This window comes from Strongylocentrotus purpuratus, unplaced genomic scaffold, assembly GCF_000002235.5.
Source record: "Strongylocentrotus purpuratus isolate Spur 01 unplaced genomic scaffold, Spur_5.0 spur5_scaffold_2, whole genome shotgun sequence".
Classification (NCBI taxonomy): domain Eukaryota; kingdom Metazoa; phylum Echinodermata; class Echinoidea; order Camarodonta; family Strongylocentrotidae; genus Strongylocentrotus; species Strongylocentrotus purpuratus.
Window position 1 is genome coordinate 38,921,157 of NW_022145605.1, and position 72,089 is coordinate 38,993,245.

Below are 72,089 nucleotides of genomic sequence, written 5' to 3' on the forward strand. Positions count from 1 at the left end.
TCATTCTAATCTTATCACAATAGGAATTATGCGGAGTATTGGTTGCTTACATGCATACACGTGTTTTCTTTAAGTAGTCAGGCAAAATAAACCATTAAACCAAATATGGCGATATTATATTATATTCATGTTGATCGATGCACTAGTCTTGGGCATTTGCAAGATTATGACAAGCGGCTGGAAGGGGCGGGGGTTGGGGGGGGGGGGGGAGGCAACTGCCAATGCCCACATTTCCTGAAACATCCCAGAGTACAGGAGAAGTACTTATTAATTACACTCAGCACTCCAAACCTTTGAACTTTCTGCACTACTAAATTTCTTATCACTTTTGTCCAGTTATTATACCGATATACTAGCAAAAATCAGAGGAATATCTACTTCATATCTATTTCACACACTACATCACTCATTGAAATTGATATCAGAATAAGGGTATCTTAATTATCCATCTTTTGACACCAAATACATGGTGATTAGAGGTTTAAGTTTAAAGTTATCTTTAAAACTCGATGTAACCACATCAAACAGGTCCTATACTAATGCACGTACATGTACACTGTATGCATACAGTTATTACGCATGTGGGCAAAAATGTTGTTTTTGTGGAAATCAAATCAATAACTTTGGATTGCTATAACTTTTTATTGAAATGATATAAAACCTATCACTCGCACAGGATATTGTCGTTGTACATAAGCAAATCCTGGAAAGTTATGAACAAATGCAATTCTCCAATTTCGATATATGGAAAATAATTTTTTTGATCAAATTAAATTTTTCGAAAAAAAAATCACAAAAATCATGTTTTTTATCTAAATTTGTAATGTTATTTAATCCAAAATTCTTTGAAGTTGGTATCAAAATGTAGATAATTTAACTCTCTTTCATATGACACCAAACTCATAGTGGTTCAAGGTTTCCTTAAAGTATTATTTACATAATACTATTTTGTCGACAAAAGGGACACTTTGGTGGGGGTGTCCCCCTGGCCACACCCACCACTTAGAACATGCCAGACGGTCAATTTGTTATGTGAAGCTATGCGATCTTTACATCTGTGCACATGGAAATTGGTTTCCTTCCCAGCTAGGTTGACCCCCACTGGCTCCGTGTCTAGGACCCCCCAGGAAATGAAGGAGGGGTCTGAAACTTTGGACACTATCATTTTGGGCCAATTGGGACCCTTTTGAAGCCAAAAAAGCGAGAGAAAAAAAAATCAACTTTGGCACAAAATCCTACGGGATTACATACCATACCGCACTATAAAGGTGAAATTCAAAGAAAATCACAAATAATTATGTCAACTAATGTATCACTAGAAACTGGTAAGCTAACAGGTGGCCATCGTACACGTTTTAGGTCAACTACATATCGGATGATTTATAAAAATACAAATACAAACACCTCCATAGCAGCTGGGATAAACGAGAGATATAACGATGTTTTAATTACGTCACTATATGGACCAATACTGCCCAAGCAGACGACATCCCATAAAGAATGAACATAATTGCAAAGCTAATTTTTGTCAAATTATAATGAATTTAGTGTATTTTTTTTTACAAGCGACAGATTCTTTATTTTTGTATCGCTGCATTTGTCATCAAAATAAAACCATGCGCGGGGTTTAGAGTGAGGCAATAGATTATACATTTAGCCAGACGGTGGTGAAGTAAGAGAAAGAACTCAAGAGAAGATGAAAACACAGGCACTGAAAATGTGTGAGATGTCATGGGACATCGTCTGCTTGTACAAAGCATGTCCATACTGTGATCTCACACATCTCAGCAGCGTTCGGAGAGCTCTTCAGGTGCTATGCCGGGGTTGTATTTAAGCGTTTTGTAATTTATGATAATCGTTACTTCGAATGTTTCCAAGCATTGAATTTTGATAACCTTGTCAAATCAAAGTTTCAACTTTGCAATAATGAAAATAACATTAGTTTTTAAAATCAATGAATATATACTTTAATAAATTTGTCGATATTATTGGTTGCTAGTTTTGTCGGTAATTGGTGGCCTCTACACCCCTTTTAACCAATCAGAAGGCCTCTTTGAAGTGCCGGTGGACACTAAAGGGCCAAATGTGGTTCTCAAATTGCAAAAGATACCTACCATCGGAGGGGGAAGGAGAAATCAATTTTACGTAATATTACTCCAGAAAGTACCTGAAAAAGCACATGATTTGGTTCTAAAGTTGCAAATGCTTCCTACTCAGGAAGGGGGTTCTGACCCCTCCTAAATCCAGCCCCGCTTGATCGCTCCGCTCTGTCGCTTTGCTCCATCGTTTTTCGTATATTTCACCTCATGCGATTTGTGCCCCTCCCTCCGGTAAGAAATTCCTGGATCTGCCATTGGTATAGATCCTCTTCTTTCATCAATAATTTGCCAACAATCGTTTTTTAATTCGACAACTCGTGGTGTAGCTACATTTGTAAGAGACCCAAACACTACCAGTTGTAAAATCAAACTTTGTAAAGAAAAATGACTGCAGTCTTGCTAATGGCCAATATGTTGCCACCATAATGTTAGGAGTTTCGGGAGCGCGTGTTTCACTTCAGAAGGATAACTCTAAGCAAACTCAGCCACACATATTTATTGTGTTTTAGAAGTTTTTATCATAACACTTCACTAAATAAATTTCATATCTATGCATAGTGCGATCGAAGAGAATTTGAAGTGCTGGTTGACAAGGGAAATAATTTGTGAGTTAGGTAAGTAATTCTATATAATGCCTATGATATACCATAAAATGGACCAGGGGCGGATCCAGGATTTGCCGATAGGGGGGGCCTAAAATGTGAAAATCGCGCCGACCAATATCTCGCTCAGTAGGGGGGGGGGGGGGGAGGGGGGGGGGGGTAGTGATCATAATTTTTTTTTCGTATTTGACCTCGAAAATGTGAAAATCGTGCCGACCAATATCTCGCTCAGTAGGGGGGGGGGGGGGGGGGGGGGGGGGGTTTGTATTAAAAAAAAAAAAAAAAAAAAAAAAAACCAGGGGGCCCGGGCCCGTCGGCCCCCCCCCCCCCCCCCCCCCCGTGGATCCGCGCCTGAAACGGACTGCTCTTGAAGTGCTCTCATATAAACATTTCAAATAGGGCTAAAATATATATTTTTAAAACCACAAATTTTGTTCAGCGCTTTGTATTAGTGTTTGTGATATTCGATACAATTTGATAAAATGTTATGGTTCCAAAGTTGAGACATCTCCTCATATAAACTTCTTATTTACTATAGATAACCGACCTTCGAGAAGAAATTTTATATATGCTATACAGGTTTTTCGGTAAACTTCGCATTTTTTAAAAATTCGTTTGATGAAGCGTTCATCATTTTCGGCAGAGACCGTCATCCAAAAATACCTGAAAAATACCTGAAAATGGCCACCATCACTCCAAAATATGACATGACATAACCGATGCGTGCATGCCCATATGCAGCAGGGTCCTGTCCAATGTCATGTCCAATATATTAAAGGGCCCATGACCTCGAAATACAAGTGTATTCTTGTTGGTGTGCAGTCCTGCATACATGAGCATATACGTTGCTATGTCAGACATGTCAGACTAAACTATAATTCTAGAATAGACAATGGTATGTAATTTCCTCCAGCTTAGCACACGTTCATAATAGAATTGCTTGCTTCCATACATAATGTACAATACGTACATCATCATTGCCTTTGCCTTCCTGGGGCTGATACAGCATGTCTGACTTAGCAACTTGTATGTTGCTATTGTATTACGTATTGTAACAGGTGGTCGACTTCGGCAAAGATACATACCACTTTCTCAAGTGAGCTCATTGATGACTGACAGATGATGTCACAAGGGGAATGAGATCTTGGGGTGGAGCTTAGCAAGTTTGAAAAAAAAATGTTTAAAAAAATATTTAAAAATCTATGAAAAAAATTCAGAAATTTACATATCAAAATATGAGATGTATGCAGGACTGCACACCAACAGGAATACACTGGTATTTCGTTGTCATGGCTCTTTTAATAGGTTCATGCACGCTGTAGTGACTCGTTAAGGATTTTAATCCAATGCATGATCGCACTAGAAGTACACGCTGCTTTCTTCAAGTTAACCCTGAGAATACATTGTGAGGTATTCTATAGGAATATCCAAGAGTTCGCGGTAAAATGATTTAAGACTCGAACAGACATTTGTATTTGCCAACAGTAGTCACACTGCCTTCTTCAGTTGAATCCTGATTGTAAATTGAGAGGTATTTTATAGGCATATCCAACAGGGGTAAAATCTGCGATTGAAGATGAAATTTGATGATATACTCGTTATTCTCGGGGAGTTCGGCCCCTATCAGAGAAGAATGTACGCATTGGTGTGTCTTATGGTGATTCCATTATCTTGGACCACCCTGATTCAAGTTTTTGCCATGGGAAACTCGGACCACTGGTGCCAGGTAAAGCATTTCAGCTCTTCTATCTTTTAGTTGTCCAATGCAGTGGCGTATCTTCGAAGGAGCCCCTTCCCTATTTGCGCATCTTTCTCCATTGATACAATGAAAATTATGCATTTACTCAGAAAATTTTAAGAATATATATCCCCTATGATAAAGTATTTTGCAGAGAAAGTTTAGTCGATTACTGATTTAATAATTACACTCATCAGTGGATGATATCAGTGTAGAATGTTCTGAGGAACTTGCAACTTTTTTATTGAAAGTGAAGTGGCGAAGTTCACCACTACTTCTCTTTCAACAACATAATTATGTGAACTCGACCCTGTTCCAACTTTACTTATGATGACATTTCTTGCTGATTTATTACCCTTTATGACACAGATGATTAATGATTCATTCATGACTGGTACTTTCCCAGAAAGCTTTAGTGCAAAATATTCTACCTAGATTGAGAAGTTCAGCCACCAATGTTGAAGATTAACAACAGTTATCGTCCCAATGCAAATCTGAGGTTATTTGATAAACTTTAGAATTACTTACAGCATTTCAATTACTGCAGCATTTGAGTACTTTCAATTGTATGCAAAGTCAAAATCTGGCTACCGCTCGTTTCATAGTAAAACTGCTCCTTTGCGAGTAATGAAATATATCCTTTTATCTCTTGATAAAGAAGTGGAAGTCATTTTTGTGCTGCCAGATTGGTCATGCGCGTTCGACACCATTAAGTATCAAGTCTTGTTGCAACCCTTCGGACTGTGTTGTGGAATTGGCAGCCAAGCAATTACAGTTAACAACTATATTATTCTCTTTTTGTAAATTTGATGATTTTGTTTGTACTTTTCGTAAGTCAAGAATGAAAGGTAGACAGATTAAGTTAGGGTTTTTGTTGAATACTATAAGATGTTAGTTTGAATATGTTACATTAAAAAGAAAGTAATTAAGGAAAAATCAATTTTTCACATACTTAAATAATTACAAAAATTGGTAAGGGTGTGAATATTTAGTTGTTTCAATTTCAATTTATTATTTCATAAAAAAATCACATTCAATATATATACATTGAGAATTGTGCTGGATCATTTACACCCGATGAAGCAGATGGCTTGAGAGAAGTGGGTGGACCCATAACATAAATGACAAATGTGGAAAATACAAAACATTAAAATTCACAATAAAACAAAATGCAAGACGTGTACAGGACATTACAAACTAAAACACTATAATAATACAGAACGATATAATTAATATGGTAATTGTATGTATCATAGGAAGTCATATATATGTGGTAAGAAAACGCAACTTAAATTTCGACTTGAAAGAACTATGAGTGGTTACATGTTTGATTGAGTTGTCAATATTATTCCATAATTTCCCCCCTTTTTGTTGAATAGAATTTACCTTTCGTAACTTTAAACATGCACATGGCAAGAATTTTTTGTTTTTTTGTCTTGTGTTAACATTATGTTTCTTGTCAACTGTAATAAAGTAATTATCAAACACGGGTGGTAACAAAAAATTCGAATAACGGTACATAAAGACTCCTGTTTTAATTGTTATATTATCAGAGAAATTTATTATATTCAGTTTCTTAAACAACGGCGGGGTATGGGCAAGATAATAGGAGTTTGAGCATATACGAATGGCTTTCTTTTGTAAAGTATGTAGCCTGTTTAAATGACACGAGCTGGCCCCTCCCCATACAAGACTACAATAATCGAAATAAGGCAGGACAATGGCATTGTATAAAGTGAAAATGGTTTTGAGCGGTAGAAAATAACTTAGCTTACTCAACATACCAATAGACATGCTAATCTTTCCACGAATGGAGTTGATGTGATTAACCCAAGTTAGCTTATCATCTATCTGTACTCCTAGGAAATTGATACTGCTTGCTCTTTGTATTTCAAGGTTTTCTAGTTTTATCGAAAAATCAAAGTGAAGTTGTTGGCGCTTATTTGAACAAAAAAACATATATTTAGTTTTGTCAGTATTGAGAAATAATTTATTAGCTTTGAACCAGCAAGAGATCTTGTTTAATTCGACATTTGCATAATTTTGAAGAGTATTTTTATCAGCATGTGAAATAAATATGTTGGTATCGTCTGCATATAAAACAAAATGTAATAATTCAGATGTATTAATTATATCATTCATATATATCAGAAATAACAAAGGACCAATTATACTCCCTTGTGGAATTCCACATACCACAGGCATTGTCTCAGAACTTAAACCTTTAAAGCTAACAAATTGTTTTCTATTGCTGAGATAATTAACAAACCAGTCATGTGGTATACCACGTACGCCATAATTTTTCAATTTTTGTAACATTATGTTATGATTTAAGGTATCGAATGCCTTACTTAAATCAATATATATCCCTAAAGTATATTCTTTTTTTTTATCTAAACATGAGGTAATATGCTCTAAGGCGTGTAAAAGTGCCATTTCCGTGGAGTGGTTGGGTCTGAATCCAAACTGGTATTTTGTTAGAATGCTATTTCTAGACAGATGGTTATAGAGTCTTTTAAATATAATGCGTTCGAGGATTTTTGAAAGAGTTGGAAGTAGAGATATAGGGCGATAGTTTTTTGTTAAATTTGGATCATTCTTTTTATAAACAGGAATTATTTTTGCTCTCTTTAGGTTGTCTGGGACGACGCCTGTGGACAAAGAAATTGAAAATGTATTTTAGAGGATAAGAAATATGATGTATAATTTTTTTCACAAAATTGGTACTTATACCATCATACCCACACGAGGAACTAGATTTCAAATCCTTCACAATCTGTATAATTTCACATTCACTTGTAGGATTAAAAAACAGAGATTCCGAAGTCCTTGGATTCAAGTATTCCCAAAAGTGGTGAGATGTTGACTGAACATCGTTGGCAACTGATGCACCGACATTAGTAAAATATGAATTGAAATAATCAGCCATTTCCTTTTCATGAGATATTTGTTTGCCATTTTTCGAGATAAATTGCGGAAGTTTAACCTTTTTATTTTTTCCTAAAACATCATTAATCGTTTGCAAGTTTTGTTAAGATTCTATTTATTTTTTTCAAAAAGGCATAGTGCTTTCGTTTTGATAATCTAATAATGTAGTTCAATTTGTTTCTATAACTTTTGTATAATGAACAGTTTTTATACGATGGTTTTTTTTATATACTTCCGGAATAATCTCTGCTTCTTATTGATAGAACATAAAATCCCTTGAGTTATCCATGGCTTTCTCGGCATATCTCTGTTTTTCCGTTGAAATGATGCATTAACATTTGCATGCTTTTTACATATCTCAGACAGTGTATGTAAAAATGCTTCATATGCTGAGTTTGTATCATCACATCTGTTTACACAAAATCAATTTTTTAGACTTAAATCCCTTGAAACATTTTCATAATTTAATTTAGAAAAAAATGAATCATTTGTTGTGGGATGAGAAGTACAATCCTGCATACGAACAAATTCGGTCAACTGGAAAATGGGGAGGTGATCGGAAACGTCACAATAAAGTACTCCAAAATAAACTGTTTTGTCTAGAACATTAGTAAATATGTTATCAATACATGTACAGGATGACGCCGTGACACGTGTAGGCTTGGTAATCAATGGTTGCAAACCATTATAATACATGACACTTAAAAAGTTACCAGTTTGAGAATGAGAAGAATGTCTCAAAATATCAAAGTTAAAGTCACCAAGTATATAACAGTACTTATTTTCTTTAGAAATAGCTGACAAACATTTATCTAATAAATCGTTAAAAGATTTTCCATCCGAGTTTGGAGCTTTGTATATTACACCAGCAATCACATTTTTATGAGAATTACACTGTAGCTCTATAAATAATGAATCAATATCGTCATTATTAAATGAAATATCTGGTCTTTCTTTGTAATTAAGTTAGAGTCAATATATAAACAAACTCCTCCACCTACTCGAGTTGTTCTGGATTTGTGTAAAAAAGAGTATCCCAATATATTATACATAGATGGAACGTTTTGCTAAACCATGTTTCTGTAAATGCATATATTGAAAATTTATGGTGTAAACTCTTAATATAATCCTGAAAGCTCATGTATTTGGAAGCCAAACTTTGACACTTTAAATGAAACATTGAAAGAACATTATTTTCCTTATAAGATTCAAATTTACTATTAAATGTATCACTGAAATAATAATTGCATGTAACTGTATGCGGATAGAGTCATACTTATCTTTGCATACTCACACTGTAGATTGTGTATAAAAAAAGATGTACCCAAGTTTGGTAGCTCCTAATCAAAAACTTATAACATATGTGACTGTGAATCAAATTTCATGATAAAGGGTAACTGATACACTGTGTATTAATGATACCATTTTCATATACGTGCTGATAAGGATGAATGAGCAGCAGGTTTTCAAAAATCATTGTGAAAATCCTCTTGTGCCAAGTTAGGGCAGTATAAAAAGAAATCGTGTTTCAGGGAGGTTTGTACACTAGGTGCGATCTTCATTTCTACACAGCAGATCAGACTATATGGTGTGGGAATTTGCCGAAGATGATATTTGCCTTGCAGCGTGCGTGACCGGAATTTGGCTAGCCTTTTGTGATACTAGTATCCTATAGCAGTATAATAATAACGACAGTGAGCTAGCTAGGTGTTCCTTGAATAGTCCTTTTATATATTATGCCCTTTTAAATGTATTATGTCCCCTTTGCAGGCCCAGAAAAATCGTGAGAAAATATTTAGCGCTGAATCAACACCACCCCCCCCCCCCTTTGCGCCAGAGAGAGGGGGCCCGTCTTTTTTTTTATTAAAAAAGGTTAAATTGACCCGTTTGGGGGAGGGGGCCAGGGGAGGGGTCCCGCCCCCCCCCCCCCTATATCTGCCACTGGATGTAGTCGCCGCAGTTGCGGTTAGTCACATTTTTCGTGTACAACAATATTATCAAATTCTGTTTTTCTTCTTAATGCTTTTTCCCTTGGTGCACCACTCAAAATAAAATGTGGATAGCATATATACATATATTACTATGGCCTCTTAAGAGAAAAGACCTAGTAATGCATTTTTTGAAAATTGATATTTTAGTCATTTTGTGTGTTAGAACAAATTGGAAAGTTGTCCGACTCTAAATCTCAGAAACATTACTAATTCAGCCATTTTGAAGAGCCAACACCTATAGTAATCACAATTTCTATTTTAAAAAAAATTAAAAAGAAATTGTCCAATTTCATTCAAATTTTAGCGCTTTTTAAGAAATGTAAAACAATTAGGTTTGTTTTGTATATATGAAAATAAAAAACAATAAGTTTACATGCAGATATTGATTTAACAAATCTTGCAAAAAAAGTGGAATTAGGCTCGACTAATAATACTTTTGATAACTTCTAGTTCCCATAAACAACTGAACCTTCGTATTAGTAATACACTTAGTTATACGTGGATATTTGTACATCAAATGGTATGTAGATCTAAATATGTCTAAATATCGTCTTAAGTCTTGACTGTCCAATCAAAATAACTCTTCTCTATGTATTCATGTATCATTATATTCTTTGCATTGTATGATTGTTATATACTGTAATAATTGTTTATAAATTCAATTTATTTCAATTCATTTAATTCGAGTGTTTCTATGTGTGCCATGTTAAAGGCTGTCTGTCACACTACTGTGGTCAAGTTAACTTGACCACTTGACTGAGCAAATCAAGGCTTATCATTGAGGTGAATATTGAATTGAATTGAAATGTATTGTCCCTTTCAGTAAATTCTCTTTTAATAATAATAATAATAATAATAACAATAATAATAATAATAATAATAATAATAATAATAATAGTGGGTTCTTGTATAGCGCTCATGTCAGTCAGATTTGAAGAAAAAAATAATACAATAATAACAAATGTACATCGTCATAAACATAATAACATTCTGAAAATGATATTTACATTCATTACTTGGAAACGGAACAATATATACATTGATTGCAGTAACACATGAACTGCTTCTATGTTACCATTTCAAGTGAGGAAAAAATCGGACATTAAGCTTACTGTGAAAAATGCAAGTAAGTTTAGTATTGTGAGCCCTAACAAAAATCAAATTAACACAAATACATGTAATAAGTTGAGACCAGTATTTAGGTTTGAGTTCCAGACTTCCGGGCTTGTGCGTTAACGAGGTGAATAGCGTTGGGGACAAAAGATTGCCTGAAACAGGTTCTCTGTTTGCGCGGTGCGCACAGACATACCTGAAACGGTTAAATTTAAAGTTCTCGTTTTGGTGGGTGGGGTACTCCATAACCTGTCTCTCTTGGTACTGATTATCAAGGAGTGGCAAATCTATCCCTATTATACGTTGAACTATATTCGTGGGTTGATTGAGTTTCTTCTGATCAATTTTTGTTGCATTAGCAAAGTAGCAGACTATGTTGTACGTCAGAACACTCGGGCTTAGGGACTTTTAGAAAAGGACAATAATAGTCTACCCTTAGCTTTCTAAAGGTCCTTACAAAATGTAGCCTCTGATTTGCCTTCTTTGAATAAATTGAACTTTTTTTTTACCAGTCTAGTGAATTGCTAATGGTCGTACCCAGATACTTATATTCTTGTACTTGCTCTACATTCCCCATGAACGGAAATTTTTTATGTTCAATAGCATTTCATCGGAAATTTAGTATCAGCTCCTTTGTTGTGGATATATTTATATATATATAAGTAGTGATCGTCCTACCATTTTACAAAGTTATCTATCGTCGTAGTATATGATTCGGTATTGTCAGATGATAGGTAACTGGCAACGACTGTGTCATCTGCGTATTTTATGATGCTACACTCGCTTGAGGAACATCGACAATCACTGGTGTACAGAGAGAAAAGTACAGGAGAAAGGACGCATCCTTGAGGTGCTCCTGTGTTCCGAATTTTCATACTATAGATTGAACATTACTCATGGCACTTTCTGTGGTCGATTGCTAAGGAAGTCCTGGATCCATAAAATAATCTGGGGTTGGACGTTACATGATACCAATTTCTTCATTTATATATGAGTTACAATAGTATTAAATGTACTAGAGAAGGCTGCGAATGTAGATCTAACAATACGTTTTACTTTTATCCAGGTGAGAGTACATCTTGTGTAAGTATGTCAAAAATGCATCATCTACCCCCTTCTTTCACTTATACGCAAACTGCGTAGGGTCCATGTGTGAAGATGAGTATTTAAGAAGATGCTTGAGCATCACCTTTTCAAAGCACTTCATCACACTACAGGTTTAATGGGTCGTTTAAAAATCGTTCAGCTCAGTAGCTTCCTTTTTATAAATTGGGATGGGTTTGATTGAGGGCATTTTCCATTTCCAAGGAATAATTGACTTAGATTGTGATTATCTCCGTGGCCTCTTAGAACTAGCGAGTCGGCTGAGTCGAACAATACATCCCAATCAGTGCAGTCAAGCGCGGTGTTCGACAATAATACCCGCAACTTTTTCAAGTGAAATAATCCCTGGTGGATTGGAGTCCGCTGCCATTGGTGGGGCCAAGCTATCGGTGTCATGATAAGCGCTTAAGTCGGTTAACTTGCTTGAACAGGATAACCCACGAAAGCTCGAGAGCTTATTTCCAGTGGGGTCCCTTACAGACATGTATAAAATTATAAGTTAAAATAGTAATATTTACAGACAGATAAGAAAATTAAAAGAACTACTTATTAAAGATAATAATAATAACAACATTAAACTGATGATAGAAATGATATTAAGTACAAGAAGAAAAAGAAGAAGGAGAAGAAGAAAAAGAGGAGAAGGAAGAAGAGGAAAATAATGATGAATTTGTAGAATTTCTATAACGTACGAAAACATAAGTATATACAACATGAAAAAGTATGAACCGACAGAAGAATACAATTTCAATCATATAACATGTCATTCACTTCTCTTCTCTGACTGTCAAGTATTAGGTATTCCTTTAATTTCCTCTTAAAATGATCATAGTTTCCTATTTCTTTTACACCATTGGGAAGGGAATTCCAATGTTTTATGGCATTGTAATAAAACGAATTTCCAATACTACCTACTCTTTCAGGTAAGTTAAAGTTGAATCGTCTATTTCTTGTATTATAATCATGTACGTCAGTAACAAGATCGAAGTTGGATCGAATATAATGATTCGACCTAGTATATATATTTTATGCACATGATGCAATACGAGTTGTTTTGATCTTTGGTCGACTTCAAGAAAACCAGCTTTAGAAAGTTCGCTGTAGCCAACATGAGTTCTTGGACCAGAACAGTTGATAAATCTCACCATTTTGTTCTGTATAATCTTCAACTTCTTTTGATCTGACTTGTTTATGTTACTATACCATGCAGGGTTAGCATAGTCAAATAAACATTGAATAAGAGCAAAACAGAGTGTACGTCTTGCTTTTAAATCCATACAACTTTGATATCTGTACAAAAATTTGCTTTTTTTACAACTGATTCTACTAAAGATGAAAATGAAATTGCGCTAGCCAACTCAATGCCTAAATACTTCACAGACTCTTTTCTCTTGATTGCTTGATTATTGTGTGTCACTTTGAATTCAAATGACTTTTTAGAACTACTTTTAGAACAAAATAAAATGCTTTCTGTTTTTCCCAAGTGTAAAGAAAGCTTATTATCAGTCATCCAATCGACACACGTAGACAGCTGTTCACTGAGCTTTTCCTCAATATATTTAGGATCAGGATTTGAATAGAGTAGTACGCTGTCATCTGCGTACAATAATAGTTTGAAGTCTTTTATACAAATACACATATCATTTATATAACTTGAAAATAGAATTGGGCCTAAAATGCTTCCTGAGGAACACCGCAAGTTATAGGCATTAGTTTGGAACGAATATCATGAATGGCCACTACTTGGTGCCGATTAGATAAGTAGGATCTAAACCAATCTAAACTTGCCTTATCAAAACCCATTAGTTGTAACTTCTTCAATAAGACGCAATGATTAACTGTATCAAAAGCTTTTTGCAGATCAAGGAACACCATACCAACAAAGCGCCCTTGGGAAGTTTCTCTCCTCAAATAATCAGTCAAATGAATTAGACATGTTTCAGTAGAATAATCATGTCGAAAACCAGATTGAAATTCATAAATTATATCATTTTCTTTGAAGTATCTTTCAATTTGAACACAGACCGATTTTTCTAGAATCTTTGATGCTACGCTTAAAACACTAATAGGTCTATAGTTGCTAACATCAGTTTTATCTTTCTTTTTATAAAGTGGAGTCACTTTTGCTATTTTCATATCCTCTGGAAAAGTACTCGTCAAGATAAATAGGTTCATTAAGTAACTTAGAGGCTTAAATAAAACCTTCGCACCATCTTTTAGAAATTTAGCTGGAATCAAGTCTAACCCAGTACTTTTTGATACATTCAACTTACGTAACTCTTTGAAAACAAATTGTTCACTGATTGGTAACAACTCGAAGCTGTTTTCACGTACACCTTTTCTTTCGTAAAAGTCACGAATACAATCATTGTCTGTGCTGAAAAAGTCTTTGGAAGGGGGGGAGTTTGTCTACTAATTTGGCAGCCACATTTGTGAAATGAGAATTGAATTCATCAGCGATGGCCATCTTATCATGACATAATTCCCCATCAATTTTAATGACAGATTCTTGTTCTTTTCGCTTCTTATTTTTCAATCCTAAGCTTTTTAGATTCTGCCAAAGTTTTTTCGAATCTTGTTTATTTTCTTCTATCTTGTTTTGTAAGTAAACGAGTTTAGCCTATTTCACCTCTCTTTGGACCATATTTCTTAATACTCTGTATCTTTTATAGAGCTTCTCATCTTTTGCTCTCTTCCTCCATTTTTGGTATACTATATTTCTCTCTTAAATTAGGGAAAGAATGTCTTTAGTCACCCAAGTTTCTGATCTTTGTTTTATTCTTATCCGTTTCAGTGGCGCTATCATATTCAAATTTGAGATAAAAACATGTTGAAATATTGACCATGCCTCATTTACATCTGTACAGTCAGTTATTCGTGACCAATCAACAACAGATAGTTGAAGATTGAAAGACTCTTCTGTATATTTTTTCATGGATCTGATATCATTAGTCCTGTGATGACCTATAGCCAGTCTAACATTTTTCCGTGTACAGAAAGTAAAATAATGGTCGCTAATACCTAGATCAATGACACCACTTTGACTTATTTTATTTTCTTTGGTACAACCAACATGATCCAATAGAGAAGAACATGTAGGTGTAACGCGTGTTGCCTCTTTAATGAGTTGACTAAACCCATGAAGACTCAACAAGTCAATATATTTTTTAGCCAGTGGCGATTTGCGAAGAAGACAAATATTCATGTCTCCTAAAAGAATTATTTCGTCATCCTTCTTTAATGTATCAAGAATATTGGACAATTTCTCGATAAACAAATTGTTTTTCGGAGGTCGATACAGAACGCCAACAACAATTGGTTTTGATCTTGGTATAAGCAAATTTATCCACAGGGATTCCGTATCTCCAGTACTTATAGCATCCATAATATTAAATGCATTATCATTTTTGATATAGAAACATATACCACCTCCAGAGCCAGAGGATCGATCATGGCGTATGATTTTATATCCGTCTATTTCAATTTCTTCATCATTTATGGAAGTGTTTAACCATGTTTCAGTGAAAGCAATAATAGACAGCCTTTTTCTTTTAAAAGAATTCTAAGTTCCGATATCTTGTTTAGAATAGACCTCACATTAAGGTGTAAAAAATGAAGACCTTTAATTTTAAACTTTTCTTCAAATTCTTGAAAAAGAGAAGTGTTTTCATCTTTGAGGTTTGGCTGAATTATTCTTGCTATCGCTTGCTTTTCAGGTGTAACGCGCGTTACCTTAAAATAGTTTTCTTTTAGTCTATCCTCGTTTTGGCTTTCTTTCTCTAAACAATCGTCAGTAAATATTGATTCACAAAAAGATGGCAGACAACATGTTAAACAATTCCACTTCTCATCAGGGCATTCATAATATAACCTGCGGTACTCTGAAAAACTGATAGCTTGACAATTAGTGTGAAACCATTTTTACAATAAGAACACAGAAGGCCGTGTTGATTACATTTGACTGGCTTATCACAGTTCCCACAAGGGAACTTATATTTTCGACCGTCAACTATAATTTTCGGATCATTACTAGATTTTGTCAAACTTTCACTTAATTCAATACCCTTCTTACAAATTGAAGATAATTCGCCCAGTCTTTCATGTCCACCTTGGATGGTCTGAAGGCTGGTTTCAGTCGTGACCTCTGTTTGACTGCACTGAAATCCAAAGATCTCCCAGAAACAGCTTCGGCGTAGGACTTTACGGGGCTGCTTTTTTCCTCATCAGAATGAAGACTCTGGTTTTCTCGGTAGATGGCTTGATGCCGCCTTGCTCCAGGTTCACTGCCTGTAACTTGATCGGACGACCGTTGAGTCCAGCCATGGCCTCGTGTTGTCGATTGGTCGGCACTGTTGATGAGGTGTTTCAAGTTGCCTGCCAAGATTCGTTGACCGGCTCTGTTGAGGTGAACGCCATCACGCCCGAGATGCTGCTCGCTGATATCATTGTTGATGATGAGGCCCCATCTGTTCTCGCTGGCTGCCAACTCCATCAGATAGTTGATCTCATCAACCCGCTTCTTGTCCGCTTCACTCTCCCCTCTACGATGGATGATCGTAGAGACTGAGACGTTAAACCCCTCGGCAGCAACAGACTTGCCGAGGTCTGTGATTTGGTGGCAAACTTCACCAGCACCCTCAGAGATGTTGTTGGTGCCAGCGTGGATGATCAGTTCTCCCCCTGGCTTGAGAAACTCGCAAGGTGAAGAGGTGAAGATGTCTCTCACTTTTGCACCGGGAAAAGAGACGCACTTCACGTTCTTGCTGCGGGAGAGATGTCTTCCGTCAATGTGTTTAATCATGGAATCACCGACCACAATTACATCTCGTTTGTTGCGGATCACACTATGTCGGTGGCGGTATCCCTCTATCTGCTCATGGTATGGTGGTGAAGTAGAAGTAATACTAGTAGGTGTTGACAAAGATCGGCCTGAGCTGTCATCAGTTGCGTCGCTGTCAACAGTTGCGTCGCTGTCATCAGTTGCGTCATCAGAGAGAACTTCAGGATGGGTGATGTTGGTTTTGGAGAACAACTTCAGGTGCTTGGCCTTGTATTCATGAAGTTGATCTTTCATTGGCATTGATACACTCTTGGCACTGTTGTCTGATTTCGTGTTAGAGCGCCTTAAAATGAACGGAAAGGAACGCCCTTAATTTTTGTTTAAATTTAAGTTCCATGATGACTGCCAGTCCTATAGGTTCGGGGAGCTGATCATAATAGACCTTGATCTTAGTCGCTTGGACATGTACTCGACTTAGCTAGGCAATCCCTCAAGATTGGTCAGATTTTTTAAAAAGAAAAATATCCATAAGCTGCAGGGTTTGTTGCCATCTTTTAATAGACTAATGTATATACGAGATAGGAGTCTGTACTATTGCGATTGACTGGAGGACTTGCGATTGATTTGGGTAAAAATATAAGACGGGCCAAGATTACAAACGAGCGATGTGCGCTGTTTTATATATGCTTTAGGGGGCTCAATAATTATTGATATCTAATCACAAAAGTATAATGAATCCGATTTATCTTTTGTGACAAAGATTTGCATGATCAATGTTGCATAAAATAAGAGGCAACAAGTTCCTATATAGCCTAGACCCAATCCTAGGAAATTTTGCATGCCCAGTCACTATAGTCTGTTTTATAAATGCAAGTATTTTTGTAATACACAGAAGGGGTTCTAGAGGAGGGGTGCGGGCTTTGGGACTTGGGAGCTCAGACCACAACGAATTAATAAAGCCCCCCTCCCATTTTCACCGCAACTTTTATAAATAAATTGAGGCGAGGCACGCGTAGAAATAAATGCAAGGACCCGGCCAATGAGCCCGTCACCCAGACAAAATAACCAAAACACACACTCACTCATAAAACACACATACCCACAAATATTATATATATTCTTATAGAACTGCCACTGTACCTAGATGACGACCTAAATGTCATTTTGCCCCCTTATTCTACATTAATTTAACGTCGCCAAAGCGAATTTGGACACCAAACCGATTCCAATCTGACCGATTCGCGGTGAATCAATGTAATTTGCACCCCCCCCCCCCCCCCCGCAAAAAGAGAGAGAGAGAGAGAGAGAGAGAGAGAGAGAGATATATATAGAGAGAGAGAGAGAAGGGAAAGAGGAGAGAAAGAGAAAGAAAGAAGAGGAAGAAGAAAGGAAAAGGGGGAAAATATAGATCGGGGGGGGCGAACGGGCCTTGCCTCCAAGCTGTTACCTCCCCCCCCCCCCCCCCCTCATCAAAATATAAGAGAGAAGGAAGGAAAGGGAAAGAAAAAGGGAAAATAGGAGATAAGGGGAGAAAAAAAGAGGAAAAAGAAAAAAAAGGAAAAAAAGGGGGATATCAGCTTCGATTTTCCCGCCAACAAGTTGTAGTTCGGGGTGCGGGCAAAATGCCCTTGCCTCAAGCCCCCCCCCCCCCCCAACCCCCGCCCCCTTAAAGGGTGGAAGAAAGGGAAAGAGAGGACATAAAAGGGAACAAAAAAGAGGAAGAAGAAAAGAAAAGGGTGAAAAGAAAGGGAGAACAGTTGCGATTAATCCCGCCAACAACGTGTGGATCGGGAGGGGGGAGGCCCTTGCCTCCTCCCAGCAAACCTAAACAGAGAGAAGGAAGGAAAAGGAAAGGAAAAGAGAGAAAAAAAAGAGAAAAAAGAAAAGTAGGGGAGATCAGTAAGATTTTTCCCGCCAACAAGGTGTAGATCGGGAGGGGGACACTGGCGTTCAGATGGGTGAGGGGGCTTGGATGGGGGGGGGGGGTGACAGATGCCCCCAATATCATTCAAACGTGCTTTATTTCTTATTCGATACCGGTGATTTGCAGATGTTGCTGAAATGTTTAGTAAATAATACTTTTTATGCGTTTGTTGGAAAATGGCAAATTCTTAAAGAAAGAAAGAAAAAATAGTGACCTGCCTTTATCACAAAATAATAAGGTGTCAAAATTTGCTCGTGTGAGCGTGATTAAATGCCTAAAACCCCTGAGCTTCCGGGGGCTCTGCCACCTCGATTCTATCTAGGGTCCTAAGGCGGGCACCTGGATGCTCATCTGACGGTAATTTAATGCTTAAAACCCCTGAGCTTCTGGGGTCTCCGCCCCCTGGACATCATGCCGATTAGTGTCCTGCCAGTATCACAAATAAGGTATCAAAATATGTTCGTCTGACCGTTATAACATGCCTAAAACCCCTGAGCTTCTGGGGGCTCCGCCCCGTGGACCCCACGACAATTAGTGACCTGCCAGTGTCACAAATAGGTATCATTATTCTCATCTGCCCGTAATTAAATGCCTAAAGCCCTGAACTTCCGGGTCTCTGCCCCCTGAACCCAACAAATGGCGCTAAGGCGGCCCCCTGGATACTCATCTTACCGTAATCTATTGCCTAAAGCCCCTGGACCCCACGCCGATTAGTGTCCTGCCAGTATCACAAATAAGGTATCAAAATATGTTCGTCTGACCGTTATAACATGCCTAAAACCCCTGAGCTTCTGGGGCTCCGCCCCGTGGACCCCACGACAATTAGTGACCTGCCAGTGTCACAAATAGGTATCATTATGCTCATCTGCCCGTAATTAAATGCCTAAAGCCCTGAACTTCCGGGTCTCTGCCCCTGAACCCAACAAATGGCGCTAAGGCGGCCCCCTGGATGCTCATCTTACCGTATTCTATTGCCTAAAGCCCCTGGACCCCACGCCAATTCGTGACCTGCCAGTTTCACAAAAAAGGTATGAAAATATGCTCATCTGATGCTGGTTTAATGTATAAAACCCCTGAGCTTTTAGGGGCTCCTCCCCCTGGACCCCACACCAATTTTTGTCCTGCCAGTGTCACAAATAAAGTATACAAATATGCTCATCTGACCGTAATTATTGCCTAAAACCTCTGAACTTCTGGGGGCTCCGCCCCCTGGAACCTATACCAATTTGTGTCCCGCTAGTGTCACAAATAAGGTATCAAAACATGCTCATCTGACCGTAATTTATTGCCTAAAACCCTTGACTTTGAGGGGGCTCCACCCCCTGGACCCTAGGCCAATTCGTGACCTGTCAGTGTCACAAATAAGGTATCGAAATATGTTCATCTGACCGTAATGAAATGCCTAAAACCCCTAAGCTTCCGGAGCTCCGTCCACTCGACTTCACCAGGGGCCCTAAGGCGCACCCTACATGCTTATAAAATGCCTAAAATCCCTGAGCTTCTGGGGGCTCAGCCCGTGGACCCCACGACAATAAGTGATCTGCCAGTGTCACAAATAAGGTATCAAAATATGTCCATCTGACCGTAATGAAATGCCTAAAACCCCTGAGCTTCCGGGGCTCCGCCTCCTCGACTTCACCAGGGGCCCGCTTATCTGACCGTTATAAAATGCCTAAAACCTCTGAACTTCCGGGGACTCCGCCCCCTGGAACTCATACCAATTTGTGTCCCGCCAGTGTCACAAATAAGGTATCAAAGTATGTTCATCTGACCGTAATTAAATGCCTGAAACCCCTGAGCTTCCGGGGCTCCGCCCCCTTGACCCCCCGCAGGTGCTTCGCCCCTAGGCCCCACGCCGATTTACGCAACGCTCTACCTGATCGTAAATACCTACTACCCCTCAACTACTTAGAGAAACGTTCAGCGGGGCCTACGTGTAAGATTGGAGCTGGTGTAGATTTTTTTTGCCTACCCCCCCCCCCCCCCCCCGTCCCCAAACGTTTGTGCTTATTTCGCCACTGCCGGTGTCACCATTACGTACCAATATTTGGCTCGCATAATTTCAAATTTGGCCCCCCCCCCCCCCTAAGAAATCCTGGATCCGCGCCTGGTTCAGGCTGTGGTTGGTCTGGTGTCATTCTTTTCGGTGTGACTGAGTTAAAGTAATGAACCACTAAAACACAATAATCGCACACCTCGGGCTTTATTGCGAAAACAACAAATCAACCTCAGACAACCTCCAATTGGCTTGTCCATCATATTTTGAAATATGTGAAAATTACAAAGGCTTCCAAAGCATATTCACGTTTTTTCGAACATTAATCTTATTTGATATGTATAGTATACGGTATTAACCCTAATAAGGCCGGGCTATTTGAAGTCTTAGTAGGGCCGGGGGGGCCATTATGGCCCCCCCTCAAGATCTCGGCCGCGAAGCGGCCGATCGCCGCGAAAATTTGCACGCATGTCAAGTGAAGTGTAAAGAATAATATGATCATTTCAATTTTTTGAAAAATTCACTCATTTGCATATTTATGGTAATTTATGCAAATAAAGTCATAAAAATCACATTTTTACCAATAAATCATATATTATTCATATTTAAGCATTCTTTTTCACTAGATATATTCATTAGACCATTCTGAATAATAATAACACAAAAAAATTGGAAGAGCCAGCTTATTTCTTATGTTATCCCTTGTTTTGATAATTTCTTATGTATTTCATTGTTTTTTTTAACTTATGTATTTCATTGTTTTTGTTGTTTTATTTATCTTTTACTACAATTCAACTATTTTGACTCCCAAAACAACCACCTAAGCTTTAAACAAGACCCAATAACCCATGTTTGATCTGCTTTTAGGAAAAATGACTTTGCCATACGTTTTGTACACAAATCACGAAAATGAGCGATTTTCAGGCTGACATGCGAAGACAAAAGGTCACGTGACCTTGTAACCGTAGGTCCGATTTTCAAAAAAATTATTTTAAAAGTTGCGCAAGACTCGAAGAAAAAAGTCAGCGAGCGGCGGGGCGCCATCCATATGCGTTCCCGAGCAATCGAAAAAATTGTGGAGGGGGGGGGGGCCATAATGGCCCCCCCGGCCTTATTAGGGTTAAAATAACCATTACATTGATTTCACAGAAGTCTTTGCTATAGTTTTTTGCGATAAAATGGCCAACAAAAGGGAAAAGGAAAGAGCTTGAGAGAAAGAGAGAGTGAGAGAGAGAAAGAAAGAGAGAGAGAGAGGGAGCGGGGGGGGGGGGCAGAAGCCAATATAAAAAGAATATTCAATTACTACCAATTCCTCACTTGATTGTCTTGTTCAAAAACAGAAATTAATTATATGTTTGCACACGGCAAATGGGAGAGTTATCCAAGTGCAACGTCACAATCCACTGACCGAATTACCAATTTGAGATTCGCATAGACTTAGTGATCTCATATTTCAAACATTCATAACTTCCTTACTATAAGTATGATTTAGATGCTCCTATAAGTTTCGGCTTGCATGGTGATGTAAATATACAGTAGGCATATAGTATGATTTATTTGAAACTTTTTGACATTCTGTTTCTATTATTTTTCTGCTTTCATACAAATCAACAACAAGGGTTGGATATACAGATGTCCCTTATGTTTCTATACCGATGCATCGACCGCCACTGTTCAAGATAAGATAAACGCGTTAAATACGTATACTATCTATAATACTTTTAAATCTCTCTCTTTCTCTTCTTTATTCTAATTATTAGGTGCCAGGGTGGAATGACACAGTGTGCGAGGAGGAGTATGGGGCGCCATGTAATCTCATCACCAAGAAGACGTTTAACATTCCATTTGTGGAAGCGAATGGAAGTAAACTAGAGTTTCAAAAATGCGCACGGTTAGTGATCAGGACAGTCTTATTATAAAAACTTGAGTGGCCATTGTATTTATTTTGCTTTATAATAACCACAATTAGAGTAATTTTAACCAGTTGCAGCCGTGTTGTGTGCGTGTGTGTGTGTGTGTGTGTATGTGTGTGCGTGTGTGGGTGCGTTGGTAAACGCCATCAACCGCGGACCACTCCATAGAAAAATACCGCAAACCGCGGACGTACCTGCAATGGGGGACCGTCCACGGTTGCGATCCTGGTTTTCGCCGTATAAAATTTACGACGTAGGGGGCGTTTGAATATTAGATGTCACAGCGTGTAGCCAACATCGAGTGGATCAGTTGTATGTGTATCGCGAAATGTCACAGCGCCCCCTTCGATGACTGCGCGGGAAAGGCGCGCTACCTGCTATCATCCCATAGCAGGTACGTCCGCGGTTTAATGTAGTTTTCTATGGAGTGGTCCGCGGTTGAAAGCAATTACCCATGCACACACACACAAGTACTAAACTTCGTCCACGTTTGACGCCATAAAGTGGTGTGTGGGTGTGTGTGAAGGGGTAGGGATATGATCCTCCATCTCATACGCAGGATGATCAGCAATTATGAAACTTGGCTAGGCACATTGGTTTATACAAAATATACTCTGCCTCTGGGTTGGAGGTGACATTATGTTTCTTGGGGGGTAGCGGGCAGCCGCGAAGCAAATGGTTCTTATTACCATTAATAAACATCTATCTATCTAAGTAGGCCTATGTTCTCCCAGTTCGGAGGTTGATTGCGATAGTTTTCTTGACATTCATGCATAATCATATAGACCAAACTCTTCACTTTTGACTTTTACAATTTCCATAAACATATCAAATATAAATTGCTATTTTGTTTGTATTCGAATTATTTTTATTGCACAGGTACAACATATCTGACTTCTCGGGGCTCTCTGTTGTTATTAATGATAGCGCCACATCCGGGTACGACTCCTTGATCCGGGACCTAGGTGCTGATGGTACCCCGGATGTAATCCCATGTGATGCTGGTTGGGAGTATGACAGGAGCCAGTACACACGGACTTTCGTCCAAGAGGTAATGCATGGTAGCTACATTTCACACCTGTCCATTCAGTTCGACTGTTAAAACTTCTATATCAATGGGAAGATGATAACAAGACCGTTACCTAACTTTTAGCTCTTTAATAGATGTGATAACATAGCGGGGCGGGATGGATACCCTGATTTGGGCGGCAAATCTTCCCCTAAATGTCCAACTATATAATCTTATATAATGTTAAGATGTAAATTTTGTAATGTTTTAGTAGCCAAAATAACTTTAGGCTCAACTGTTGTGATAAATGCAAACTTTTAAAAAGATGATTGAGGAGACAGTGTTTTAATTTCATCCTCGGTTTAGATGGATTTGGTGTGTGCTGACGCGAAGTACATCCAGTTTCCTCAGTCGTTCTACTATGGAGGTTACTTGGTAGGAAGTGCGGTGTTTGGTATCCTAGGAGACAGGTAAGAATTAGGCCATCATAATAACGGCGGATGCAGGCTGGGGATGGTACTCAGATTAGGTTTGATGGTTGATGTTGATTAGGTTGATGTTTTTCAACAATGAAAACTTGTTTGCTTTTGATTAACTTTAAAGCCCCTCTAAAATGTTGGAACCCCAAATTTGCCCAAATGTCACTTAAATTGTATCATAATGTGTAAAAGGGTGTCATTTAAGACACACTTCTGCAAAGATCCCCCCCCCCCCCCCAATTGTGAAGACATACATAATTTTTGATTTTCTGTTGTACGCAGAAAACCTAAATTTTGTATTCTTTCAAAACAAACACATTTGTTTTGAAAATCCTTGCAAAAATGTATTTTAATTGACATCCTCTTTCACAATTATGATACAATTATTGTAGTGAAATCTGGCCATCGAAAACACTTTTGAAGAGCTTTAATTTGAGCTCATTTCTTCCTTTCTGAATTTGAATCATGTACATGTACCATGTGTTATTCTGTGTTATGAGAAAGGAAAATATCTGCATAGAACTTGACGCATTCATGGTAGACCCGTATAATTTCGTACAAAGAGTCCCTGGTAATGCGGATGTCATTAATACATTAATTTAATGTATTACAGAGAAGGAAGTAAAGCGAAGAAAGAGAGAAAGAGAAAATAAGGAGGATAGAGAGGGAGAGGGAGAGAGAGAGAGAGGGGGTATAGGTATGGGGATGATGATTAAATGATTTAAAGAAGAGTGGATGTGCGCGTGTGTGCGTTGGTGTGTGTGTGTGTGTGTGTGTTTGTGCGTGAGCGACGAAGACGGTGGGAGATTGATAGAAATGGAGAGAGTGCGTGTGCGTGTGTGTGTGTATGTGAACGTTTTTGTGCGTAGGGTGCCGTGGGTGTTGCATGATAATGATAATGATAATTATGATGATAATAATATACATTAATAGAGCGCAGACACTATATGCAAATCAGTTTCTACTGCGCTTACAGCCCCAAGGTGTGCTTAAATAAACATGAAGTTAAATGAAAAGACGTGCTGTTTAGTTTGATAGGAAAGGACAGATTCGTAGTGGTATATGTACGAAAAATGTCGTGAGAGAGAGAAATAGAGAGAGATGGGGGGAGGGTGTAGAGATGGGTGTGCGCGTGAGAATGTGTGTTTTGGACATAACTTTATGTCCGAGGGAGGGATGGCTGTATACGTCAAAGAGATAGTAAGCAACTACGAGGGTAATGGTACAAACTATCATCGCCGAGGTGATCTCGGGGCTACTATAATATCATCCCGAGATCACCGAGGCGATGATAGTTTGTATCCATTGCCCGAGTAAAGGAGGTTAATATTTGTTTTATATCCAACATCGGCAATAAGGTATATTTAAAGTGAATTTTACATAATTAAAAGAATTGATTCTGCAGACAGTTAGCTTCGGCTAGATTTTATAAAGCACAACACGCATACCTGTAATACATTCGATGCGCGCTCATTTGACATTAACATTGACATTGACATTTCGCGCAACGTACTTTGCTACGCTTATTCACTGGGCAAGTGGGGCAGCAGCAAAAAAATTACGGTACAAAAGTCCTATCGCAGGGAGATAGTATTTATATATCATTGATCATGTGACCTCGTTTAGACCAATCAGATTGCAAGATTCTTAGTATGCGGGATATAATGTTAAATGTATTATTATTATTATTCTTAGAGGAAGGGAAAGAAATAGAGGGGGAATCGACAATCCAGTTCTATAAACATAATGGGGATGGTATTGGGAGGAGAAATCTGTGAAAGAAACTGTCGAGGCGTTAAAGTCAAGTATACAGTCACAGAAACACGATTATACGTGAGTGAGCTTAAAGCCAATCTTGAACTCTGGTATGAAAATCGTATTTCGAGAGAAAATTGCGTTGATTTATTATTGATAATCCATATATCCCGCAGTAGATTGTTTTTTTTTTAACCTGTGAGATGAAGAAAAAACAAACGCACAAAAATATCTGAGCATCATCTTCGATAAAAACCACACCTCCTATATTTTGCACACAGTGACCTCGGGCCTGCTTCCATGATTTTCTAATCTTTCTATGCTCATTACTCAGCTACTATTATACCGAAATTATATAGCGTTTGTCATTTATAAATGTGATCTAGAACATTCAGTGTAAGCTTCGTTGGGATTCTGTGATAATTTATTTTCTATATTTACCAGAACCAGAAATTATTTGTGACTATGATCTTTTATTGAAAGATCAGGAACCAACAATTCGTCAAAATTGGGTTCTTTTTTAAACTGATGGAATTTAACTCCGAGACAGGGGGGGGGGGGAGGTGTGTGGTCAAAATCTCCCGGATTATGGAAGCCATACTTGTCTCTAGAGGGGTTGTTAATATTGTTCTTCTCATAGAAGTTAAATTATTACAAAGAAGAAATACTTTATGCCGTACTTCTTGTGGTACGAACCTTTGTTATCTTTTTAAGGTTTAATTTTAATCCAAAGCTGGGTTTAACTTTGGTCTAGTTTAATGAACGTTTCGTTCGATTCTGTGAGAATGTAATATCTATATTTACCAGAACTCACCGTATCTTTAAGTGTTGCAAAGTATTTGAGACTATGATCTATTATTAAAAGATTAAAAACCAACCAAACCGACAACAACAACGTTAGTTTCTTTTTTAAACGGATAGAGATTTAACTCCGAGACAAGGGGGGGGGGGGTGGTCAAAATCTCCAGGAATATGGAAGCCCTACTTGTCTCTAGAGGGGTTGTTAATTGTTCTTCTTAGAAAAGTTTAATGCTTACAAAGAGGGGTTGTTAATTGTTCTTCTTAGAAAAGTTTAATGCTTACAAAGAAAAAATACTTTATGCGGTATTTTTTGTGGTACGAACCTTTAGTATCTTCTTCAGGTTTAATTTTAATCCAAAGCTGGGTTTAACTTTGGTCTAGTTTTATAAATGTATGTAGATGATTAAGTTTCCCCTTCGTTTAAACCAGGGAGATCTTATTGACTTTGTCGGGTTGTCGAGTCGGGTTAACTGATTTTAATAGTCTATGACCTAATGATCGTTTACTAAAAGCGTAGTAATATTTGTTATAAGTTGGCCTGTGTGAAAACTTAAAAGTGGGTTAAACAAATGAGTGAATGTTTGAGATAAATAAGAGAATTGGGAACAATTAAATGTAGAGATGAAATATGAAGATCCTCCCATTTATAAGAAGTGCGGTGTGCACTATTATTTAAGGATTCGACTTCAAAACGAAATAATCCTTAACATGCATGATGAATCCAAAAAGAGTGAATTTTTTTCTCTTCTGCATGAAGAAAGTACCAATTCTGAAAAAAGTGACCTGAGAATCATATTGTGAATGCTTTTTTCTTCTTCCAGGTTTGGACGGCATCGAATGCTCATCTTCACCATAGTCTTACGTATCATTTCTGGGTATGCCCTAGTGTTGATTCATAATTACTGGCTATTTGCCGTGGTGAGATTCTTTCAAGGCGTCTTCCTAGTGGGATCCTACATCCTTACATTTGTGCTAGGTAAGCTCTGGACAACACATGGTGAAGGGGGAACCGAAAGAGAGAGAGAGAGACAGGGAGAGAGGGGGAGGGAGGCAGGGAGGCAGGGAGGCAGGGAGGCAGGGAGGGAGGGAAGGAGGGAGGCAGGGAAGGAGGGAGGGAGAGAGAGAGAGAGAAAGAGGGAGAGAGAGAGGGAGAGGAAAGAGAGAGGAAGGAGAGAGAGAGAGAGAGCCTTAAGGGACAAAACGTAAAAAAGGGAGATGAAAAAATGATCCATTCTACACCCTCCCCCTAATCAGTGGCTCTGAAAATGTGCATGTAATCCAAAAGACGGTTGCCCCAATTATGCCAGTACCCCCAATTATGCCAGTGCCACCTCCAAATACTGATCTAATGCCTCGCCATTGTAGGTCGTACATTGGGACTTTCATGGCATGGTATAACAATTCCAAATTGTTCAATTACGGTGCTGGTAATAAACACATGTCGAATGATGATATGAACTGATTTTCTTTTTCTTTAAAAAAAAGAGAAGACAATTAAGGATGAATAAGATGCCCTATATACGGGCACGACGAGACACATTTATCGGTTAGATCAATCTACCAACTGTTTAAAATGTGGAGATATTGTGTCTCTATCATGATCCAAAATCCAAGGAAAGAGGGAGGGGGAGGTTAATTAGCCTCTAGTCCGTTTTGATTCATAATTACTAGGCATTTGTCCTGCTTAGATTATTTCAAGTAATCTATGATCTTGGTATTAATGTCTACATTCATAATGTGCTTTGAAATGGAGGACTCTTCATATACTTCACATTAGATTTCATTATTGACCTTCATTATTATACATGTTGCGTTTTTATAAATAAGTTTGTGTATTTGATACAGGATGTACTAGTTGCTACATGCTAGAACACTATTTTGACAACGGTTTTTCGTTTCGTAATTAGGTCTTCTTATCATTTAAATACCTCTCCTTATCATTTAAATACCTCTTCTTTTCAATAGGTACCGAGTTTGTGGGCATCTCTAAGCGAAATGTTTCCGGCATCTTTATCAATATTCCGTTCGCAGTGGGATATATGCTACTAGCTGGAATAGCCTACTGGATTCGAGACTGGAGGATGCTTCAAGTTGCTCTGGTCACACCTTTATTCATCCTTTTAATTTTCTTGATGTAAGTTCTGGAAAATTTTCAGTCAATCTAATGTCCTTAAGCGATGCCTTTTATCCACATTGCTTATCTCCACAGGGTGTTGTATGGGTATCCGGTAGGATGCAGAAGTTATTGGAGTTTGCTCAGCATTGCGAGCGTCTGTAAAATAGCGCTGGCTGGAATGCTCCTGAAGGAGTGGAGAATGTGCAAACATTGCGCGCAGACATGCATGATTCTGAATACCGGGGTAATAATATGTCTATAAAACGCTTAAAGACATCGTAGAATAATAAAGCACTCATGAACACAGAATATTATTATCATTATTATTATTGTTATGATTAATATTGTCATTATTATCATTATTATTAATATCACCATCATCATCTTCATCAACATCATCATCATCATCATCCTTATCATCATCATCATCATCATCATCATCATCATCATCAACTATAGTTACAGTCAATAGTGTAACTGCTTATTGTATAGGGTCAGGTCATATTGTCTCAATCTATCTTCAATAGTTAAGTGACAATTCCAGTCTAGTTATTATTATCATTATCAATTTCAATCACCAGGACGGTGTATTCAATGTTTTGTTTGATATTATCTGAAGTACACTATTTTTCATGTTTAATTTGTTTAAAACCGATTAATGATAATTCAAGTATCATATATATACTTTGCCGTCCCTTACCATATTTTCTTATTCACTTGTTAGCGTACCTCGCCCACTATCGATGGGCTACATTCTAAATTCGAAAGAAGTTGAAGATTACACTTTCAGTTTCAATTCGCTACGCAGATTCGTCTGGATGAAATTGTTACTCACATCAATTTGAGGGGCATTAGTTCCAAGATGTTATGTTAGATTTATGCGATACATAGTATGTCTATGATGGCACCTAAGACAAACACCCCCCCCCCCCCCAAGACAAACACCCCCACCCCGAAAACAAATGTAGGCCTATATACAAACATATAAATAAATATATTTTATACACAGATATTTAGATTTACACATTAGTACAATAGCTTCATAATGATATCGTATCATTACTGACAGAACATTAACTACACAATAACCTTCCGAGATTATTATTATAGTCGCTCAAGTCGTTCTGTTTCAATTTATCCCAACACCCACAACGTAACAATCTTGCCCTACCAACCACGTCCTACCACCACGCCCTAATAACCAATCCCTCCCTCCTCAGTATCCTCCCAGAGTCACCCCGGTGGTTGATAAGCCAAGGTGAAACAGAGAAGGCGAAGAAGATCATCAAACATGCTGCAAAGGTTAATAAGGTCCAGCTTCCCGAAGATTTCCTTGACGAGCATGATGACGTCAACAAAAACGTGAGCTTTATCAGTAACTTTAAAATTCGGAATACTCCCCAGGGAGCGGAGGGTGTGCATTAGCATGTGTGGGTTAGCAATTAGACGCAATGACCAGGGTATTAATGATTACAATGTACAGCACTAGAAATCTATTTATAAGCGCTATACAAATGTGACTTTTATATTTCTGCCGGCCCTGTAGTTTTTCTGTGGCGGAACGCTTTTTTTGGGGTATTATTACTTTTTGATAGTTGTTTGAATGAAATGTAAACTCATATATTATAAAAGTGCAGATAAAGAGGGAAACAATTTCCCAGAGAACAGAGCCATACAGAGAGAGATAGATAGAAAGACAGAGAGAGAGAGAGAGAGAAAGAAAGACAAAAAGACACAGAGAGAGAGAGAGAGAGAGAAAGGCGGATATTTATTTAATCCCCTTTCGGCTAACTTGTACTGGTGATACAGTCATGTCTGACACGTTGGCTCATAAATATGAGAAGAAAAAAACTAATTCAGATCATTTTTCAATCTTTACCATTTTCTTCATTTCATTTTTGAAAAATATTAGTTGCAGGATGATACACACAAGGATGATACACAGAAGGATGATACACAGGAGAAAGAACGGCGGCCAAACGTCACTGATATATTCCGTTATAGGAATATGCGCAGGCGCATACTCATCCTCATGTATATATGGTAATATATTCATATTGTGTAAAGGAAATCTAGCTTTGACTCCAAAATATACACAGATCTTTTAAAAAATTAAGTGTTCCTTAAAGAAAAGTCACTCCAGAAGTGAAAGAGATACTTCATGAATAACTTTTTTTTAGAAGAAATAATCATTTTAGTAATGACTTTGTTCAGATACAAGTAAGTACTAATAAAGTTCTAGAAACAAATCTTCTACAACCGCGCCCTGATAGGACCTCGATCAAATCATGAAGCTGGGACAACTATAGACGAAATCGTCAAATAATACCAGTGATGACTTATGAAATGGAGAAAAAAAAGACAATTTACAGAAAAGTGTTCGAAATGATAACCGTATTAATTTTGTCTCTCTCTAACCAGGTCGGTTTGTGCAGTGGTCTACCATGGGTTTAACCTCAGTACTTCGAGCCTAGGTATCAATGTATACCTATCGTTCTTTGTGTCTGCTGCCATCGAGATCCCCGCCTATACCTTAGATATCTTCATCGTTCAGCACCCTTGGTTGGGGAGGAGGAGAAGCATGGTCTTGACGCTGTTACTTGGCGGAGTAGCATGTCTACTCACCATCTTCATAGGTAAGCTTGCTATCATATCAGCGAAATCATATAAAACGCGTTGGCAAAGGCTTTCGAGAAATCAATATTAGGCCATCTTACTAGCCTTGTCCATTACCTTTAAAAAATATGGAAATATATATTGCGATGAAGTAGTAAACATAGTAACCTGAACATGATTTCTGTAGTGGGATATTGATCTTGAGGTGGTATCTTGAGAGTCTTGTAGATCGGGTCAGATTATCTTCTTGTTATTCTGTTGTGTAGGTCGACACTTGACTAAACCGACAATCCTTGGGCGTTTTTGCCACTTTTCAAAGGATTCACTAGACGGACGGCCCACGAGAACTAAAGTCCACCAAACCGATAATTTTCTATCTTCCATAATTAATTCTTTGTTTTGTCGGTCTCATAATGCTGTCTGACACCATGAACGTATGTCTACCTCGTTGTTAGTAAGAAAAATGCATCATGAATTGTCTTCTTAAAATTCTTAATTGATAAAACAGGAAATTTGAAAAAGCGAAAAAGAAAAGAAAGGTGGCTTTTTGTCTTATTCTTAATTCTCTGTTTTTCTTCCTTTGTAGCTCCTGGTCCATTTAGAGCTGGAGTCGCCTTCATTGGGAAATTTGGAATCTCAGCTGCATTTGGTCTCATATACCTCTACACAATAGAACTATTCCCGACGTCATTGAGGTAGATATTGCACCACTATTTATCAATGGTGGGTCCAGGGGTCATGGGGTATGGGGCGGGGGTTACCGGGGTGCATGGGCAACATAATTGTTTCCAATGAATCACTTAGTTATGAGCTACTACATCTAGAATATTCTCTCATGGTTACATTTTTTCAAAATTAAACTCCGTGTTAGAATTTATGGGATCCTTTCTGCATACAAACCCAAAGCCACAAGTAAGACGATCGCATAACGTTTCCTAAAAAGGAAAATACATTGAACGCAATTTCGGTAGTCTTGTGCATCACACTTAAAAATGTGAACTTTAAAGCCCCACTGTCCTACGTAATTAGCTACTTGCTCCCTCTATATAGAAAACTTCCCAAATCGGTGCCTGTTGGTCCCCAATGATCCTCTTTTTCTTACGTTAGTTGAGAGCTGAGTTAATGAGATAGCCACCTGTCAGTGACCTCGCTGTGTGGTCTAATCCCTTCTGGCCCAGTAGTAATGACGGTCTTTAAAGTAACCTATTTCACAATCCGAACATGGTTTCGTTAAGCAATATCCAGTTAATTAAATTTGTTGAAGTCTTTGCAATCGTCAGAGGTTTAATCTTGAAGATTAACGATGTGGTTTTTGTTGTCGTTTTTTCCCCCAAGGACCGCCGGGTTGGGGATCTGCTCTATGACAGGACGCATCGCTAACATCCTAGCCCCCTTGATACTCCTAACCACAGAATACTGGATCCACACTCCACTTGTTATATTTGGCAGCTGTACAATCCTAGCCGGTATCTTGTGTCTCTTCTTACCAGAGACCAGGGGCAAGAAACTACCAGAGACCATTGAAGATGGCGAGAACTTTGGAAAGTAAGCATGGGTGTCGATCCCGGGGGGGGGGGGGGGGGGGGTGGGGGGTATATCCCCCCCCCCCCAATATTTCAGGTGGGGGATGGCCTGTACAATCATTCCCCCCCCCCCAATAATTCACCATCAAAAAAAAATGAAGAGAAAAATGAATGATGAGAGCCCGATGAGAGTAGTTAATGGTTTTTACTCGCAAGATGACCATCAATATACACATTTTGCTATCTCATTTTCATAATATATACATATATACGAAGTAAATAAGACAACCGTATATGAGGCAAGAATAAATTGAATTCTCGCTCATACGGCTTCATCAGGAATTGATGAATTTATTCAATTTGTTCAATCAACAGCATCATAGAAATGCAGTGCGCCAAATGCAAAGACGCAGCGTCAAAAAGCAACGAGCTAAATGTTAAGCGCGAGGCCCCAAAGTAGCAATCTGCAATGCACATCAGGCAATCCTGGAAAGTGTAAACATAGATGAACTCTGCGACGATTTCGTTATGAGATCGGAGACAAGGAGAAAGATTTTCGGACATTAGTATGACTTATAAAATAGTTCACTTGTTGTTATGTTGTTTCCGTTCACCCTTTTTAAAATCATGTCATTGTATCTTTATTTTTTTTTTTTCACTCATTTTATTTCCTGATATTTCCTAAACCATTTTTCATTTTTGGAGAAAGATTGTCATAACTTATTTGTGACACAACTTATTTTCAGTGGGGAAACTGAATTCAGACAAGGATTAATATAGAGAACAGTAGAACGAATCGTCTTCTTTCTCTAATAAGTTAGTGAAGAGGGGAAAGCTGTTAGGGGGAACTGAATTCAGTTCAGACCTGGATTAAGAGTAATAATCTAATGAAACGTTGGAGCTTCCGCGCTACGCGCGGGGGAAGGGAATTTGATTCAAACATTAAGGATTAAGAGTCAAGAATGGTACATCGAATCGTCTTCTTTCTTTAATAATCTAATGAAACGTCAGAGCTTCCACGCTACGCGCGGAGGAAGGGTAACTTGATTCAAACAAGGATTAATATAGAGAACAGTACAACGAATCGTCTTCTTTCTCTAATAATTTAGTGAAAAGAGCAACGCTGTTAGGGGGAACTGAATTCAGACCTGGATTAAGAGTAATAATCAAATGAAACGTCAAAGTACACGATACAACATATCGTCTTCTTTTACTAATAATTTAATGAAACGTGAAAGCTTCCGCGCTACGCGCGGAATGGGCGAAAATGTATACAGACAAAAGAGTAAATAATTAATTGAAACGTTAAAGAGGGGGGGGGGGGTAACTGAATTCATGAAGGACACGGTACACAAATCGTCTTCATTCTCTAATAATGTAATAAAATGTGAAAGCTTCCGTGCTTCGCGCAGGAATGGGCGAAAATGAATTAAGACAAGGATTAAGAGTCGAGAATGATACATAGAATCGTCTTCTTTGTTTAATAATCTAATGAAACGTCAGAGCTTCCGCGCTACGCGCGGAGGAAGGGGTGCAACTTGCCACATGCTTCTACCTCTTGGTTGCTTTTATCCATTGCCGAAAATATTTTGGCACCTATCATCCCCCCCAACCACGGATACAAATCGACACCCTTGAAAGTAAGCGTAACAGTAGAGCTTATACCCATTGATTATCGGATCTGAGTGGGTCCTAAACATTAAGCCTACGGACAACGGGTTAAAATGATGGCTCAGTGGTACGGTATAGAGGGTTGTATATATAAGAGTGGTGGAGTAAAAGTGATTGGGTAGGCCAATGGTAGACCAACACTCTACCTAGCCCTAAACCCTAAAGCAAACCACATCTAAAACCCAAATTGTAGCCGTAGCATAATAATTTTTATTTAACAATCTTTGACCAAAATATAGATGATTCACTATACTAGACCAACGCTCCATCTCAGATCGACAGCTTAGGAGATTGACATTGCTTTATTTTGCCATTATGTCGGCTCATAAAATACAGGGGCGGATCTAGGGGGTTAGGGGGTCCAACAAAAAAAGAAAACATTTTTTTTTTAATGTCGGGGGCAAAAATGATTTTTGTTGTTGTAGTGCTTGGTACCCCCCCCCCCCACCCTGAAATATTGGTCGGCACCTTTTTAAAATGTCGGCCCCCCCCCCCCTCTTCGAAAATCCTGGATCCGCCACTGGGTCACCCCCCCCCCCCCCCCTCCTTAGCAAAAAGCTAGAACCGCCCCTGAAATATCGATCTCGTAGACCTTTCCAAAATGTCGATCTCATGGGTCGTCCCGGTCTCCTAGCTTGTCGGTCTATTGGGAGGAACCAATTTTCAATTCATCACAGTGTGTGGGCTTTTTTATTAAATCAATATTTTTTGTTTTGACTTCCCCCCCCCCCCCCCCCCATTTTTTCAGGTTACTAGCAAAAACTGTCCTACCCGATGAACGGATTTGACGATAATTCGGATACAGATGTCGGCGAATGGCTCGAAGGGTGACAAACTTGGAGTTTAATTCGCATGGTCGCTTTGCAGTCTGACGGCCTTTTAGTTTACCCGACAAAATTAATATACAGTTAGCCGACTGAGCTCTTATATATTTTATGTGATAATTGAAACCCCCTATCGTTCAATGACATTTCATTTATGTGAACTGAGGTGGTATGCGTCGCTAAAAAAAGGGGGTGGGGGTATAGTGTTGAGCAGGAAGTGTGAAGAATTGTACGAAGAGGTGTAATAAGGGTGTGGTACCCCTGCCCCCACTCAGGCCATTAAAATGTTCTCTCAGGAAAAATCTGGCGGTTGCTTTAGAGCTTTGCCGTAAATCTCAAAACAAATTCGCGCTTTTAAGCTTGTCGGAGATGTTTTGTGACGTCAGTCGGCATTACCCCCCCCCCCCCCCCCCCCCCCCCCACTGTCTTCCAATGATTTACCATGCATTTATTTCAAAATCTGGGGACCAATTTTTTTATAAATTGTTCGAATTGCTCGTCGGAATATATTTTGATCCGCACCACCCCCCCCCCCCCAGTCAAAGTGGTGTAGCGTCGCCCATGTGTAAACAAACGTTATCATTGTTTGTTATCAACATACGGTCAACCTGACCATTGAGGCTGGTCATGGAGTATTTACAGTGAACACGCACTTTCTCAGTGTCTAGAAACCGAGAAAGTGCATGACCACTGTAAATACTTAGGTAATTTTCTATAGAGGTTCAACACATTTATTTTCGAGGGAGACAAAACGCATGCCCACTAGAGGTGGCCACTTATAGACAGGTTTGACTGTATGCTTTCAAAAGTATGGCATCTTAATTCTTATTATTAATATAATATGCAGCATACTACGAATATTAACTAAAGATTACAGGACTGGCATAAGGTAGACAAATAGTAGTATATGATATTCATTTTGTACATGTATTCAAATATGTTATTCAGAGATTGATTTTCAATAAAATGGCTTGTCGGAGGGTCCAAAATAATGGAGAAACAAACACAAGGTAGACAGACAAATGATTTTTAATAGGATAAGGGCATGAGATGGCTCAGGCAGAGATGCCAACCTCTGGACACAAAAAATCAGATTTTGGAGAGAAAAATCAGATTATCACGAAAACTCGACACTACCAATGGCCGGTTGATCCCGGGCCAGTAACATTTCAGAAAAATGTGATACTGGTACGTACGGTCAAGTAAAATGCTTGCTCTTTCATTAAAATTTTAAAAGAAAATTGTAAAGTAAAGTTTCTGTTGGGGTTGCAGGGGACTTGTACATGTTTCTATGAGATTCCGTGGTTTTTATGGGTATAAAAAAAAAGTTTGTTGAAAAATCGAATTTTAAGAGGTGATATCGTATTATCGTATTCCACTCTTATTATCGTATTCCACTCTTATTATCGTACTCCACTCTTATTATCGTACTAAATACGATTAAATCGTATTGGTTGGCATCTCTGCTCAGGAGTTGTCCCTGGAAGTTCTCTTGACTTTCAGCGTGCACTACATTTGCTGGATGCTGGAATGTTGTTCTTTTAAACATTTAAAATAAATGCATTTATTATGAACGTAATTTGTATGTTTTGGAGAGAGCAGAGACACTCATGTTGTCTTGCGTGGAGTCAATAAGTCCTGTCCTATATTCTTTTTTATCTTTTTAAATGTTTCTTATATTTCGTTGCTGATTTTTAAAATCATATCAAAACGAGTGTTTTTTTCTTTCCAGGAGGTGCTATCATAATGTTGAACAGTAAGATTGTTGTATTAAGATTATGGGATTATTGGTGCTTTTAACATGGCTGTGAATATATTTTTGTATTCGTATATTCTTGAGCAGCTTATCACAATTTGATATTGAAATGTGTGTGAGAAGGTGCTCTATGTTGATAACTGTGCTGTTATGGCAATGTTCAGTTATCACATTTGAAATTTTCACTGCCATATGATCATGTTACTGAAAATGTCACAAGTTAGTTTATGTATATTCGCATTGTAGTAAGCATATTATGGATTCTTTTATTTTACCTTCAAAGGTAAACTTCTGTGTAATGTAACAGAAGACTATATCCATCCTAGACTTAGATGGCGGTTCAGAAAATGCATTTCGGAGGGAGGGAGTCTGATACCAAGTGGAATTACGGGAAGTATGGGAAGTAATATTGGTACGAGGTCTATTTTCAGTAAAGGGAACTGTGGGAAAATACAGAAAGCACTTTATAGCAATAAAATATGTGGTCAGATGGAACAATTGTCAAATGATAGAAGTTGTTTGTTTTTGTGTCTGTATTTTGGTTTGTGTATGTTTGTTTATTTATTTTCTTTCTGTTTGTTACCATTTTTTTTATTTTATAAAATCGTAGAAATATTATGAGAGCAAGGTAGTTGGAAATTAACCGAGAGAGAGGGAGAGAGAGAAAGGGGTGTGGGCGAGATAGAAGGGGAGTGTGTGCGTGAGAAAGGGAATGAGAGAGAGAGAGAGCCTAAGAGTGAGAGAGAGGGAGAGAGAGAGAGAAGGGAGGACATGGGTAGGGGAAAGAATCACTGGGATGTATTAAGGGGAGAGCTAACAGATGAGACATAGCGCTTGGATCATGGCAAACGGTAGCCCCATACGGCAATGGAAAACCACCCCCCCCCCCCTCTCGCGAATATCACATTTGGAGAAGGAAACAAATCAAATTCAAATTAAATAATTTTAATCCAAACATACTTAACTTTGGTTTAAACAAAGGATAAACAAATTAATTATAGTGTAACAAAGATAGTTGAGAACAACGTTCACATCTTATAAAGACCAATTTCTCTCATTTTTCTGCTTTCAATTGAATTTAGTGATAATTCTTGTGTAATGAGTTTATATCAGAGTGACACAAACTATGTCTATCAACATATCTTAATAGGTAGAGCACCCCAAAAATGAGAATACATCACAAATATTTAATTATGATTTTGTATAAAAGATCTCATTGAATGCTTAATTTGCTACTAACATTTTGACAATTTTGACAATCCAAAATATTTGTATTTTTTGACAGACGGTTATGGTGCTCCAAAGTAAAGTCAGTATCAATGACTAGACTTGTTGTATTTGAACACACAGGGCCGAATTCACAAAGGAGGTTTGTCGACCAATGGGCCAATGAGTTGTCAAAAATGCCAATTTGTTTAACATTTGTTACACATCTGCCGGTGCAGAAAATAAATGTCCAAAATGTGACTAAAAGCAGCGAATTATATATTTGCAATTTGCATTTAACCATAACAAAAAGAAAACTATGATAATAGAACAAAAATGAAATGAAAGGAAATGTTTACAATGCCATGAATTTCAGTACATCTATTTGAGAAGAATGCAGTTGAAAGGCAAAATGTGCTAAAGATAGAATGAAAGGGACTTATAAAGTGCAGTAAACCCTTTTGGCAAGCGATTCAGAAAAATGAAATCAAATTTATGGCAATTCGGTACATGTATATACATGTATTTCATTATCTACTGCATGCAAAGATTATATCACTATGAACATGACGGACAAAGAAAGAGGACAAAATATACCTGTACTCAGGTAGATAAAGGAACATCCCTTCACTGCTATTATGTAAAAATGTGTAGAACAGGTGTCACAAAAGAGAGAGAAGGCTCACGGGGCTCTTTTCTTTTAGGAAGAGCCCCCGTGGACAAAAAATTAATTTGAGCCCTGCTGACAAATGATGTCACAAGGGAAATGAGATCTGGAGGTTTTTGGGGTGGAGCTTAGCAAGTTTGAAAAACAAATATTTCAAAAAATATTTAAAAATCTATGAAACAAATTCAGAAGTTTACATATCAAAATATGAGATGTATGCAGGACTGCACACCAACAGGAATACATTTGCATTTTGATGTCATGGACCATTTAATCATTTTCCCGATAAAAAGTCACAGCTCGTAAGGGGAAAAATTGCCGGCCAACCGACATAATACATCTCACCGACTTCAAACTTGATATAGTACACGAGGATCGAGTAAGAATACCGACACAGCGGACCCGACACAGCAATATACTTATCTATGCGTATCTTTCTCGCCCCCTCGACGTGGTGACTCCGCCCAACATCCCCCTCTCTCTTTTACTCCCACCCATCTTCTTTCAGGCTCTGACCCCCTTTCTCTCTCTTCTCTTTCATCCCTCGTTTCTTTTGTTTCCTTTTCATCTTCATGTTTTCTTTTCTCTTTTCCTTTCTTTCCTCTCCTTCCTCTTTTTCTTTTTTCTCTTCTCTTTCCTTTCTTTTCCTTTTCTTTTCTTTCCCTCTCATTTCCTCTCCCCCTTTCCTCACTTTTCCCGACAGCAGCGCAATTTTACCGCCAATATCCTGACAGGTGGGGGTGGGGGAGGGGAGGGGGGTTGTCGCACCCCCCCCCCACAAACCCCTTTAGCGACGACCCTGGTTGTTATCCCAATATTCTTTTAAAAGAAATGCAATTCCTCATACTCTCGCACCTCTCTTCTATCGCTGTTTAATTCTCTTTTTTTTTCTTTTCTCCTTTTAATCACAAAATTCTCTCTCCCCCCCCCTTTTTTTCTATCTCTATGTTTTCTGCATACAACAGAAAATCCAAATTACCAGTTTATTTTTTAATCAATATTTATATTTAAACGCATTTTTTTTTTTTTTTTTTTGGGGGGGGGGGGGGGATCTTTGCAGAAGTGTTTCTTTCAATGACGTCCTCTTTCACATTTTGATGAAATTTAAGTGAAAATTTGCCATCAATTTTTATGGCGAATTTGGGGTCCCAACACTTTGGCTTTAACATATAAGAACATCTCCCTTGTACCCCACTTATCTATTTAATGTGTTTAAAAGCTTCATTTTGTACTCTGGTGACCCAATTGCAGATGAAGATACACCATACACCATATTATCATCGGTGATTGTGACTCGAGATTTCTTTTTATTTGTCTCAATTGTCTAAACCATTCTTTAAAGCTTATCTGCCATAGTGTACAGGAGGGATTAGACCGCCCTACAAGGTCACTGGACAGGTGGTTATCTCATCAACTCAGCTCTCAGTTAACATAAGAAAAAGAGGATCATGGGGGACCAATGGTCACCGATTAGGCATTGTTTGTTATATAGAGGGCGCAAGTAGCTTCAAGTAGTGCAGTGGGCCTTTAATTTATTCAAATTTGTTCTACTTGGGTAAACCCAGGCAAATTTTCACTTATGAAAACACACTCCATCCAAAATTGATTCCAACAATAACAGAGACAGGGTCCAGAGTAGACTTCTATTTTATTTCCCATATTTATTTAATAAATAGAAAAGAATAATGAGTTCAACATTTCTTTTCAGAATATTACACAAGTACAGAATGAGAAACGATTATACTGTGGAAATAATCACTGATAAGTACATGCACCATCGTGTGTACTTCTGTAGCCGGTGGGTTAGCACATGCTATGATGATAACGTTTCTATAACATGGAATGTCAACAAGTTATGTACGACCCATACACAATACCCTTTTTAGGTGACAACTTGGGGCATTCGTGTTTTACTCCCTTATTCCAGAAGTTCAAAATATAATTCCGAAAGAAACTTCACATATCAGTGAGTCAATAATTCCGAAAATAAAAAAGAGGGTTAATAATTCCAAAGGTTCCTATTGGTATAGATTTCTAGTTTTGGCATAACGAACCCTATTTCATTTTCAGAACTACGAACATTCGACATTAAGAACCTTCAGGAAAACAACAAGTAGCTGCCGAACTTCCAACACAGAATCTGTTAATTGCAGTGCAGATATGAATAGATTTAAAGTTCATAGAACACATTTCTTTTACACAATAAGTGGAAAGAAATTGTGAAGAATATTTACAAATTATTTCCAGCGATTAATTTCTGTCTGCTTGATATATATATAATCATTTTTTGTATTCTCATTTTCTACTGCTAATTTAATGTATATATCAGATATATTTTGTACAGCTTTTATGTTGTATGCTCTTGACAAACATAATGTATTTTAAACCTGAATATACACGGAGTATGCAGTTAAGATAAACAGTCGGCCTCTCATTAAGCCTCATTCATGACATTTGAAATATTAATCAGAAAATAACCATGGTATGGTAAAATCTTCGATCAAATAACCTTTTCCAAACTTTCCCACACTAGTGTCAGGGAAATAACTATTGACTCGATACACTAATTTTTTAGGTCTGTTTTCAATAAAATACATTCATGAATTCATTGTGAAGCATACCAATGCTGTAAACAAAATTATAGCAGGGATTAATTCCTGTTTGCATAAACTTCAACATCCATTTGCATTGTATATATAGCACAAACTTTGCCCCAGATTGTGACGACATAGCGTATAAAAAATAAATTCTATTTGCATCCATCTTGAAATGTAAGTAATTATTGTCCTGAATTACTATCGTATAGCCGGAATCAAAAAGAAAGAAGAAATGTTTTGTACTTAATGTTGAAGTCTTTGAGATCACATAAACTTAGTAAAGAAAACTCGCGGTAACGTCATACAAGAAGAAGAAGAAAAAAAAAACATTAACATTTGATCAATGGTTTGCTTCCATTATCTTGCCCATAAACACTGATGCATAGTGATAATTTTGTTAGTGGAATACACTTTTCTTTTTACATTGGGCATAAGTAGAGAAAACATAACTATGGATGCAAGAAACCAGTAGCGAAGCCTTTAGTCTCCCTTTAAGTACAGGCATGACTCTAGGGTATTATTGTGAAAGAAACGTTGTGGAATCGATCAGAAAAGGCATCTAGCATCTGCAAGGTTCTGGAATCTTCAAAATGATAAGAAATTTGGCCCATTCTTCGTAAAGTTACAAGCACTATACACAGAAAGATGTATATGGGACTACCCTATATCTCTCACAGACCATGAGAGAAACAAATTTACCAAATATATGAATTAGTAGGCGGTTTCCCGGCAAGTATTTTATCATTATGTATTAGTCAAAACATATTCTTTCACATGATTGGTAATGAGAGCTTCCCGATTTCATTTTTTGAAATTGGGGCGTTTCCAATACTGGTCTTTACCTTTAAAGAAGAATACATTGTAGTACATGTACAATACAATATAGGATAATTCAATTTACAAACAATCAAGAATAGTTAGGTTATGAAGGAGACAAAAATGTGATTTTCATTGACATTTCAACAAATCATTGTAAACAAGAAAAATAGACAAACAATTGTATTAATTGCAATAAAATGATAAATACAAATAATTTAAAAATCATGTTTACTGTTAATGTACCTGTGCTTTTAAAGATGCAAAGTTTCTGTCGACTATCAGAGCACACACATGTTTTACTATAGGCACCAATTGCTATAAATCAAACCTAAATGGAAGCACATGATATATATATTAAAAGAATAAAACACATGCACAAACTTTTATCAAAATAATCATTAAAAAAATGTTTGTGTAAACATAAAAGACGATGAAAGATGCTTCTTTTCTAAAATATCATGAAGCCTTTTCTCCATGGTTGATTGCAATAGTTCTCAAATCATTCAAAAACAAAATCAGAGATATACAGTAGGCTTGCGGGTGCACCATGTGAGAGAGAGAGAGAGAGAGGGTTGAGGAGTCCTGCAAAGGACTCTGACTCGTAATCCTCTGCAGGACTTCCGACCTTCTCTCTCTCTCATACATGGTGCACCCGCAAGCCTACTGTATATCTACATCACCATGCAAGCCGACACTTACAAGCAGCAACAAAATAAAAGATGTTGTGCATACTGCCAATTTCTTTTGAAATGTCTAGCAAGTTGCAAACACTTCCATTACACCCGTTAGCACATTCAGACATCTATTCTCCCAAATCCAGTCTAAAGGTGAAGTCCACCCTAATATTAGGTTTGTTTGAATAAAAGGAGATTGAGCAACTAATTTCGATCACAAATGGGACACTTATGAATTTTGGAAATTGTTATCGATGAAACATAAATTGGCAATACTGTGATGAATTATGCAAGTTCCTCTCCAATATGCTCTGTACAGAAAATTTCATTCATTCATGGATATATTTTTTCGTACAGGGGTTGTATCAAAGAGTTGCCAATTTGAGTTTGAGTGATTTCACCTTCAAAAACTAATAATTTCCTTATTTTGTATTAGTTTCTGCTCAACTTTCACTGACATGTTTCTCTCATGTGTTCTGCTTTTAATAATAAAAATATTTGAATTGAATTGAATTCTTTTTAAATATACTTAATATCAGGGTGGACTTCCCCTTTGATATTTTTCAAACTAGTCAGCTTTACTGAATACAGTCACATATATTATATTTTCAATAAGTGCTCAGTCAGTCATCATTTATTTCAGAGTACCTTTCACACCCAATTCAGCAATTGCTTTTTTTTTCAATTGTGAAAGTCAGACTTGCATTTTTTCAAGTCAGGTGTTGTAGTTATATTCAAAATGAATCATTTCTTTTTTCATACTATACAATCATGTATTCCAAATTCCTGAACATGCAGATGTCCATATTGAAATACATTACTCATGAGGAAATCTACAAATCTGTTGAAGATTGTACCCAAGAACATCTTTCAGTCATACAACAACAATATGGAGAAAAGAAACTACCAATCGATCATTTTCAAAATGACAAATGATTTGTTTGAAGATAGATATTCAATAGGCCATTTTCGTAATGTTACCAAATCTAATGCATAAATCTTTGTGAAGTGCCTCAATACAAGTTATTTCTTTCACCTTATAAGAATAATAGTATTTCAATAGTCAGAATGCACACTGCATATATTAAGTGTTGCCAGGTAGTTCAAGTCATAATGTTTGTCCAACCTGGCAAAAACTAATGTATGCAGTTTGGATTCTGTCTATTGCAATACTATTATTCTTTTCAGGTGAATAAAATAATATGTATTGAGGCACTTCACAAAGACTTATGCATTAAATTTGGTTACATTACGAAAATGGCCTATTACTCCAATGTTACTACAACGTATACAAGCTACACTGTATGCATATGACTAGGTACAATGTATTCAATGTATGTCATTCTTAACACCAATATCAGATTACTGCTCAACAGACAACTTTATTACACTTTTGAAAATGCAGCAATTTGGCATATATTAAGTAACATTTTTGGATTCTTTTGCTCATACTTGTCCTGAGTAGATTTTTGAACTTTGAACATTTGAGGAATAACAAATGCAAAAAAAAAAAAAAACAATTGCAGTCAGGTTCAAAGATCATAGACAAAGTCATAGACACTCGTTAGTCAGAAGAAAAGTAATAATCTACATGAAAAATAGAGCAAACTTCATATGAAAATGTATTTGAAGACATACAAGGAATTCACCAAATTGTCTATTGTGCTAAAAAAAAATAAGGAAAAACTACATGTTTTGGTGCTGCTGCCCTCAAGGTTCTTAGATTAAGCATGATTGTCCATGTGAAAGATCGTTACACAGTAATTACTGTAAAATTTTCCACTAGATTTATTTCGAATTTGGCACAGAAGAGAGCCATGGAAAGATACAAAAACCGAGATGCTTTTTTTTTTATGGCACAGCATCCACCAGTGTTCTGTGTTACATAAGTTGATTTTTTTTTTTTTTTTTAATTTGAATAAATCATCAAAAATAAAAGAATATTAAAAGTATAACACTATTAGTTTTTGTTTGTATTTCTACAAAATATCTTTAAAAGCTTCTTCCTCATACATAATGTTAATAAAGGAATCATCACAGATCATTTTATAACAATATCAGTTTGAATTTTTAACAATCTGATTCAAATCAAACAATAATGTTTACTTCATAAAACAAACATAATATTGACAACACTATAATGCTTACAACAACAAAAAACGTTTTGACAATACAAGAAGAGAATTTATAACCAAATTTTAAAGCTGAATATCTCCTCAATTGCTAGCTAAAATGAATTATACATTCCCTATCATAATCTTGAAAATAAATCATCTAACTATTCCTCTCTTTATTGCCTCTTCCCCATTAATATAATAGAACAGTATCACCAATGTAATAGAATTGTTTATATTTTACTCATTATTATTTTGGTCAATATATACATATAACATAAAAACACCTGTAAGCACATCCAGTACTGCATAACAACAAAAATATATCCAATGTCAAAGGTTAATTTCATACATTCTTCAAGTAAGTCTCTCTCCAACATCTTTCGTGGTCAGATATAGACCAAAAATTACTTTTAATACATTTTCTGTTGATCAGAATGTAAGACATGTAGAGCTGTCACACATGTAGATTGCTTTATGTGAAAGCCTGAATGCTTGGAATTTGGAATTCAATTTTTATTTTTAAACTTTGTTACCACTTAAAACAAAATTTCTGAATCAAAACTATACAATGACAAAACAATTGGAATGCATTAATTAGTAAAATGCTGTGTAAACAATGTATTTCTAACGTCAACAAGGTTACTGCGACAAGTGCCAGAAAATTGTTAAAAGGAATGATAAGTTAACACCACCTCTGATTGATATGTCTAGGTTCAACACATTTAAATGTTTTCACATGAACATTTGTTATTCCTCTGCTACAGCATACATACACATAGAATGGGTACATGTTAGTCATGATCTTCATTCTCGTAGTTCATCTCTACTACTACCCTCCTTATCCCTATGATTTGTTTGATCCTCGTCCATCTATTACCACCCATCTCTCTCCTTCTTTCTCTCTCTCCGTCCCTCCCTCCCTCCATCATCCTCTCCCCTCTCTGTCTCTCTGCCCCTCTCCCCCTTTTCTCTCTCTCTCTCACCCTTTCTTCCTCCCCATCTTTCTCTCTATCTCTCTTTCTCTCTCTCTCCCTCCCTCCCTCTTTATTTCCCCTAGAAAGAGCTAGTGTCCCCACAATTTTAGAATACACTAGACAATACTCTTCATTATCCACCGCCTCCTGAATCCTTTGGCTTGAATCCGATGGGGCAGCACTGTGTGCAACTAAAGTCCAGTTCTTTATGTTCATCTGATGACGTCGCTAGGAAGATGGGCTGGTCAGCTCCTCTGAGTTCAGGATGAGAGCTCAGTATTCTATCCACAAGCACGTCAAATGTCTCTGTTATATTTATATCTTCTTCCACGCTGATTTCTATCGATGTGGCATTGTGGTGTTCGGCCAATTTGGTGATTCTGTCGCCAGGGACTGTTCTTTGGTCCTTCTTGTGGCACCGTGTTCCCACCATTATTACCTGTACTCTGTCTGGACGGTCTGTGTACTGCTCAAGATCTTCCAACCTACAACAGTATTATTAAGAAGAAAAGCAAATTATTTTCTTGAATTATTTGAAATTTGTATGAACTTTAACATCTAAACCCATTATATAACATAACCCTGTACTAATATAAGGCCAATTTTAGTTGAATTGCCTGAAATGGTAATACTGCTGTAACAAAAAGTTGGACAGATAAACAACCCCCAAAACATAAAGCCTCTAGCACCACCGTGGCGAAAACATAAAAATAAGAGCCATTTAAGATTTAAGACCCCTGCTGTGAATGAAAGTTATCATAATTATTCTTTTTAAATTCTGCTTCTGTTAAGAGGACACTACAACAGAGTAGTATGTTTCAAAACATAGTGTAGTGTGTAAAACAAAAAACATATTTTTCATTGCTTTACAAGACGGATTTTGCTCTTCACCATGTTTTTTACCTTCATTTTCTAACTGGACATGAATGACCTGTACTGCAAGTATCTTTATTAAAAAACTGCACAAGGTCCAGCTATAATGTTCCATGAATTCACATATTTTGCAGGATTTTCCACAGAAATTAACAGCAATGAAATATCTGAATCAATATTTTAATATCGCAGAATCTTTTAATCTACTTGTTGACAGTGATTCACAACAGACTAAACTGTGGTTTCCATCTCAAAAGTACAATAAAAATGTAAACAAATATGTCATGGCTAGCTGCCACTAATATTTGAGTAACTCTGTCACCCTACACTTAATTCTTAAAATATTAAATTTGTCCTTCTAGTGCCATTATCTGACAAAGGCAACAAGCAAGTATCATTTTTTTTTTTTATTATGAGCATATTTCAAAAGTTCCTAGGCAAGATTTTTGTGATTTTAAGTAAATATTTATTTTTCTCTTGCCTTTTTCCCCCTATCTTTCCAGTTAAAGTCAACTTTACAATTCTCTCTATTTTGAGAAAGTCTTAATAGAATTGAAGTTGTTGAGTTTGGACTTTGGTAAACAATGGCTTGTCAGTACTTGCCTCGCTCAAATATTTGTACATGTATGTACATTAAGTACTGTGATAGTGATTATCAATAGACTGAATTGTGGTATTAATACAAAGATCATGGCCAGCTGCCACTAGATTATTATTAGGGACTTTTAGATTTAGTGGACGAGAACACGACGAACGCCAACTGATCATGCGTGTCAACGTACTTAACTGCCCATGTTGACTACAATTAGAAATCTTTTAGATTGCACTCGACGATATACATGCATGCAGGAAGTAACACTATGAACATCACGGACAAAGAAAGAGGACAAAATATACAGTTCCTCATTCTACCCTCAACAAAAGAACATCCCTTCACTGATATTATGTAAAAATGTGTAGAACAGGTGAATAGCATGTGACACCTGTTCTAAACATTTTTACATAATAGCAGGGAAGGGATATATGTTCCTTTGTCTACCTGAGGAACTGTATATTTTATGCGCACGCGGCATACTAGTACCTTGAGCATGTAAATTTAAGGCGCTATATAAATACCAATATGTATGTAGGTACTAGATTTAGGAAAATCAAGGTTGACGCATTCTCAATCGCCGACTGAGACGACGTAACGCATGCGCAGTGCCTTAAAATGACGTCACACGTTGCAGTCAAAGCTGTCGATGTGCAAATCTAAAAGTCCCTACTGTGAGTAACTCTGTCACTCCTTACCTATTTGAAAGTTGGTTTTGGTTTTAAAATATTAAATTTGTACTTCTAGTGCCATTATGTATTGATATACAGTGTAGGCAACGAGTGTGTATGCAATTACGTTAATTCTGAGCATATTTCAAAAGTCCCGAGGCAAGGTTCTTTCCCCACTCCAAGAAGAAAAGGTTTTTGTGATAAGTAATTATTGTTTTTCTCCTATCTTTCCACTTAAAGTCAACTTTACAATTCGCTCTATTTTGAGACAGTGTTTAAAAAATTACTTCTCACAGATAGAACCAAATCTAAGTGAATGTTGGGTACATAGCGTACACAGCTGTACCCAAATCATATTTACAGAAATTAGGTTTCTATTTTTATTTTTTCAATTACAATGCATTTTATAGTCCTTCAGATAAGTGACATGCTAAAATATGTAAAAAGTGGCATGTCAAAATTGGAATACCGGTATGCCAGAAATTCATTCAATTTTTGTTTACATCATGGTGATCATATTCTATTTATATTTATTTTAAAAAAAACCTACCCATTGGCCTTTTTAAAATGATGAACACTGTGCATTTTATTACTTCAAATGCACATACTACAATTTTTTTTCTCCAGTTTTATGATGCATTAAAGAATTGAATACCACACACAATTGAGGGGCCTAGACTTTGTTAGACATGTACATGTATAGTCTCCATGAAGTCATAAACATTATTTGCAGAGGGTAATATAAAGCACAGTACAAGGACTTTGTGCTTCTAATTTGTCCTAAATTATACAACCAAATAGACTTTTCTCTGAAACACATTCCGCTTCCTGTTACACAAGCCTTGGCAGAAAACCCCTCAAATGGACCCTGGTCCAACTTGTGCACTAAAATAGATTCTATAAACTGTAACAAAATGGAAATTTATGATAATTTCATTGGTGATAATAACCACACAATGAAGTATTGCACAAGAGATTTTTCTACTACTTCTATTAAAAACAACCTAATATCAGGGTGGACTTCCTCTTTCACAATATTTGAGCAAGTATGGCTTCAGGGAAACTTTTATTCCCCCCCCAAAAAAAAAAAAAAAAAAAAAATTAAAAAAATCATTACATTTAAATGCTTATTCTATGAGTTATAATCTCCAAATTTGCTTTCTAAAAAAGGAATCTTGTCAGAATTTTGTTTCTCAATCTGATAATTAAATATCACTCTAAACCTGTAGGCAGTTTCACTCATTCTCCTGTTTTCCTGAGTATTTTGATCTCCTTTCTCTTTAGTAAAGCACCCCCCCCCCCCCATACAAAAAGAAGAAAGGAAAGAAAAGAAAAGGAAAACACAAACCCCAAAACAACACACACCCATATTATTTACTTGTCCTTTCAACAACAAAAAATGCCATCACATGATCTGAACTCTATTTCAAAAAAACTTGTTTAATATCAATAACATGTTACAATAACTATTACAAGCTACTGAAATTGTGGCATTTGATTAACTGAGAATTTGTCATAGAAATTTTGCGTTTGTTATTGGTAACAAATTTGTTATGAAACTATGAAGGCCATGGGCCCCATTTCACAAAACTTGTCATCCGTAACAATTTTTTTTGTTATAAGCCAGTGAAATCCTTGCTTCTGATTGGTTATCAGCAGATTTGTCACTGACTTTTGTCATTTGTCATTGAAAAAAAGGCTCTGTGAAACAGGTCTATGAATGAGGTTACTCACCAATGCGCGACATTAGAAAAACTCTTTTCATCCGTGAGGTCAAACAGAATGAGGGCTCCTTTCGCTCCATTGTAGTGAGATTTGGTCAAGCTTCGATATCTCTCCATGCCTGCAGAGAATCAATTTATTCAATACAATACATCTAAGAATTATTGGAAAGCAGAGATGTAAAACATATAATCTTGAAACTTGATATTCTCTGAAGCAGCTTTTCAAAGCTATTTCCCTATTACAGAGACGCCAAGTTCAAAGATCGGCAATGCGTGACATTTTCATGATTCAGCGCGCGTGCGAGGGTATAACACGCGTATAAGGTATAGCGTTTTTTTCAAAATCTAGCGCGCGCGTCGTGCGTAAGAGCATTTTCAGACCCTCGAAATGCGTGATGTCACGCCTAATGCGTGATACTTGGTAGCTCTGCTATTACTGGGATGGGATGTGTTGTGACAGCGGGTGAAGGTGCAGACAATACAAAAGTGATAGCACAAAGAAAAGCAACTCTGGGACATAGTGGCATTTAATATAAAAATGCAATATATAAAAGTTAGTTCATACTCTCCAAAGCTCCTAACCGGTCAGATTTTAAACATTTACTTTATTTGGACTAAATTATCTCCAAAATAGTGGAGGGATCAACTAAGAAGAAGGTGTCATAATTTATTTACACATGTCTTTATTTCTTATTTTATATTAGTTTGATTTATTTATCATAATTTTCATTCACTTTATTTTATGTATTTTGGCTTTCGCACATGTATTCCAATAGTAATATTTCATAAAAATCTCAAACATTTTTACTTGAGGATTATGTTTGGACAGTGGGCACTAAAAGTACAATACTTTTCACCTGATGCTATGCTGGATTTGCCTAAGTAATGATAATATATACTGCCAGAAACTAAAAGTAATCGAACTAGTTATTATCAAACAATGGCTCAATATGACTTCCCGACCGTTTGCCAAACTGGATGGCACCAGACTTACACTATTATCTTATTAGACCTATTCAAGTTCTGTTCGTCTATTAATCAACAAAAGTTACATTGCGCTGCTTCAAATTCAATGACAATGACAATGACAGGAAATCATTTATACTTCCTGTAGCTAGACTAGACCGAAATTTCTGTCTCTTTCGTTCGTTAGCCTCTGATCTGGGTAGGGTCAGCTCCTCTCTTGAGAAAGAGAGGAGCCAACCCTACTCAAATCAGAGAAGAGAGGAGCCAACCCTACTCAAATCAGAGAAGAGAGGAGCCGACCCTACTCAAATCAGAGAAGAGAGGAGCCAACCCTACTCAAATCAGAGAAGAGAGGAGCCAACCCTACTCAAATCAGAGAAGAGAGGAGCCAACCCTACTCAAATCAGAGAAGAGAGGAGCCAACCCTACTCAAATCAGAGAAGAGAGGAGCCAACCCTACTCAAATCAGAGAAGAGAGGAGCCAACCCTACTCAAATCAGAGAAGAGAGGAGCCAACCCTACTCAAATCAGAGAAGAGAGGAGCCAACCCTACTCAAATCAGAGAAGAGAGGAGCCAACCCTACTCAAATCAGAGAAGAGAGGAGCCAACCCTACTCAAATCAGAGAAGAGAGGAGCCAACCCTACTCAAATCAGAGAAGAGAGGAGCCAACCCTACCCAAATCAGAGAAGAGAGGAGCCGACCCTACCCAAATCAGAGAAGAGAGGAGCCAACCCTACCCAAATCAGAGAAGAGAGGAGCCGACCCTACCCAAATCAGAGAAGAGAGGAGCCGACCCTACCCAAATCAGAGAAGAGAGGAGCCAACCCTACCCAAATCAGAGAAGAGAGGAGCCGACCCTACCCAAATCAGAGAAGAGAGGAGCCGACCCTACCCAAATCAGAGAAGAGAGGAGCCGACCCTACCCAAATCAGAGAAGAGAGGAGCCGACCCTACCCAAATCAGAGAAGAGAGGAGCCGACCCTACCCAAATCAGAGAAGAGAGGAGCCGACCCTACCCAAATCAGAGAAGAGAGGAGCCGACCCTACCCAAATCAGAGAAGAGAGGAGCCGACCCTACCCAAATCAGAGAAGAGAGGAGCCGACCCTACCCAAATCAGAGAAGAGAGGAGCCAACCCTACCCAAATCAGAGAAGAGAGGAGCCAACCCTACCCAAATCAGAGAAGAGAGGAGCCGACCCTACCCAAATCAGAGAAGAGAGGAGCCAACCCTACCCAAATCAGAGAAGAGAGGAGCCAACCCTACCCAAATCAGAGAAGAGAGGAGCCAACCCTACCCAAATCAGAGAAGAGAGGAGCCAACCCTACTCAAATCAGAGAAGAGAGGAGCCAACCCTACTCAAATCAGAGAAGAGAGGAGCCAACCCTACTCAAATCAGAGAAGAGAGGAGCCAACCCTACTCAAATCAGAGAAGAGAGGAGCCAACCCTACTCAAATCAGAGAAGAGAGGAGCCAACCCTACTCAAATCAGAGAAGAGAGGAGCCAACCCTACTCAAATCAGAGAAGAGAGGAGCCAACCCTACTCAAATCAGAGAAGAGAGGAGCCAACCCTACTCAAATCAGAGAAGAGAGGAGCCAACCCTACTCAAATCAGAGAAGAGAGGAGCCAACCCTACTCAAATCAGAGAAGAGAGGAGCCAACCCTACTCAAATCAGAGAAGAGAGGAGCCAACCCTACCCAAATCAGAGAAGAGAGGAGCCGACCCTACCCAAATCAGAGAAGAGAGGAGCCAACCCTACCCAAATCAGAGAAGAGAGGAGCCGACCCTACCCAAATCAGAGAAGAGAGGAGCCGACCCTACCCAAATCAGAGAAGAGAGGAGCCAACCCTACCCAAATCAGAGAAGAGAGGAGCCGACCCTACCCAAATCAGAGAAGAGAGGAGCCGACCCTACCCAAATCAGAGAAGAGAGGAGCCGACCCTACCCAAATCAGAGAAGAGAGGAGCCGACCCTACCCAAATCAGAGAAGAGAGGAGCCGACCCTACCCAAATCAGAGAAGAGAGGAGCCGACCCTACCCAAATCAGAGAAGAGAGGAGCCGACCCTACCCAAATCAGAGAAGAGAGGAGCCGACCCTACCCAAATCAGAGAAGAGAGGAGCCGACCCTACCCAAATCAGAGAAGAGAGGAGCCAACCCTACCCAAATCAGAGAAGAGAGGAGCCAACCCTACCCAAATCAGAGAAGAGAGGAGCCGACCCTACCCAAATCAGAGAAGAGAGGAGCCAACCCTACCCAAATCAGAGAAGAGAGGAGCCAACCCTACCCAAATCAGAGAAGAGAGGAGCCAACCCTACCCAAATCAGAGAAGAGAGGAGCCAACCCTACCCAAATCAGAGAAGAGAGGAGCCAACCCTACCCAAATCAGAGAAGAGAGGAGCCAACCCTACCCAAATCAGAGAAGAGAGGAGCCGACCCTACCCAAATCAGAGAAGAGAGGAGCCAACCCTACCCAAATCAGAGAAGAGAGGAGCCGACCCTACCCAAATCAGAGAAGAGAGGAGCCAACCCTACCCAAATCAGAGAAGAGAGGAGCCAACCCTACCCAAATCAGAGAAGAGAGGAGCCAACCCTACCCAAATCAGAGAAGAGAGGAGCCAACCCTACCCAAATCAGAGAAGAGAGGAGCCGACCCTACCCAAATCAGAGAAGAGAGGAGCCAACCCTACCCAAATCAGAGAAGAGAGGAGCCAACCCTACCCAAATCAGAGAAGAGAGGAGCCGACCCTACCCAAATCAGAGAAGAGAGGAGCCGACCCTACCCAAATCAGAGAAGAGAGGAGCCAACCCTACCCAAATCAGAGAAGAGAGGAGCCAACCCTACCCAAATCAGAGAAGAGAGGAGCCAACCCTACCCAAATCAGAGAAGAGAGGAGCCAACCCTACCCAAATCAGAGAAGAGAGGAGCCAACCCTACCCAAATCAGAGAAGAGAGGAGCCAACCCTACCCAAATCAGAGAAGAGAGGAGCCGACCCTACCCAAATCAGAGAAGAGAGGAGCCAACCCTACCCAAATCAGAGAAGAGAGGAGCCAACCCTACTCAAATCAGAGGCTAACGAACGAAAGAGACAGAAAATTCGGTCTATAGCTAGACTAGACTGGAGGAAATGTCTAAATCTAGATTTATCTTTTTTTATTCTTCCATATTTTGTGAAATTATTGACGGAAAAAAATCTTCTTCAAACTCTTTCAGTGAAAGAATTATTTCAAAATGTACACTGTTTAAAAAAGAACAGTCTAAGTAAGAGCAAAAAGTAATAAATAAATTTGAATTATGATTATATCTCTAGCCTAGATCTAGGCTAGAGTCAGTGACTTATGGAAATTGGACAGGAGAGAAAAACATGCAAATTATAAAAATGAATGGGAAGTGAAGATGAAAAAGACGGGGTCCAGACAACTCGCCACAAAAACAACCCGCCACAATACCCTGGACATCTCGCCACAATACCCTGTGGAGAGTTGTCCAGGGTGGGGTGCCTTTTCGGACAACTCGCCACACTTTTTTCCCCTCATGATTTCTAGATCTCAAAATACCTCATCTTAGATGAAATTGTCATTTTTCATGATTTTCGTGCTTTTATAAACACAGTCATTACAAAGAATAAAGAATAAAGCTGATTTCCCTTGCAACAATAATATATTTTTGACAAACCGTACGATCGCCAGATCATTGGGATAACTTCTCGGCATTTAGATCTAGACGTCGACTAAAACAGCTGCATTTTTCTGTCCCAGAATTTTTTTAATGGTAGGATACTGGAAGCACTGGCGTACTGATAGGGGGGGGGGGGGTGGGCAGTTGACCAGCGAAATAAAATTGGAATGTGGTTTATTTCTAGATTTTCTGGGTTAGTTTCGTCAGAGGCGGCATTGTGCCCCTACTTTTCCAGGTTCCCTTAAAGTGCCCCCTTATCCTTTGTAGTTTGTACATGTCCTTTTCCCTTCTAATAATTGTTAATGGTAGGAATTCAAGGACAGATAGGCCTACTGGAAGCACTGGCGTACTAATGGGGGAGGGGGCAGTTCACCCGCGAAATAAAATTGAAATGTGGTTTCTAGATTTTGGGGTTAGTTTCGCGCTTTTGCCCAGTCAGAGGCGGCATTCTTGGTTGGCGGGGGGGGGGGGGGGGGGGGGGGGCGTGCCTCCACTTTTCAGGTTCCCCTAAAGTGCCCCCTTATCATTTGTGCATGTCCTTTCCCTTCTGATAAGTGCCTACTTTTCTTTCTTAGATGTTTTAATTATAATGTTACTCATAATTACATAAAAGAACTTTCAGTCTTTCTTCATTAGATTGTCCTTAATATTCATCATGTAATTTTTCAAATGGGACCTTATACTTTTTGCTCACTTGCTCGTAGTCGTACGCCTTGGGTTTGTCCAAAATAGATTCTTGTTGAGGGTCTTGTACGCCGGGCTCGTACGTTGCAAGCGCAAGCCTGGAAAATCATCTTTATTCTTTAGAACAGCTCTCAAAATACTCACAATTTCCATTTTTCCTGTCATGACTGTGTTTATAAAAGCACGAAAATCATGAAAAATGACAATTTCATCTAAGATGAGGGATTTTAGATCTAGAAATCATGAGGGGAAAAAAGTGTGGTGAGTTGTCCGAAAAGGCACCCCACCCTGGACAACTCGCCTGTGGCGAGTTGTCCAGGGTATTGTGGCGAGATGTCCAGGGTATTGTGGCGGGTTGTCTTGGGGAAGGTTGTCTTTGTGGTGAGTTGTCTGGAATTCGAAAAAGACAATTACTTTAGACAACTCAACAAACAACAATGACAGTAGCCTAGACTAGATCTAGATCTAGGCTTAATAATAATATTCCGAAACAAATATTACGATAATGCATGCATGGTTGTTCATCAGGAGGTGCACTGCTGATTACTAGCTGCTGACATTTCTAGCCAGACGACTGTCAAACAAATCGATATCAGATAACCTGTCACGATCACGATTGACACACACATTTTGAGTCTAAAATAATAAACAGACGAAAAGAACTACGAATGGGACTACACACCTGCAGTGTCTCGTATATCCAGCTGGATAGACTTATCATCTCGGCGAACGATTCTACTCGATGTGTCCAAGGAATGTTCGTAACGACTGGATTCAAGTGATTCAGATTGTGTGTACTTGAGCATCAATGATGTTTTTCCGGTTCCAGCATCTCCCAGAAGGATGATTTTGAAAAACAAATCGGCTTCTCCGAGCCGTTCTCTTGTCGGGAACGAAGCCATCTTTCGGAGCGCGCGCTCGCCGAGCTAGAGTTCATCTCAATCTGACATAATAAGCCCAATGTGCACACACAAGTGGGCGTGGACCATAAACAAAACATAAACAAATGAATCATAACAGATTATTAAAAGAGTATAGCTAGACGAAAGCAGATCTAATAGCGTTAAGAAAAAGATGTAGGGGAAAGTGGGGCATAATGGAACACTTAAAGGGAAAGTCCACCCCCAAAATAAGTTTGTTTCGATAGAGGCAGAATAATAAGAAAATCAGGTGAGTGAAAGTTTGAGCAAATTCTGAATGAAAATAAGAAAGTTATGAATTATTGAAGTTGTGATCAATCAAATACAAATTGGCAACTCTGTGACTTATTATACGAGCTCTCCTTCATTTGCTTTGTGCATAATATTCCATAAAATCATGTTTTCTTCGTTATTGATGATGGAATATATATTTGTTCCTTGCAGGGGGAGTATAGAAACATATTTGCAATTATTATATTTAGGGTGCATGTACGGTTGAAATTTTTCTTGAGGGAAAATGAAAATTTTAGATTTTTTTAGTACTGAGCAAATGGAAGTTGAGCTCGCATGATACGTCATAGAGTTGCCAATTTGTGTTTGATTGATTACAACTTAAAAAATCCTAACTTCCTTATTTTTAATCGGAATTTGCTCAAACTTTCACTGACTTGTTTCTCTCATTTTTCTACTCCTATTAAAACTAACTTAATTTCAGGGTGGACTTTCCCTTTAATTTCAAACTTGCAATAGACCCTATGACGTCATCAACGACACAAAAACAGTAAAAATAACAGTTTCAGATAGATGTTGTATGCACTTTATTATGTCAACGAAAAACCGACAAAAACCACGGTAAAATTGCAGAGAAACTCGAAACGGATTTTACAAAAGAAAAATCCAACTTGCCCCATCCCTGAGGCATAATGGCACTCCCCCCTGGGGCAAAATGGATCTACGGATCCGTATTACCCCATCAGAACTCTAACGTTCTATAAATGTACTAGTCCCATTTGCAGGCCAAAAAAATGAAAAAGTTAAATTTCAACTGCATTTGAAAGATAATACTAATTTAGAACTTCCCTAAAAAAGGTGGCGGCTTGAAAATGTCTTCAAGTGGGAAAAATAATGACTATTAGTTGTCAAATCGACTTTAGGGCTATAGAGCCCAAAAGTAATAGTCTTGATTTTCAGACAATTGCACCGAATGGTAATACGTTTTATGCTGCGCAAAGATTCAATCAGTTTAATCTTGGCCATCACAAGAAGTGGGTTATTGACAGTGGCGTAGACAGGTTCGTACACCTGGGGGGGATGACTCAGGGGCGGATCTAGCTTTTTGCTAAGGGGGGGGGGTTGACCAAAATAATGACGATGCGGAGCATCGTCCACGAGCCGCGAAGCGGCGAGCCGATTTTTTTTGGGGTGTTTATTTGAACCCCGTAAGTGATGTTTTCCTGGCATCTATTAACACAATGGAGACCATAAAAAGCAGTGCATGATAACGTCTTTTTAAATCAAGTAACAGTTAAATACACAGTTATATCCAGAGTTATCATGTGTTGGTTAAGTTACCAGATGAGTTGAATATCTTCTCACAATATTTGCACTTGAAAGGGTTTCTCTCCAGCGTGCGTTCTTTTTTCTTTCTTTTTTCTTTTTTTCCCCTTTTTTTCCCCTTTTTTTTTGTTTGTTTGTTTTTTGGGCCGCCCAAGGGAGGGTTTAAACCCCTAACCCCCCCCCCCCCCCCGTAGATCCGCGCCTGTTTAATCTTGTGTTTATCTTGTGGTTTCCAAACCACAAGATAACCACAAAATAGATTTTCTTTTTTTTACCGTCTGAATTGGCTTTCACCGTGTGAATGCGGCAAATAACAATAAACACAATTACAATAATGATGAGGATTATTATTATCATCATCATAATTATTATTATTATTATTATTAATATTATAATTGTTATCATTATTATTATTACTATTATTATCATCATTATGACTTATTAAGTAAGCAAATATCATTCCCCAAAACCTGGGGGGGGGGGATGATTGTACATGCCATCCCCCCACCTTGTGAGGTGGGGGGGATGCATCCCCCTCATCCCCCCCGTTGTCTACGCCCCTGGTTATTGATGTAGACAAATGCTCATGTAGTACCTTTACAACTCTTTTCATGTATGTTATTACCAAAGAAGAAAAAAAGCCAGTCAGTCACTCAATAGTGTCTGACAGTGAAGTCTAGCAAGTAAACGCGTTTCCTTGCATAATTTGAATATGAGGACACTGCAAACGTTTAAATTTCACAGATAGGACATACATGACATATTCATAATTCCTGCAAAGTTCTACAGCATTTGAGGTTGGCTGCAAAAGGGACATAGTACCTTTAAGGGTTAAGGGGGGGGGGGGGGGGGGGGGGGGGGGGGTAAGAGGACACTTTTTTTTTTTTGGTCTCGGAATTTGAAAATTTGACATTTTGCTCCGTTGGGGGGGGGGGTAAGGTCAGCTTTTTTAGGTCAACCATGGGAATATTTATTTATTTATTTATTTATTTTAAATGATAAAAAAAATAAATAAATCAAAAAAAAAATCCAAAAGGGGGGGGGGGGGGGGGTTTAGGGGAATTTAGGGGGGGGGGGGGGTTTACACAAAAAAAATTACCAAAGGGGGGGGGTTAACCCCCCCCCCCCCCCCACCCCCCCCCCCCCCCCCCCCCCCCCCCACCCCCCCCCCCCCCCCCCCCCCCCCCCCCCCCCCCCCCCCCCCCCTGTGTACGCGCCTGCCCGTACCTATATGGTCCATTTTGCCCAATGACATATTTTTAATAAAAGTTTGCGTAGAAAATACCTGAAGCATAGTTGGCATGCAAACAGGCGAATCTAACGCTGATATCTGATTAATATATACAAATACTTGATTAGAATCGATACCAAAATTACCAAATTTCAGCCATATGAACATCCCCTTACTTTAGATCATGAGGCTGTAATTTTTTGGATGGGATCTTACTCCGATGTGCCTCGATGTAACCGGATGAAAATTCAGTGCTGAAATTATTTTGGCATCTTCTCTTCTTCAAAGAATTTGCACAGAGGGCGACCTTTTTTAACATATGCTAATTTCAAAGTTCCATTTTGACCCCCGGGTCCGTTATGCCCCACTTTCCCTACCCATACTTAGGCTACTGATTTCAAGAAACTGTGGTGCGCAATCAAACCACTCTAGAACACTGCCTCTCATCAAAATCTGCTCCCTAGGGCCTAGCTGTATCTTACGTAGACTATTATAGGCCTATCATTTTATCAATAAATACTCATCCTGTCATCAGCGATATATCAAACAAGCATACATATCCCAAATTCGAGAAATATTTTGAGTAAAAATGTCATTAATTCCTACCAATTAATTATAAGTTATTATGTCTGGCATCATAGCTGATCGCTGCCATCACACCAGGGGCGTAAATCCGTACCGAGGAGTGGGGGGGGGGGGATTGATGATTTTTATTCGACAAGCTTCCAACATACAACAATATACAATAATAACAGATCAAAAAAATAAGTCAGCTTGAACAGGATAACCCACGAAAGCTCGAGAGCTCATTTGCAGTGGGGTCCCTACACAAAGTTCAATCTATCTTTGATTTTTTTTTTTTTTTTTTTTTTTTTGGGGGGGGGGGGGACACGTGCCCCCGTGCCCCCCTACGGGCCTGCTTCTATTTCTCTGTTCTCATTGCACACCCTCCTAGTGCCGCGTCCTGGGTGTGTGCCCTCTTCACCCGCTTCTATACGCAACTGATCTAAGGTTTGATTTGATTTGATTTGATTTGATTTGATTTATCTATTTCTGTTTGATTTCCTTTTCTTTTGTAGTAGTAGTCAGGGGAGTCGCTAGAACCTTTTCAGTGTGGGGGGGGGGGGGTGTAGAGGTCAACGATTACCAACAAAACTAGCCACCAATTACCGACAAAATTAAATGTCCCAATATCTACAAATTTAACCCTATAAACCCGAGGCCGACTGAAGGCTAATTTTTTTTTATGGACTATCTATAGTACTTGCGTATGCGCAAATGGTCATTTTCCTCGACGACATAAATATACGAATTATTTCGTCAACTTAGTCACCATCATACCTACATATTTTAATGCAGGCGCGGAGCTGGGATCTTATTTTAGGGAGGGGCGGTAGTGAGCCAGCGAATCACTTAAAGAGAGCTTGCGCGCTCATTAGGGGGATGTGGGTGATAGGCCTCCCGCGCGAAGCGCGGAAGCTTAGACGTTTCCTTAAATTATTAGGAAAAGAAGACGATTTATTGTACCGTTCTCGACGGTTAATCCTTGTCTGACTGAAGTTCCCCCCCCGGGCCCCCCCCCCCCACTCAGTGTTATTTAGGGTACGCATTATGCTCGTACCCTCTTTTTGAAAGCACCCCCTATCTGAGGACTGCCAACATTTCCGAAACCCACTTTCGCGGGCTTTTCGCGGGCTTTTTTTGCATTGGAGACCCCCCCTAAATCAGAAAAAATGCTCAATGTACCCCCCTAAATTCGGAATAATTTCTCAGGAGTCCAAAAGAGATGAGAGAAAAAAGAAAAACACCCCTTTTTAAAGAAATCTCCGGGTGAAAAGTCAAATACACCCCCTTTTCTTACAATTCTCGGGCCGGACTTTGTCGCACGAAAAGTACCCCTTTACCGGACATTTTGGCAACACGCATGCGGTCAATCCGACCTCTGAGTGGGGGGGGGGGGGGCCGGGAGTTCCCCCCCCCTCCCGCGCAAAGTGCGAAAGCTTTGACGTTTCATTAAATTATTATAAAGAGAATACGATTTGCTGGACCTTTCTTGACTGTTAATCCTTTTTTTAATTCAGTTTCTCCCCCTCCCGCGCAAAGCGCGGAAGCTTTGACGTTTCATTAAATTATGAGAAAAAGTAGACGATTCAGTGTACTGTTCTCGACTCTTAATCCTTATCTGAATTCAGTTCTCCCCCCTCCCGCGCAAAGCGCGGAAGCTTTTACGTTTCATTAAATTATGAGAAAAAGCAGACGGTTCGGTGTACTGTTCTCGACTCTTAATTCTAATTTGTCTCAATGAAGTTTCCCCTCCCGCGCGAAGGCGGAAGTTTTGATGTTTCCTGAAGTTATTAGAGAAAGAAGACGATTCGTTGAACCGTTTTCGACTCTTAATAAGCTTTAATTGTCTGAATTCAGTTTCCCCTTTAGCGCGAAGCGCGGAAGCTGTGACGTTTCCTTAAAATATTAGAGAAAGCAGACGATTCGTTTTCGACTCTTACTCCTTGTCTGAATTCAGTTTCCACTTCCCGCGCGAAGCGCGAAAAGCTTAGACGTTCAGATTTTAATATTATATATAGAAAGAAGATTCGTAGCACCGTTTTCGACTCTTTATCTGAATTCAGTCTCCCCCTCTCGCGCGAAGCGCGGAAGCTTTGACGTTTCCTTAAATTATTAGAGAAAGTAGACGATTCATTGTACCGTTTTTGACTCTTAATAAGCCTATTTATCTCAATTCAATTTTCCCCCTCCCGCGCGGAAGCTTAGTAGACGATTCATTGTACCGTTTTCGACTCTTAATAAGCCCTATTTATCTGAATTTAATTTCCCCCTCTCGCGCGAAGCGCGGAAGCTTTGACTTTTTCTTAAATTATTAGAGAAAGCAGACGATTCGTTGTACCGTTCGCGACACTTAATCCTTGTCTGAATTCAGTTTACCCCCTCTCTCCGGAAGCTCAGACGTTTCTTTAAATTATTAGAGAAAGAAGACGATTCATTGTACATTTTTGGAGTCTTAATAAGCCTAGAATTCAATTTCCCCCTGTCGCGCGAAGCGCGGAAGCTTTGACGTTTCCTTAAATTATGAGAGAAAGCAAACGATTCGTTGTACTGTTCTCGACTCTTAATCCTTGTCTGAATTCAGTTTTTCCCCTCTCGCGCGAAGCGCGGAAGCTTACGTCTGGGCTATAATAATACCTTGCAAAATAACGAAAAATTATTCTAGGGTTTATGAAGTGCTTGTTCGCGCACGTCGCGCAACTGCCCTTAATGATCGTGACACACTGTATATGTGTATGCTATACAGTTATACATACATTTTAAAAAAAAACTCATTTCTCATGCATTATGCTGAAATTACATTTTTTTTTTCTTCTTCTTCTTCCTTTTTTTTTTCTCTCTTTTTTTTTGTAATCTCAGGGGGGGGGGGTATTTGTACAGGCTATCCCCCCGATGCATCCGTCGCTTTTCATAATAGGAGTAGGGGGTCGCTATTCCCGATACGCAATGAGGTTCGCTATTCATAATGCGACGAGAGGGTCGCTATTCATAATATCAAAAAAGTCAAAATGACATAAGCAATAAACTAAATGTTAATAAGAAAGCGACATACTGGATAGAGGACACCCCATGGCTACAGCGAAGGCCGTGGCTGGGGCGTAGGTCGGGAGTGGGGTAGGCCACATGGTCCCAAACATTAGAAGAAAATATTTATTGAAAACTCACATTTCTGAAGACAAAAAGGCGTGCCCCAATAATGAGTTTAATGTCCCATCATTCCGATCACCAGCCCCCCCCCCCCCCTCCCAGTAAGTCCGACCACGCTGCGCCATTCGGCCCACCCTACCGGCAGTATTCCCTTGGTTCATGTACATATTGGCGACAATTCTCGTCCAAGTAGTTCATAGATGGCGTAGCCTGTGTGTGTTTAAGGGTGGGGGCGATGGGGTTGTATCAGTGTTGCCTTCAAGGGGTTGATATATCATGTCCCTTACCTTCAGCAAAGGAAGGAAGCGACAAAAAGGGGGTTGTAGGCAGGGGCGTCGCTAGACCTTTTTCAGTGGGGGTGGGGGAGGCCACCGAATACCGACAAAAATAGCCACCAATTACCAACAAATATATATTAATGCCAATGTCCCAATGTCTACAAATTTAACCCTATGAATCCGGGACCAGGAGCTGAATTATTTTCCAGTCCCCCCCCCCCCTCTCTCTCTCCCCTCGCGAAGCGCGTAAGCTTTGATGTTTTATTAATTTATTAGACAAAGAAGACAATACGTTGGACCGACTCTTAACCATTGTCTGAATTTTCAAGAATGTTTCTTTATCCGATAAACAGTTGCACACTTCGTAGGGAAAAAAAGTTGCCGGTTGACCAACATAATACACCGACTTCAAACTTCTGCATAAATATGGTATACGAGGATCGCGCAAGAATACCGACACAGCGGACCCGACACAGCAACAAAAGTATCTATGCGTATCTTTCTTGCTCCCTCGACGTGGCGACTCCACCAAACATACCCCCTCTCTCTTACTCACCCCTCTTCTCTCGGGCTCTTACCCCCCCTTCTCTCTCTATCTTTCATCCCCTGTTTCTTTTGTTTTCTTTTTTCTTTTTGTTCTTCTTTTGCTCCTTTTGCTCCTTTTCTTTCTTTGTCTTTCTTTCCTCTCTTCCCTTTTTCTCTTTCTTTCTCCTCTTCTCTTTCCTTTCTTTCCTTTCTTTTCCTTTTCTTTTCTTTCCCATTTCCTCTCCTTTTTCTCCTCCCCCTTTTCTCATTTTTCCCGACAGCAGCGCAATTTTACCGACAATATCCTGACAGGCGGGGGTGTCGCACCCCACACCCCATTTGGGACGCCCCTGGTTGCAGGGAGTTAGATTATATACAATATTCAAGCTTTTCGTAAATATACAATATTGCACGATTTTTTTTTGTCTTCCTCCTCATATGAAGGAAGTAATATTTTCAAGATTTTAAGTCAAATAAAATACGATTTGTGATCGTAAGGCATTTTGCAAACGGTGGCGTCCTCTGTATAATGTCTTTTTAAAAGTAGGCCTATATTTTCTTTTTAGCTTTGATAATTATATGAAAACATCCCCATCATCTAGCTAATATATTTCCCCCGCTCCAGTGGTGACAAAAAAGGGAAACATAACACACACATAATCCTATCGTAATTCGTCCCCCTTGTGCGAAATCTTCCCCACTCCCCTTTAAACTGATAGTCAAACTTTGGTGACAAGACGATATACTTTTACAAGGAAACCACCTCGGCCAGGAAAAAAGAAAAAAAAGAAGAAAGATTTAGAACGTGACAGTAAGACAATATGTATATGCGCTTTATGATTACCAACCTCTCCTACGAGATGACCCCGACAATAAGACACTATTTCAAACTCGTGGGAGACAGTGAGCATAATATGATGACAATATAATGCTTTTTCAAAATAATGAATTCCATAAAGATTAATATGGTTAACAAAAACAAAACAAAAAATACAACAATGTTTTCCTGTTCTCAATGTGTATGATGAATTGACAGGTGGTATGTATATTATGATGTGTTTGTTCTGTAATTATCTATCTTGTTTCATGGCTACTTCCATCAGCCTTAATTTTCGTTCTATTTGTTCCCTTTGTTGTATTTTCTTTTTTTATTATGGTTTGGTTATTTAAAGTAATTGATTATCTATATTTCGTATGTGAACCTTTAAGCGTGTATATATCGACTCGAATAACTATTACATGTATTTGCTGTGTTTGCTTTGAATTTATCATGTCTCGAATTAATTAATTAATGTTTATTTTGTATTGAACCTGCATTCATATGTATGTTTACATTCCGTATTTTTCCTGTGTTTGTTCTGTATTTTATATCAGGCCCCATTGTTGCTACGAGGGCTAGACATCCCACCCCAAAATAAAAACAAATACAGATTTCTCACGGCATTATTTACTTTAATTGTGTCGCACTAAAAAGACCTTATCAGACCTCCTTTCCCATCACCATCACCCCAACAAAAAAAGACAATAAATGTTTGATTCATATTCGGATTGCGTTACCTCTTTGTACGATACATGACGCGAAACCCGTGAAGGTCCGAAAGTGTTCAAGCCCCCTATTCCCCAAAGTCTCAAGCAAATCACAATTCTAAAGTGCCCCCCCCCCCCCACCTCTCACCCCTCTCCGTACAGTAAGTAGGTCCGGCCCAACCCCGCTATATAATTTGTAGGTCCATAATTCCTACTAAAAGCTATTTTCTACCTAAACATAATTGTATAAACAATGACAATTTCTGAAATAGCAAACTCAGTCCTTGAATAACTATAAAAATGGGCCTGCTTGGTCTACTTATAATGTCGCATTGTCATAGCCTGGATAAGATCAGTCGGGGGCAGGGTGGTGGGGCAACATTTCCCTCAAGAAAGTCAAATTACGATACGATTATATATGTTCATGTTTTCCTTTTTTTGCGTCACCATTAGGGCGGGAGATGTCTCTATATAATTATTAAAGATAAAAGGTGAAATATACCTACTTAAAAACAAGACAAATATTTAGGGCCATGTGTCGCCTTGGGGTGTCCTCCATCCAACATTTCCCTTTGTTATGAGCATTTTGGATATTGCTTAGGCCTGTTTCATTTTATGAATAACGACCCTCATCCCGTATTATGAATAGCGACCCTAACTCTATATTATGAATAGCGACCCTCATTTCTTATTATGTATAGCGAACCTCTACTCATATTATGAATAGCGACCCTCATTTCTTATTATGAATATAAGCGACTCTCTCGTGGTATCATGAATAGCGACCCTCATTTTGTATTATGAATAGCGACCCCCTACTCCTATTATGAATAGCGAACCTCATTTTGTATTATGAATAGCGACCCTCATTTCGTATTATGAATATCGACTTTCATTTCGTATTATGAGTAGCGACCCTCTACTCCTATTATGAATAGCGACCCTCTTCTTCTATTATGAATAGCGACCCTCTACTCCTATTATGAATAGCGACCCTCTTCTCCTATTAATAATGACCCTGATGAATAATGACCCTTATGAATAGCGACCCTGATTTTGCATTATGAATAGCGACCCCTGTTTCGTATTATGAATAGCGACCCTAGTTTTGTATTATGAATAGTGACCCTCATTTCGTATTATGAATAGCGACCCTCGTATCGTATTATGAACAGCGACCCTCATTTCTTATTATGGATAGCGACCCTCATTTCGTATTATGAATAGCAACCCTCTAGTCCTATTATGAATAGCAACCCTCATTTCGTATTATGAATGGCGACCCTCGTTTCGTATTATGAATAGCGACCCTCATTTCTTATTATGGATAGCGACCCTCATTTCGTATTATGAATAGCAGCAACCCTCTAGTCCTATTATGAATAACAACCCTCATTTCGTATTATGAATAGCGACCCTCATTTCATATTATGAATAGCAACCCTGTAGTCCTATCATAGCGACCTCAATTTTTTTTATGAATAGCGACCCTCATTTGTTATTATGAATAGCAACCCTCTAGTCGTATTATGAATAGCAACCCTCATTTCTTTTTATGAATAGCGATCCTCATTTCGTATTATGTATAGCGACCCTCTTCTCCTATTATGAATAGTGACCCCCACTCACTATTATGAATAGCGACCCTCTTCTTCTATTATGAATAGCGACCCTTTACTCATATTATGAATAGCGACCCTATTCTCCTATTATGAATAGCGACCCTCTTCATCGATTATGAATAATGACCCTTATGAATAGCGACCCTCATTTTGCATTATGAATAGCGACCCTCATTTCGTATTATGAATAGCGACCCTCTCGTCGTATTATGAATAGCGACCCTCTTTCTGTGTTATGAATACCGACCCTTGTGTAATGTTATGAATAGGGACCCTTATGAATAACGACCCCAATTTCGTATTATGAATAGCGGCGACGGCCCTCTTCTAATATTATGAATACCGACCCTCTTCTTTGATTATGAATAGCGGTCCTTATGAATAATGACCCTTTTCTCCAATTATGAAAAGCGGACCTTATGAATAGCGACATTGACCCTATGGAACACATCAGTTGTATCTTGTAATCACTCCCTCCCCCCTCTCCCCCCAATGTATATTACATCTCTCTCTCTCTCTCTCTCTCTCTTTCGCTTGCACATAAGTGAACACTGAAACTCTTAATCGCAACTCTATGCTTTCCATAGAGACATTATGCGTTGAGGACGTTGCATTTAATCAAAAATTGGACCAATAGCCCTTTTAACCCCCCCCCTTCTCTCTCTCTCTGTCTTTCTGATCAAGTCATTTCCCCCTGTTGCACACCTTTCTTACATTTGCCACTTAGTGTGGTTTCCACCCTCATGAAATTGTTGGAATGTGTTAATTTGTATATCAAGACTATATCCAAAAAGACAAATGCAATTTAAAGTGGTATGCAATGCATTATATAGAACTGTCTTTGTTTTCAAATTTCACGCAGTTATGTTAATAAGCATAACAGATATGTATTTGTGAATAATATATAAATCTCTTTATTTCACATCAAAGTACAATACTCTTCATACACACACAATGAGAGCTTGATCACCATGTATGATTAAAATCACATTACTCAGATGTGCAGAATAAAAGCTGTGATAATTTTAAAGAAGTGAATGCTTCCGTTCTATGAAGAAGCCTACATTTGCATTAAAGCCTGTCTGTACTAGTTTGGCCAGGAGGTATTAGACCACCCATCATGGTCACTGACAGGTGGCTATCTCATCAACTCAGCTCTCAATTAACATAAGAAAAAGAGGATCATGGAGGACCAACAGGCACCGCTTAGGCATTGTTTTCTATAGAGGGAGCAAGTAGCTACAAGTAGGACAGTGTGGCTTTAAAACCCATAAATTCAAGGCACTTTAACCACAAATTGACCGTCCTTCCACAGAACAGTCTGTGATATTATCCTGTGTAGATTGAATGTGAAATTTATACTTTCAATTGTCACATTAAACTCAACAAGTATCCCTTACATGTAGCCAAATATTTATACTTTATTTAACATTCATACAACATAACTACAGTAGAACTTCATGATAAATAATACTTTTATTACAACCTCTAGTTAAATTTACCCATGACAGTTCTCTGTTTTCTGCTTCTTTTTGTTGTTGTTTGTTTGTTTGTTTGCTTCCAATTGGAACAAGATTTTAGTATGACATGGAAGTTTTCTTGGTTGAAAGGAGTTTGTTCTAATGAGGTATTAAAATAAGGAGAAGTTTGAAGTTTTGTTGTAAGGAACACTGTTACGCACAGCTAACTCCCAATATCAGGACTTGATTTGCTGGTCCCAATTCTGTATATTCTATATTTACATAATTTATTAACCCTGATACTAGCCTGTGATTTCATCTTTGGCATTTGAAATTTAGTACATCCATTATCATATTAAATACTTCATTTATTAAATATTCAAAAAAGGCTTTGAACAGTACCATGGCATAGTTCAGTGCTGGAATACATATTGCCTGTTACAACTCATTTTGCTAAAGGTTCATTACTCCAAAGGTTCAAAGATCTAAGGATTTGTTAGTAATACAAAGATAGGCCTACTGCAAAGGGTTGTAATGCAGACAATGAAAGAGGGTTAATTATTCAGAAAATGAAATTGGGTCCACAATTCAATTTCTGATTTATGAAGCCTTTTTCATTTCTGGATTTATCTTCCAAATCTTAAGATCTATTTCAAATACTGGGATCAGAATCATTTCACATGAAACTCATTTTTGCATACCTTGTATTTCACTTATTCTCATATTCTGTTTTCTCATCATATGGATTACAATTATATTATACAGTGTATAACAAGAACTGTTGCTGGGCTAGCGCCATGAGTTTACACAATTATTATTATTATTATTATTATAAGATATTATAAACTACATGTATATTTCATGACTGAATGACAAAAGGAAATACAATTAGAGCTTAGGTACATAGAATAATATAATACACAAGTATATTATTTCTTTAAAATAAATGTTGGCAGCATTTGATTTCAACTTTGAATAAAATCTGTACACAAATAGAAGAAAAAACAGGACTTAAATGCACACCAAAGAGCTGCCAAATTTAAAAAGCATACACATATATGTCAGGTCACCTTGTATCCGTGTATATACATCCTGTGAATGCTGAGAGCAAGAAGGGGATTGACTCACACCATTTAAAGGGAAATCCACCATGATAATTAAATTTCGTTATTAAAAGCATAAAAACGAGAGGAACAAATTTGTAAAAGTTCGAACAATGTCTGATTAAAAATAGAATAGGAAAGTTATGGAGTTTTTAAGTTATCATTAGTGAAACACAAATTGGCAATGCTGTGACGTATCTTACTTGTTGCCAACTTGTGATTGATCAAAACTTCATGGAGTTGAAGGGGGTGTGGGAAGGAAGACCTGTGGGCCATGGTAATTTAGTTAACCTTTTCCAAACCCAGGCAGCCCCATCATCTCTGATTCAGGTCGTTTCTTTATCATGTATATATATGTTCCTGTAATTGCTGTAATTTGCATATTACTCTGTATTGTTCTTGTTTTTGAAACGCCGAATAAATAATAATAATAATAATAATAATAATAATAATAATAATAATAATAATAATAATAACTTTCTTATTTTTAATGGCATTTCACTCAAAATTTCACTGACTTGTTCCTCTCATTTTTCTGCTTCTATCAAAACCAAATTAATATCAAGGTGGACTTCCCCTTTAACAAATTTTAATACCCTTCTGACTCTCAACAGAAAACCTGAGAAGTACCCTTCAACATTTTAATCGCAACTGATCAAATTTACAATCGTAAAATATGATTACATGATCTTTTTAAGTGTGGTATATAATTATGAAAGTAAAGCTAACATCCAATTATTTGGATAATTTGTAAAGGAAAAGGGATAAGATGCTTTTGCAAAGCCATAAGCTTATAGTCATAAAAAGCCATTATCCATATGAGTCTTGGATCTTCGTTCGTGTCTCTTTAGATCAAGATAGTTATGTAAAGTTCCTTAATTAAATTAAATTAAATTAAGTTCTTCCATCGCCCGATCGCTGCGATGATTCTTGGATGAGGTAAGTGGATGAAAGACATACGCCATACAGGACACATTTCATTGAATCACCCCATTCTGCGATGAATTAAATCATAGATTACAGTCTTCCTTGAACTTGAGTAACATTTGAAGGTTGATGGCACCCCCACCGCACACGATGACGACCACACATCCTAGCTTCTTGGGCAACTTGCCCTCAGCCCTCAGCTCGCCTAAGACATCACTGTAGACGGCTGATACGGCTGCCCCGCAAGCCGGTTCAACCAAGATACGATGGTCATCTGGTGAGTAGAGAGCAAAGATAGATAATGAATTTTCCAGCCTTTCCATTCGTTTTGGGAGAAATCGTTTTCTTCATCACAAGTGAATTAATATTGATACATGTAAAAGTCATCAAATTATTTTATGAAACGATAATTTCAGGACTACACTCCTCCAAGAAAGATTACCGAGTCAGAGTCCTGTTTCAGGACTCCTCAAACCTCTCTCTCTCTCACACACATGGTGCAACCGCAAACCTACTGGATAATCATCTGGCGAGTAGAGCAAGATAAATAGGAATTTCCTGCCTTTCCATTCATTTTGGGAGTAAAGAAGAATGGTTTTCCTCATCACAAGTGAATTAATATTCATACATGTAAAAGTCCTCAAATAATTTGATGAAAGCTGCAGCTATCTTTTCTTCAAGATACATGACACTTCTGCTAGAATCTCTTTTATGATAACTTTATATGACAGCTACTTGATTAACAATTTCTAAAACTTGCTAACAGGAACACATAAATGTCACTATAATTTAAATAGTGAATATACATAGCATAATGACAAAGGTCAATATCAAATACATGTATTCATTTATTTTAATATTGTGATTGTGATATTATGAAGTATTATGCAACCCTACTACTATGCACAAGTCTTACTTTTTCTCAATTTTTTTTTTATATCGTCTGCCTTATGCCAAAAGGGCCTTAACTGCTTTTGGCCATTCCGAGATAATCGCGTTTAAAGGTTTTGGCCTCTCTAATAATCAAAACTTTGTGGTCGTTTTTTTTGTTTTTGAAGCCAATTTCGATAAATGTGTTAAGTTATTAAGTTTTACATGAAATGTGTTAAATTTGTTATAAAATATTCAGAATTGTACATGCTATGTGCAAAAAACATGTTAGGGCCTTTTTGGCATAAGGCTTGAATGTAGCGTATTTATGCCAGAAGGGCCGTAACCTACTCGGCATTATGCCAAAAGGGGCGTAACCAACGCGGCGTTATGCCAAAAGGGCCTTAACCTGCAGTTATCGTACGCGTAACTATGCGCGCTTACGCGCGCATAGTTAGCGCCCTTCTGGCATAAGGAAATTTTCTTGTTTCGCAACACCTTTGGTTTGCCAGAAAGGCCCTCCTACGGCAAATGGATCACGAAAACTGATAAAACTGATTAATTATATGTTTGAAAAAGTATTTTTGATATCTGAATATTTTTATTAATATAATGCAGCTTTCGGTAAAGTTATTTTTTAGAGATCGTACATTTAGGACACCTTTTTCAATGTTTATTTTTCATCACAGTCCCATACGTTGACATCTGCGTATTTCAATGAGTCGGTCGCATTTCATGCATCCACACCTAATTTAAATCTCACTCAGATTTCATGATCTAAATTCATGACATATACTTTCAGTGATTATTTTAAGTACATTGTGTCTATAGTAGACTAATCATGTTTTTAATGGTATTTCTACTGATATTTATTGAATTAAATGGAAATTACGAAATAATCTGTCATTGATAAAAGATTTGCCGTGTAGGTTAAGGCCCTTTTGGCGTAAGGAAAAAGATGAGATACGCGTTAAGGCCCTTTTGAAATTCATAATTATCTTCATAAATAAATCGAATTTCAACAAGTGAAGCACATCATTTTAAAGAGAATGATGAAATCTACAAGGTGATGTTAATAACTCAATAACCCCCAAAATCGGGTTAAGGCCCTTTTGGCATAAGGCCGACGATATGGGGTTTCTTATTATGGCTAGTGTTAGATTTTATACGAATTTTGATTCAGATGGCCTCTTTGCAAATATCTGAAACAGCAGCATTAAAAACACATGTAAGCAGCCAAAGCAAAGAAAGGGTTAGGCATGGGTGAGACAATGAGTTAGGAGTTGGGTTACAACCAAAAAAGAATACATGCATAATAAGGTAGCTTGGCTTAAATAAACCGGCACAAAAAAAGATGCATTCGGAGGGCAAAAGGTA

General features: G+C 38.3%; 3 protein-coding genes across 4 annotated transcripts in view; 1 reads left to right on the forward strand and 2 right to left on the reverse strand.

Annotated features, from left to right (window-relative positions):
- The first annotated feature begins 4,060 nt into the window (after nt 1–4,060).
- LOC585536 (organic cation transporter protein) lies at nt 4,061–35,397 on the forward strand. The gene is made up of 12 exons (XM_030992394.1): nt 4,061–4,427; nt 22,036–22,166; nt 23,068–23,239; nt 23,564–23,667; nt 27,054–27,208; nt 28,198–28,366; nt 29,569–29,710; nt 30,261–30,391; nt 30,770–30,984; nt 31,551–31,659; nt 32,300–32,509; nt 34,907–35,397. The coding sequence occupies exons 1-12, from the start codon at nt 4,278–4,280 to the stop codon at nt 34,944–34,946; spliced, it is 1,728 nt and encodes a 575-aa protein (XP_030848254.1). The 5' UTR covers nt 4,061–4,277; the 3' UTR covers nt 34,947–35,397.
- Nucleotides 35,398–45,823: 10,426 nt separating this feature from the next.
- On the reverse strand, nt 45,824–55,936 carry LOC585558 (ras-related protein RIC1). Its single transcript, XM_785380.4, has 3 exons — nt 55,667–55,936; nt 49,663–49,771; nt 45,824–46,277 (listed from the first exon to the last, which is right to left on the reverse strand). Exons 1-3 carry the CDS (start codon nt 55,884–55,886, stop codon nt 45,926–45,928), a joined length of 681 nt encoding a protein of 226 aa, XP_790473.2. The 5' UTR covers nt 55,887–55,936; the 3' UTR covers nt 45,824–45,925.
- Nucleotides 55,937–69,419: 13,483 nt separating this feature from the next.
- LOC594261 (L-serine dehydratase/L-threonine deaminase) overlaps nt 69,420–72,089 on the reverse strand; it is a 9,214-nt gene continuing 6,544 nt past the window's right edge. For both annotated transcript variants that reach the window (XM_030992396.1, XM_030992397.1), the window contains exon 7: nt 69,420–70,116. In XM_030992396.1, coding sequence (XP_030848256.1) covers nt 69,926–70,116 — 191 coding nt within the window. In that variant the 3' untranslated portion in view covers nt 69,420–69,925. The remainder of the gene's footprint in view (nt 70,117–72,089) is intronic.

Bases quoted from the DNA above. Each gene is read 5' to 3' on its own strand.
- LOC585558 (XM_785380.4), bottom strand. From the start codon at position 55,886: ATGGCTTCGTTCCCGACAAGAGAACGGCTCGGAGAAGCCGATTTGTTT. The intron at 49,772-55,666 runs GTGTGTAGTCCC...GATTCTCTGCAG, and splicing joins GGATATACGAGACACTGCAG to GCATGGAGAGATATCGAAGC. The intron at 46,278-49,662 runs GTGAGTAACCTC...ATACTGTTGTAG, and splicing joins TTTTCTAATGTCGCGCATTG to GTTGGAAGATCTTGAGCAGT.
- LOC585536 (XM_030992394.1), top strand. From the start codon at position 4,278: ATGAAATTTGATGATATACTCGTTATTCTCGGGGAGTTCGGCCCCTAT. The intron at 23,668-27,053 runs GTAAGAATTAGG...TTCTTCTTCCAG, and splicing joins TTTGGTATCCTAGGAGACAG to GTTTGGACGGCATCGAATGC. The intron at 30,985-31,550 runs GTAAGCTTGCTA...CTTCCTTTGTAG, and splicing joins TCTACTCACCATCTTCATAG to CTCCTGGTCCATTTAGAGCT.